Source organism: Lontra canadensis, unplaced genomic scaffold, assembly GCF_010015895.1.
Source record: "Lontra canadensis isolate GAN:19392208 unplaced genomic scaffold, GSC_riverotter_1.0 scaffold13, whole genome shotgun sequence".
Taxonomy (NCBI): Eukaryota; Metazoa; Chordata; class Mammalia; order Carnivora; family Mustelidae; genus Lontra; species Lontra canadensis.
Window position 1 is genome coordinate 11742925 of NW_022631007.1, and position 68458 is coordinate 11811382.

Genomic DNA, 68458 nt, shown 5'->3' on the forward strand with positions numbered 1-68458 from the left:
AAGACACTGTCGCCAAAGGTGGCCTGCCCAGCTGTTGGCTGAGTGTCCTTCCCATTGCCCTTCTGCCCACTCCCCTGGCAGGGCTCAGGAGGTCAGCGTGGTCTGGGATGGAGGGAGAGGTGAGCACTTCACGGCAGGAGGGTCCTGAAGGAGGAGGACGTGGAAGGTCCTCCCCCAGAGAACAAGGGTACAGACCTAGGGCAGCAAATGCCCAGGGCTCTCCTTCCCATTTCCAGAGGCCCAGGATCCACTCCCCACCCCCTGCCCCATCGTCCTCCTCAGAACACAGAAGAAGGCTCTGTGCCGGGGGGAGGCTGCAGGGCTGACATGAACCTGCTGGAGTTTTCCAGAGATAACAAAAAAGCCCCAGGTTCTTTCCCGTCCCTCTTCTTGAAGTGGGAGGCTGGGGCTGGGGTTTTGCCGGCCCCTGCAGGAGGGGTCCAGATGGGGCAGCTGTGAGCATGGGGGGCAGGGCAGAGGAACCAGGGGCTGCGGACACCACTAACTGCCCTCTGGATAGTCATCCTGCCCTTGCCACCCCCAAAAACAGGACAGCAAGGAGGAAAGGACACAGGAAGAGCAGAAGACAGAAGACCCCGGCTCCGCTGGGTCCCAGGATCACTAACCCTGAGAAGTGCTGGTACCAGCTCTGGAATTGGAAGAGGGTTGCTGAGCAAATGTGGTGTATCAGGCTCTGTTCTAGGCACTGGGGACACCACGGGGACGAGACACAAAGCCCTGCTCCCTGGCAGCAGCCAGACGACAAGTAACCAAGCTCACAATGGCCAACGGCTCTAACCAGATTGTTGGGGAATCACGATTCATCAGGAAATAGATTTGAAATTATTTCATTTCTCCAGGCACTGCCTGGACTGTGCTGGGTGGAGGCTGCTTCCCCGCGGCAAGGGGCAGCTCCCTGCCCCAAAATCTGGCCAGATTCACGGCCTTCTTCACCTGCCGGGTTTGCATCTCCTCTTCCTGGGCGGTGTCCAGTGAAACTCCCGCTTCTCAGTTTCTCCCCTGATGCAAAACTCTTCTCGCCTCCCTGCGTTCAGGCGGAGCTTCAGAAGCTCTGCGGGGGTGGCGGGTGGGCCGAGGGCTCCCCTCACCCTCAGTTCCCCACTGTTGGGTAGGGAGAGAGAAAGGGGAGCCTGCTCCCCATGCACCTGGGCCAGGGAGCCCCAAAACAACAACATCTTTTCGATGAACAGCACCAGGGGTCTGACTTCGCCCCCAATGGATCCATCACTTGGGGAACCCCTCTGGGCACCAGGGCCCATACTCAGCAAGGCCCCATACTTGGCTTGAGGTGCTGCTGCCAGGGTCTTGAAACTCATAATAGTTGTTGAACACAGTGCCCTGTGTTTTCATTTGGCTCTGGGACCCCTGCAAAGCCCGTAGCCAGTCCCGCCCGCCTGGCATGTGTTAGAGCTGTGTGACAGCTGCATCCCTGCTGCACCCCACTTGGCCCTGAATGCTGCAACAGCCCCCCAAATCCTGAAGCCCCAGACTCATCCACACTCGGGCCCACTATCCGGCCTGCAGGCACACGTGGCATTGCCCTCAGCAAATTCCGAGGGACCATGAGCCTCAGAGTGGGGGTCCCAGCCTCTCCTCGTTCAGCAGCCCCCACCCTGGCGTCCCTTTGGCTGTCCCCAGCAGGTCAGCAAGACCTCTGGCTAAGCCATGCCCCAGTGGGACACAGAAATGTCAGCCTCCTCCCCCTGCCGGGTCCCTTGATTCCCGGGCAAGAGATTCCTCCCTCCCTCCGGGGACCCTGACTCTCCTTCCAGCTTTGCCACAGAAGTGAGGCAAGATGCTTTCCCCAGTTACTCTGTGCTGCCCCCAAGCTGCCCACGCACCCCGCCCCAGTCCGGCCTTTTCTCTTCTCCACGGGAGGGAGGGCCTGTGGGGAGGACGTGGGCCCAGCAGTGAGCTCCGCGGTGGGAAGAAGGCTCGTGGGGACTGCCCCTCAACCAGCCTGTGGTGGCCTGAGTCCCTTGGAACCTGCAAGACCCCACCACACAGCCCGCACAGAGAAGCGACTGGTCTGAAGAAGATGCTAGAGAGGATGTGGCAGAGAGGAGGAGGAGCAGCTGGGAGGGTGGCCGTCCCAGTGGAAGGGGCCACCGTGGGGCCCGAGTAGCGGTCACCAACAATATACAGAAGGGTTGCACAAAACATGGATTTACACCCGGTTCTCAAGGGGTGACCTGAGGAAGTGGATGAAGCTGACCAGACTTGGGGTGGGGGCTCCGGCTGGCCCTGGGCACGGGAGGTGGCAGGGGGCGGGGTGGGCTTGAGTGGCTCACCATCCGCTGTAAGGCCCCTGATTTTCCTTGGCAGGGGTAGGGTTCTCACCCTGAGGTGAGCTGGGGCAGTAGACAGACCAGCAGCTCTGGGTCTTTTCCCTCCTCCCACCACATGCCTTGGAGGGACGCATGCAGGCAGAAGGCAGAGGGAAGGCAGCTCAGAGGCTCTGGCCTGGTCTGCCTGGCTCTGGCAGGATCCAAGCAGCTGAGGGACGGAGGTGTCCAGGGTCGGCGGCGGGGAGAGGGCCACAGGGGGCCTCCGTCTTGAGGGGCTCCCTCCAGGCCTTAATCCCTTCGGCGTAGATGCCAGCTCCAAGGACGGCCTGCAGCGTTGGCCTGGGAGGCTTTCCACCCACCTTCTCCGCTTTCTGGGTCCCCTACCTTGCTGGCTCTTTCTTGGAACCACAAATAATTTCCTTGGGACGCTTTGTCAAACCTCTGTTTATGCTTCAAGTACAGGCCGTGGGGCGTGAACACCCTCTCTGCCAAGAAGCTATACCCTATCTAGATATACATCCTATCTAGAGGGATAGATATTCTGACAAATACAAGTAATTTTCGGCTTCACAACAGTCACAATAACCCACACTCAGACACTATTCCATGGCATTCCATGGTATTCTGGAACCAGAGGTGTTATCTTCATGAGGGGCGGTGGTAACCAGGGAGGCGAAAGGGAGCATATATAGTGGTGTGCTGGGGGATGTTGGGTCTCGGTGGGCAGAAGGCAGGGGGGATCCAATTTATAGCACGTGTTGATTTCCAGGGCATAAATACTCCCATTGTGGCTGCTGTCAAACTACCAATGTGAGTTCACCCAGGACAGACTTGGGAAGAGATGCCAATCTTCAGCTCTCAGGAGCTAGGATGATCTGACACCAGCACACCACTGGGTGGGGGGGCGCCCTCCAGTGGAATTCCAGGAGTTCCAGAAATCTCTCGGTGGCCAGTGGCCAGAGAACCAGAATGATGAAGAGAGAATGAAGAGTGGGGGGAGAGCATTTCAGGGAGGAACAAGAGGTTGGCCACACTCTCTGTTGCTCAGTGGCACAGAAGGAGGAGGCTGGAGATGCTGCTGGATTTGGCTGCCCCCTACCTCCCGCTCCCTACCACTTACCCATCACCCCTAAGGCCCCTGGCTCAAGGCTGTCTCTGCAGGCCTGGGGCTCTGTCTTACGAAGGGGGTCAGGGTCACCTCCTCAGAGGCTCGTCCACCTGCGCAGAAGGAGAAGGACTGGAGAAGAAAGGACAATATGCTATGGGGCCGATGTCATGACAGAATGTGCTCTGGGAAGGCACCAGGCCTGCCAGAGCCACCCTGGGTCACCAGGATGAATTGGGGTGCCAAGATTCTCTTTTTTTGGCCCCAGGACATTCTGTGGGGCAGAAGAGCACCTCCTCTCTGCCCCAGGTGGGAGCTTGCTCCCAGGAGAGCGGCTCATTTGTGGCCCTTCCCGTGAGACTCCAGAAGATTCCCTCCTGCCAGATTAGGGTCATAGCAACTGAGAACAATGCTGGACAGGCCGAGCGAGTACTGCGTAGGGGCAGGGGGTCTGGGAGAGCGTCAGAAGCTGCTGGGGCCTGGCCGACCCAAACTGGGCCACTGGTGGGGCCTTTCATGTCCGCTTTCCTCTCAGGGCCTGCCTTTGCCTCTTCCAACCCCACTACCCTCAGTGCGGCAATTAGGGCGCTAATTAGGGCTCTTTGATCATCTTTAGAAATGGCTACATGGGGGAGAGACGCTGCCAAGCAATTAGGGGCAGAGGGGCTGGGAGCTCGGGCACCTCTTCAAGGGGTGGGGCTGCCAAGGACCCTCAGACACCACCTTCCCTCCTCCCTCCAGGAGGGTATGTCCCCAGCGTGGCCATAAACTCCTCAGGGAGTAGAGGCAGATGGGAACCCCCGCCCCCCGTTTGAGCCCTGGAGACGGAGCCAGCCCCTATCCACCGGCCCCCCTCCGGCTGGCCCCCAGCCCAACCGTCAGCTCTTCTGGCCTGTCCAGCCCCCTTTGATGGAGCCGCAGGAACAAGGGCTCCTTTGACAGAAGGGGGGCCTCAGAGCCGGGACTGTGAAACTTCAAAGGTGAGGGTCGAGCCCACTACCCCGATCCCTCCCCCGACCCTGGCCCCCCTCCCAAGTACCCCCCCAGTCTGTCCTCTATATAGCCCCCCAAACCCCAGTCCCCTGTGGGCTCCCGGGAGTTAAGGGCCAGGTGAGGGGCCGCCGGAGGGAAGTGGGTGATTTTGATGTCCAAGGAGAGTCAGGTGACTTGGGGGACAAGAATCCAACACCCAGGGGCCAAAAGGCAGTGGGAGGCAGACAAGGAAGGATAAACACCTGGAGGGTGGACCCCAAGAGGGAAAGAGGGTAGGGTCGCTTGGCCCGGCTCCCGGTCACCATGCTGCTGCTCGTGCTGCTGCTGCTGCTGCTGCCCCTCCCAGACCCATGGGCTGTCCGTGGGCACCCACTCTACATGCGCCTGCCCCCCAACATCCTGCAAGGTGAGCCTGGGTTAGACTGAGGGGGCGGCCGAGGTGAGAGGAACACAGAGGAATTGGGTCCGGGCCAGGGGAGCCTGACCTTGCCACCCCCACTCATCTGGACCTTTGGCCCCTTCCACCCACCCCTCGAGGAGAAGGGACCAGGAACTGAGGCACAGGTGGGCAAGGAAGGGGGAGAACAAGGGTGCAGAAGAAGGGGACCTGGCAGCAACCACCAGAGTGGGGAGCTTCGGGGAAGGTTCTGGGTTTAGCAGGAGGAAGAGTCCCGGGTGGCATCTCCTTGGCTTTCTGGGCCCGCAGTTGGGCTGCTTGACCCCGATACTTTGTTAAGAAGCCCGGATTTTGTGATGTCTCTACCTCTGGGGTGCTGTTTTTCCTTCAAGGTTTTTAAGGAAAGTCCCTTTTCAAAGATTCCAGCCCAGCTCAGTTGAATCACAGAGAACCCTTGGGTTGAGAATCTGGGGCCATCTGCTCTGAGCGCTGGGCCCTGGGACCCTGGGACTCTCTCTCCTCCCCATTCTGCCGAGGTGCTCCCGGAGCCCCACCCGCTGCCCTCCCGTCTCCCCAGGCAGGCTCAGGGCTGGAGCCTGAGGTTCTTCCCCAGCCGCAGGTGAATTGTGCTCCATGTCCCAGCAGCTCTGTCAGCCCACGGCACGAGAGCACTGCAGGCCGCCCAGAGGAACGCCCAGTGGACAGTTAATCAAGTGGCGATGGAGATTCGACACAGACTGCATGAGTGTGGCAGCTGTGCCAACCATACCATCCCGTGCCCGGGTGAGCTTGCCCTGACTACCCTGGGCCCGACCTCCTGTCCATCCCATCCCTTCCCTCCTGGGGACAGAGACTAGGTGGGGCTGCCACCGAGACATTGATGATGAAGGTCTTGCCAAGAAGAAAGGGAACGCCAGGCCTGGGACATAGTCCGTGCAAAGGCAGGAGGACAGGAAGAGTCTGGGCTCATTGGGTGGACAGTGAGAAGTTCATGGTGAAATAGACCCTGGTTGCTGGGGGTGGACTAACAGAGGGGAGCGGTAGGGCAGAGAGAGGGCCCAGGCTCGGCCTGGGGTGCAGGAGGGTTGGGAGGCCAGCCATGAGGCTCAGAGGTCTGTGTCTCAGCAGGCGCTGGGCGTCCCAGGCCTCTGTCCCCCCTCCTCCAGGATCCAGCAGAGCCAGGTAGGGCTGAAAGGGCTCTAGGGGGCAGGGCCAAGGGCGGGATGTACCCTGGAAGGGCCTCGAGGGTGAGGGGGTCAGGACTTGTCCCCTGTGACGCCCATGCCACCTTTCTAGGGCCCTGTGGCGAGAGGCGCCCAAGCGCTGTCAACGTGACACGGGCCCACGGCCGCATTGTTGGGGGCAGTGCTGCTCCGCCCGGAGCCTGGCCCTGGCTGGTGAGGCTGCAGCTCGGAGGGCAGCCTCTGTGTGGCGGCGTCCTGGTGGCGGCGTCCTGGGTGCTCACCGCGGCGCACTGCTTCGCGGGGTACGTTGGACCCCAGGCCCTTGACCAGCCCACACCCCCAGTGCGCGGTGGTCGTCTGGCGGGCGACACAGGCGAGGGCCGGTCTCTGCTGCCCCCTGGCGGCGGTCACCGCCTTGCCCTGCTCCCGGCCTCAAGGCGCCCTCTCCGCCCAGCCTGGGTGAGGATTATCTGGGAACGTCCGGCTGGGCTAGGCTCCTGGATTTACTGGGGGTCCTGCCTCTCCGCCGCCCACCTTCCCTGCCCGGCGAGAAGGAGCGGAGACACAGAGATCCCGGCGTGCGGGCCTGCTGAGTGGTGCCCGTGGGTGGAGGGCAGGGTCTCAGGGGACTCGCCCCTTGTCCCGCAGTGCCCAGAACGAGCTTCTGTGGACAGTGACGCTAGCCGAGGGGCCCCAGGGGGAGCAAGCAGAGGAGGTGCCGGTGAACCGCATCTTGCCGCACCCCAAGGTGAGAGGGCAGACCCCAGGCTCTCAGAGTGGGGAACAGCACCCCCACCCCACACTTCATCACTATTGCGCGGCCACTCCCTCCGCAGTTTGACCCGCGGACCTTCCACAACGACCTGGCCCTGGTGCAGCTGTGGACGCCCGTGAGCCCGGCCGGGGCGTGGCGCCCTGTGTGCCTGCCCCAGGGGCCCCGGGAACCCCCAGCCGGCACCCCTTGCGCTATCGCGGGCTGGGGGGCCCTCTTCGAAGGTATGGGGCTGCTTCCAGTGTGAGTGCGAAGAATGGGGGGTTAGGGTGATGGAGTTGGGGAAGGCCGGGTGTAGGGAATCTGACCCCCCCCCCATCACCTTTGCGAAATACTGTCTGATCTTGCAAAGGGGGAGGAATCAAGGAGGGTAGTGGGAGGAGGGACCTGCTAGCAAGGCCCCTGCCCTCCAGGCCTGAGCTCCCTCCACCCATTCCCTGTAGATGGGCCTGAGGCGGAGGCGGTGAGAGAGGCAAGAGTGCCCCTGCTCAGCACTGACACCTGCAAAAGGGCCCTGGGGCCCGAGCTGCACCCCAGCAGCATGCTATGTGCTGGCTACCTGGCCGGGGGCGTGGACTCCTGCCAGGTAGGAGCCCTGATTGATGTTAGGGTGCTGAGCAGGCTGCTCCCCAGGGACAGGACGGCTTCTTTCCTTCCGCAGTCGGTTGTCATTCAACTTGTCTGAGCTTTCATGTCCCCACCACTAAAAGGGGGTACAAGGGTAGAATCCCTAGAACTCAGAGCTGCCCCACCCTGCCAAGTGTCAGGCTGGCAGAGGAGAGGGGCAGGTCGATGAAGTACTCTCTCTTTTGGCTTGGGTCCCGCAGGGTGACTCTGGAGGCCCCCTGACCTGTTCTGAGCCTGGGTCCCACCCCAGGGAGGTCCTGTATGGAGTCACCTCCTGGGGAGATGGATGCGGAGAGCCAGGGAAGCCTGGGGTCTACACTCGTGTGGCCGTGTTCAAAGACTGGCTCCAGGAACAGATGAGTGGTGAGTGCCCCGTTCCTATTCACCTCTCCCCGAGGTGCCCTGCTCACAGCCCTTGGGACAAGCCCCTCTACATCCCACCGGCCCCCAGCCCCTTACTGCGTGGGGAAAGCCTGTCCTCCCTTCGGGGAAGAGCTGCAAGGGCTAAGGTCCAAAGCCGGGGCTGAATTGGCCGCCGCTACCCCCATCCCCACCCCCCACAGCAACCCCCTCCAGCCGGGAGCCCAGTTGCAGGGAGCTGCTGGCCTGGGAGCCGCCCGGTGAACCGCCGGCAGACGCCGCCCTGCCCTGCGCCTTCTACGCCCGCCTGTGCCCTGGGCCCGCGGCCGCCTGCGCGCGTCTGGCGCACCAGCAGTGCCTGCAGCGCCGAAGGCGATGCGGTGAGTCCAGTTCCCAGGGCTGGGCCGGCGGACAGGGGGCCTGACCCAGCTGTGACCGCCTCTCGGACCCTTGTCCGCCCGCAGAGCTGCGCTCGCTGGCACACACCCTGCTGGGCCTGCTGCGGGGCGCTCAGGAACTGCTTGGCCCGAGCCCAGGGATGCGGCGCCTGGCCCCCACCCTGGCTCGCCCGGCTCTGTCGCTCCTGGAGCCTCGAAGACACCCCGCCCGCGAGCAGCGGCTGCACCCAGGTACCCCGCGCCTTCACACTCCAGCCCCAGCACCCCCCGCCATCAACTGCGCGGAGGAGGCGATCCCCTAACGCTGCGTCTCCCCAGGATCGCGGGCTGCGGGCGCTCGGTTCCCGAAGCGGAGGCCAGAGCAGCGCGTGGAAGCGAACGGTAATGACGCCCCCTGCGGGCGTTTGCCGGGAGAGTAGCAGGCCAAGGGCTGGCGAGGGGATTCGTGGGCCGACTGGCTGTCCCCGCCTGAGCCCCCGCCCCCCTCCCCGCAGTAGGGAGGATGACTCTTTGGGGGTTCAGTTCAGCAGAGACCATCTGCTTTTGTTATCACTTAACCTCTCTGATACTCAGTTTCCCATCTGTAGCACGAGGAGAAATCTGCCCCCTGGGAGGCGGTCCACTGAGGTCCTTGTGGGAATCCCACCCTGGCTCCTTTCCAGTGCGTTTACTGCTGTACCCAGGACCTCTCCCCTTCATGCAGGTTGCCCTGGGCTGGAGAGTCTGCAACAGAAGTTGACCACCCTTCAAGGCACCCATGCCTGGATCCTGCAGGTCCCAGCAGAGCACTTGGCCATGGACTTCCACGAGGTAGGTCGTCAGTCTTCCCACATTCACTCAAAGTGGCCTCAGAAGGCTGACCTGGATCAGGCCTGATGAGTAGGGGGACAGAAGGGGCACCCTCCACAGCAGAAGGGAGGACCTGCTCCCCAGCAATTTGGGGTGGAGGCAGGGGGGTGTCTTGGGAGAAAGGGGCAGGGAGGGCATCTGCGTGTAAGCTGGGGTGCTGGGTGGATGTGAAGGTGTGGGAGTAGAAGGGCACGTGGGGGTGTCCAAGTGAGCAGAAAGTGTGCAGGATTGTGAGAGTATGGGGGAGAGTGGATCTGGGTGAGAGTTTCTGGGGGCCCGGAGGAGGCAGACCAAGAGCTGGGTTGTGGGACCCTGAGCTCCCTCCTCCTTCTTCAGGTCCTGGCCGATCTGGGCTCCAAGACACTGACCGGCCTCTTCCGAGCTTGGGTGCGGGCAGGCTTGGGGGGCCAACACGTGGTCTTCGGGGGCCTGGTAGGCCTGGAGCCGGCCACGATGGCTCGCAGCCTCCCCCGCTTGCTGGTGCAGGCCCTGCAGGCCTTCCGTTTGGCCGCACTGGGAGAGGCAGAGGGACCCCGGATGGGTGCAAGGCAGAGCCAGGGGCTGGGGAGGAAGGGGCACCCCCCACTCAGTCCTCAGAATTCCCCAGCCAGGGGGCCATGAACCAACCCCTGGTCAAGACCTACCCCTCCAGGGGGCTCCTGTGATAACAATATGTCCCAGCCACAGTTGATTGGGTGTGGGGGGCGAGGGGCCTGGGTCCATGTGTCTTCCCAGATATGTCATCAGAAAATCCCGGCTGCTTTAATAAACGTTATTTATGATCTACAGTGATAACTCTTGAGCTTTCTTGGGATGAGAACTGGGTGGGTGAACATTAGGGCCAAGGAGGACCCAGCCTTCAGTAGCAGTTGGCAGAGGTCACAAAGACACTGGAGAGAGGCAGCTAAGTCCCCATTTCCGCATGCATGTCTGCTCCTCAAGAAATGGCAACAGCTGACCTGTCACCACTCCCCTCCCTGTGGATGGCCAGAGCTGCCCCCAGAATCCAGTGCCTCTACCCAGCCCCCACCCCTACTGCTAGTAGTGGGAAGTTCCAGCCTCCTGTCCTTGGACTCCTGCCTGGCGGCCAGTCCCCATCCCCACCCCCTCGGCACCTGCCTTGGGTTTTATACCCGGAGCCATGCCCAGACGTGTCAGATTGCATTTCCGGGCTGCCACTTCCCTTTGCACATGACCCCCCCTCCCCACACCTGTCCCCTCTCCTACCCACCCACATTCCCCAGCCCTGTAGACAGAAGGGGCAGCCACGGGACCCAGTCAGAGGGACAGGATGGAGGGACCCGGGTTGACGCTGGGGCTGCTGGCTATACTGGTTGTTTGTGGTAAGAGCAGACATCACCCCGTCCTGAAGGGCCCTCAGGACTCACACCAGGGCCCCTACTGCATGGTCCCCTCCTACCCTACCTACCTGATTCTCCCTCCCTTAGCATCGGGCCCAACCTCCCACCCCCACTGCTATTTCTCCTGGAGGGGCAGGCGGGGTGGGATCCCCCTGCTGAGCCCAGCCCCATGGCCCAGCAGGATTTCAGGGCAGCTCCCTTCCTGTCCACCCCTGCCCTGCACCCCACCCATCCCCAGGTAGCTGGGGCCTGAACGAGGAGGAGCGGCTAATTCGGCACCTGTTCGAAGAGAAAGGCTACAACAAGGAGCTCCGGCCGGCACACCAGGGAGAGAGTGTAAAGGTCTCTTTGGCCCTCACACTCTCCAACCTCATCTCCCTGGTGAGACCCCCTCTGTGGCTGGGCTGGGGACGGGAGGGCAGGGACAGCTCTTGGGAGGCCTGCCTGTCTCCCGGACTGGGATGACCAGGAAGGAAGTTCAAGGCCCCAGCCTGGACTATGGTAGCTCCTGTCCCAGGGAAGCAGGCTCCAGTGTTCTGCACGCTCAATGCTGCCACAAGCTTTGGCCTGATCCCCCTTTCCCTCCTAGCTTCAGCTCTGGGGTGTGCCCCATATCAGACCGATGATACACTTCAGAGGCCACGCACTGTCCCTGCTCCTGGGTCTGCCCACCCCCTAGTGACTGAATGCTTGTGGCAGGAGTCTGATTAGGCCAATTGCCATGGTTTCCCCTGGGTGGCAGCTGGGAGTAGGTGCTTGGTGAATGTATATAGGTGGAAGAACCATGCGGACCCTGGGGGACAGCCGTCTCGTGTGTGATTACAGAAAGAAGTGGAAGAGACCCTCACCACTAACGTGTGGATTGAGCACGTAAGAATACCCCGCTCAGTGCTGGGGTGTGGGGGTGAGGGTGCAAGGCCCAGGCTTCCCTGTGCTCCCTTTTGCTTGGGGATCTCCAGAAGTGGATCCTCCTGTCCTCCAGGAGGAGCTGACTTCTATCCAGAAGCCCAGCTGCCCTTCCCACCACCTTGAACAGTCACTAGCTAGCTCAGATAGAGACTTCTGGTAGACCGGGATCCTTCATCTATGGGGAAATTGTCACAATATCCTGATTTTATTAGAAGACACTCTTCTGCCACCTGTCAGAATTTCATAATACAGATATACATCTTCTATGCCCACAATGGAAATATGCTCCCTTGATTGTGCAGTGTACGTTCTACACAGCTGTACATGACAGATCTCAGTCCTAACTCTGTATCACCTCCCCCAAACTCTTATCACAGCTCCCAGACCCTGCCCAGTCTTCCCTCAGGGAAGTGAGGAGAGTTGGGGGGGGGAAAGGGGAGCCTGGGCAACAGCAGAACCTACCACTGACACCTCTTTGGGGCTTCCAGGGCTGGACAGACAGCCGGCTGCAGTGGGATGCTGAAGAATTTGGGAATATCAGTGTCCTGCGCCTGCCCCCTGACATGCTGTGGCTCCCAGAGATTGTGCTGGAGAACAAGTTGAGCCGCAGCCCTCCCCGGCATCCCCTCCCCCGCTCTGCCCCCCCAAACCCTGCCAGTTCCAAGCTGGCTGGCATTGATGGTGACCCCTTGTCCTTGTCCCTCAGCAACGACGGCTCCTTCCAGATTTCCTACTCCTGCAACGTGCTCATCTACCCCTCGGGCTATGTGTACTGGCTGCCGCCCGCCATCTTCCGCTCTTCCTGCCCCATCTCCGTCACCTACTTCCCCTTTGACTGGCAGAACTGCTCCCTCAAGTTCAGGTGCACCCACTTCTCCAGCCACCCTTCACCCTGGCCAGGGACTGAGACAGGTCCATGAAGCACTCTCGGGCAGAGGCCCCCGCTCTGTACTGATGAGAGCTCCCTCACACCCCTGACGGCCCCTTTGACCATGAACCTCCTCTACTACTAGCCTTCCCCCACCCCCTGCCATCAGTGGCCGCGCCCAATGGCTGAGGACCCCCCTCTACTCACTGCCCTCCCCAGTTCCCTCAAGTACACAGCCAAGGAGATCACCCTGAGTCTGAAGCAAGAGGAAGAAGAGGGCCGCTTCTACCCTGTGGAGTGGATCATCATTGACCCCGAGGGCTTCACAGGTGCTAGGAGTAGCGGCTGTGGGTGGGCGGGGTGGGCGGGGTGGGCGGGCCCCTCAGACACACACCCACAGATACGGTCACCCTGACACTGCCTGCCCCCCCCCAGAGATGCACCTGCACACACACACACACACACACACACACACACACACACCTGGAACATGGACCTACAGGCACACAGACTGAGAGAGAGACACCGATGGACAGACACACACTGACCCACAGAGAAACATACACTTATGTATGTTACTGACTTACTGACACAAATCTAGCACACTGAAAGGAAAAGAAGTCCAACTGGAGGGACTGTGTCCCACAAGCAGAGACCGACAGGGCCACACTCCTTCTGCTGCCCAGGCCTGAAGACCCTCCTGGATCTGGACAGGGTCCCTGGGGATGGATGTGGCTGACAGATAAGAGGGGTTGTTAGTCTTCTGTTCCCAGTCAGCCCAGGGATATGGTTGCGGCTTTAGCGGGTACTCTATGGTTGTGTGTGCCGCCCCCTACCAAGATCCCCCACCCCCATCTATGAGCGGGCTCAGATCTTCTAGGGGTCCCCCACTCCATGCCGCTGTCCATCACAGGAGACCAATGTCACACTAGTCCCAAGGCTACTCCATCCCCGAGGAGTGGAAGGGGAGGGATTGGTCTTATTCTTGCTGCATCATTATCTCTAAGACTTATTCGAACCATATTATGGCCTTAGCTTCTATATCTTCCAAGAAGAGGGGGAAACACTCCCAGAGGAGAATTTCTCCCTTGCAGATTGAAACCTCCATCCCAACCCCCCAGGGAGGGAAACCTGCAAACAGAACCCCAGCCGTCCTCCGCATGCCCCCTCTCCCCAGCCCCCAGTCCTGCCCTGAGCCCACCCCGTGCCCCCTTGCCCAACTTGACACCAAGGTGTCCTTCTGCCGCCCTCAGAGAATGGGGAGTGGGAGATAGTGCACCGGCCAGCTAGGATCAACATGGACCTCAGTGTCCCACTGGACAGTCCCGGCCGCCAGGACGTCTCCTTCTACCTCATCATCCGCCGCAAGCCCCTCTTCTACGTCATCAACATCCTGGTGCCCTGCGTGCTCATCTCCTTCATGATCAACCTAGTCTTCTACCTGCCGGCAGACAGTGAGCCTCAGAGCCCATCCCAGCCCCCAGCCGCCTGGGGCGCCTTTCCCACTCCCTGAGCCTCGGCCTCCCAACCCTCCCCTCCCTTCCTCCTGGGAGACACAAGGAGGTCACCACTTCCGGGGCTTCCTGCCCAGGGTCCAAGCAGGAGGGGCATGTGGCTAGCCAAAGGGAGGGTTTTGTGACACTGTCCAACATCCCCAAATGGACAGGGCCCCTGGGGAGTCCGTCTCTCTTGGACCTTGCTTCTGCTTCTCACAGTGGGACTTCCCAAGGAAGTTCCCTAGAGAGAACCACAAGACTGTCCCTCTGTCAGAGCAGATATCAGGTCTGTCCTGGTCACCATGTATGACCACAGGCCTGGCACACAGAAGACCATCTGCTTGGAACCAGTGGGTGGCTGAAGGGATCTCTGGGAAGCCAGGCGTAGGGGCATGCAGCTGATGTTCTTTTGGTTCTAGAAGGGCATGTGTAATCTGTGCTCACTTGGTTTCGCAATAGTTTCAGAGTATTTACTAGAAGTAAGGCACAGTGAGTCCCAGGGACAAGTGTGATCCAGCCTCTGATCCAGCCTCAGGACAAGTGTTGACTGGGTGCCAGATCCAGCCTCTGTTGCGGGCCGAGACTGTACTCTGCAGGTCTGAGAGCATGGCCTCCAGGGTAGGATAATGGGGGAAGCTTTCCTGGAAGAGGTGGTGCTTGAGCTGGAGATGGGATGGGACGCAGCTTCCAGGTAGAGAAGGGGCCCTGGGGCAGGGCTGTGGGCCTGTGACTGCAGTGGCCACCTCAGAGTGCTCAGGGGCTCCAATGGGAGGAGCTGGGCAATGCTGGGTCGGGGGTCTCTGAGTGGAGGACTAGGAGTTGGGGAAATATGGGGGCTCTGAGGATGTCCTGGAACTTTCTGTACAGGGGGACACACCAGACCTGTGATTTTTGGAGGGCCGAGTGGCAGCAAGCTGGCTAACAGTGAGACCCGGTGATCACTGAGCCCCAGGCAGCATGATGAGCGTTTAACACTCACTCTCTCACTTGGTCCTCACAACATTCCGCAGTTGTGAAAACCGAGGCACAGAGAGGTTAGGCTACTTGTCTAAGGTCACCCAGCAAGTAAGTGCCAGAGCCGGGATTTGAACCCATGTGCTCTAGCTCAGTACCCCCACAATGTTAATCAGGGTATGGTGGCTTTGCGACCAGTGGTGCAGGGGCCATGGTGAGACCCACTGGGCCCAAGACCAGAGAGAACAGCTGCTAAGTCCCAGGCTCCCCCAGGTGGCGAGAAGACATCGATGGCCATCTCAGTGCTCCTGGCTCAGTCTGTCTTCCTGCTGCTCATCTCCAAGAGGCTGCCAGCCACATCCATCGCCATCCCCCTCATTGGCAAGTGAGTGATGTCTGTGCCAAGCCACACCCCCCCAGCCAGCCCCGCCCACCACGCCCTGCCACGCCCTGCCCCACCAGGGCTCCACAGTGAGTGTGTCCCTACAGATTCCTGCTCTTCGGCATGGTGCTGGTGACCATGGTCGTCGTGATCTGCGTCATCGTGCTCAACATCCACTTCCGCACCCCCAGCACGCACGTGCTGTCTGAGGGGGTCAAGAAGGTGAGGGCTCTCAGCCAAAAGCTGGAGACGGTCCAGCAGTCCCTTCACAGGAGAGCAGGGAAAGACCCCCGGCGTGACTGCACGGGTACGCCGGCCCTGCGTGACCCAAGCGCGACGCGCCGCTACCCACACCGCATGGTCGACTCTCCTGGCTGGCTGCTACTCAGAAGGATCCCGACCCAGAGGAGCACAAGCTGCACAGTCTCCTCTCTATGAAGTTCAAGGACAAGCAAAACCAGCCTTTAGCGATAGAAATTGGGAGGGGGTTTCCCAAGGGGGTGGGGGGAAGTGACAGGCGGAAGCACCAGGGATTGGGAACCCGTTGGAGATCTCCCCTCTGGGGGGTGTTTACATAGTTGACAGCATCTATAAAAATTCACCTAGCTCTACACTTCAGGGCTGCCCATTCTGCTGTATGTTCCCTCTACCCTTGATGGAAAAGAAGGCGAGGAATGCGGGGATGGCATGCCCAGGAAGGGGTGTCCTTGCCTCTCAGCCGCTGCTCCCTGTTCTGGGAAGGTTGAGGGCTTGTTTGGTCTTCAGTGTCTGGAGAAGAGCGCGGAGCATGGGAGGCCTTGTTCTTTTTTGTTTTGTGCATATAATTCATTTTGAACAAATGAGCTCTGCTTTGTGCTGTGGGCAATGAGGGGCGGTTGGAAGCAAGCTAAGGGTCCGTCACTAGAGGATAGGAGGACTCCGGGACAGCATGCGACTCAGCAGTACTTTGTGGCAGTCAGGAATGGACTCACAGACATTTCAATGTGCCAAGGTGGCGCATGTCAGTAAAATAGCCTTCCTGTGTCCCCCATCCCCCCACCCCCGACCTGCTGCAGCTCTTCCTGGAGACCCTGCCGGAACTCCTACACATGTCCCGCCCTGCAGACGATGGACCTGGCCCGGGGGCTCTGGTCCGGAGGAGCAGCTCCCTGGGCTACATTTCCAAGGCTGAGGAGTACTTCCTGCTCAAGTCCCGAAGTGACCTCATGTTTGAGAAGCAGTCCGAGCGCCACGGGCTGGCCCGGCGCCTCACCACCGCACGTGGGTCCCTGCCGGGGGTGGGGGGGGCTTGGGGGTGCGGCCCATCCACAGAAGGTGGGCTGGAGGCAGGCCTCATGCCCCCCTCTGGCCTGGTCTCCACAGGCCTGCTCCCTGCAGGCTCTGAGCAGGCCCAGCAGGAGCTCTTGAGTGAGCTGAAGCCGGCCGTGGATGGGGCCAACTTCATTGTCAGCCACATGAGGGACCAGAACAATTACAATGAGGTGAGTAGCCACAGAGGGCCGATGCCTAGAGTGTATCCTGTCTTCAGGGGGCCTCACTTCTCCTCAGAGACATGTACCCACTGAGAGGAAGGAGTTCACGGTGGGTGCAGACCCTGGGCCCCGCTGGGAGGCCGAGCCCCCATCTAGAACTCTCCGGCAGCTCACTGCACACAGCATGCACCCAGGCATAGCCACAGGCACGTAGCTCCCTTAGGGTTCCTTCTTTTTCTTCTTCTTCTTTTTTTTTTTTTTAGTATTTTATTTGTTTATTTGACAGAGATCACAAGTAGGCAGAGAGGCAGGCAGAGAGAGGGGGGGGGAGGCAGGCACCCTGCTGAGCAGAGAGCCTGATGCGGGGCTCGATCCCAGGACCCTGGGATCATGACCTGAGCCAAAGGCAGAGGCTTAACCCACTGAGCCACCCAGGCACCCCTAGGGTTCCTTCTTTGTTGCCAGACCCGTCATTTTCTGTCCCTGCTCAATTCCAAGTCTGATGTTCTAGACATAAGCGGCCGTTTAAAAGGCAGCCTTAGGTGGTCGTTCCATATTATTTGATTTTTAAACTTCTCTCTTGAGAAAGGGGCCCTGTTTTCCAGTTTGCATAGGGGCCAGCATGGCGTTGAGAAGCTGGGAGGGTGAAGAGGGAGGAGAGGGGACGATGCAACCTTCCTCAGCTCCTTGAGAGAGACTGCTGGCACCCCAGCTCTTCTTCAGCTCCTGGAGCTCTGCAGTGGGGTGAGGAGGAGGGCTGTGGCCCCATTCTTGGTCTCCTGGACAGAGGGAACATACCAGCTTGTCACATCCACTGCTAGCCAGAGCAAACCCCACAGATACGCTGAGGCCATGCCTCTGTCACTGGGCCTGGGCTTGGGGTATAGGCGCATGGTTTGAGAGCCTTCCTCACCACCCTGTCTCTGCCCCCCTGCCCCCAGGAGAAGGACTGCTGGAACCGAGTGGCCCGCACAGTGGACCGACTCTGCCTGTTTGTGGTGACGCCCATCATGGTGGTGGGCACGGCCTGGATCTTCCTGCAAGGAGCCTACAACCAGCCTCCACCTCAGCCTTTCCCCGGGGACCCCTTCTCCTACCATGAGCAGGACAAGCGCTTCATCTAGAACAGGCCTGCCCTGCCCAGCTGGCCCAGCTCCCAGGCAGCGTCCAGAGGTGGGGGGCACAAGTGGAGGGAGGGCACTAGTCGTATGGACAGGGATGTCTGACAGAGGACAAGCCCTTCCTGGGGAGGCCAACTTCTGACCCTGGGGCTTGAGTCCAGCTGGTGCTGCAAGGCTGGGGCAGGAAGAGCCAGGCTTTCCTGAGATTAGGGAAGGAAGTGGGAAGCCCCACTCTTCAACCATGGGTCCTCTGCAGCTAAACACCACAGAGCCGCTAAGGAGGACTGAGAGTGGATACCGTCTGGGGGTCAGAGCATGACAATTTGTGGGGGGAAGAGGGGCTGGCTCAGGCTGGGACCCTTCTGTGAGGAATGAGAAAGGCAGAGGCCTCTTCTTCCTCCCCTTCCCTAGGTGGGGGTAGAGCAGGTAGGATCCTGTGCTCTCACTTCCCTGTTCCTCCAGCCACCCTCCTCTCCACAACCCCTCAGCCTTGGGCTTCTGAGGCCCCAATGGGGGTTTTATGTGGGGACACCTCCCTCTCCAGACCTCTTAAGGAAAGAGGCTTTCAGCAGGGGTGGGAACCCCAGGATTGCAAAATGGCCTTCCCCAGACCTTTCTTTCTGCCTTGGTGACTTTGTCTGGGTCCCCCAGGGAAGCCAAGGACTAGGGTGGAAGGGCCAAGCTCAACACTCAAAAAGACCAAAGGTCAGCTTGTCAACCTCAGGTCACATGCACGATCCTAGGGCCCTAGAGCTCAGCCCTCCCCCAAGAAGTGTCTCCTCTTGGGCAACTTCTCTCCCCAAAGTAGGGTTTTCATACAATATTTGGGACATATTTTTACTAAAAAATTATTGTTTATCTGAAATTCAAACTTAACTGGGTATCTTGTTTTGTTTTGTTTTGAGGGGTGGCAGAGAAAGAAAAGAAAAAAAGAAAGCACAGAGCCCAACAGGGGCTCAGTCTCACCACCCGGAGATCATGACCTGAGCCGAAATCAAGAGTCAGAGGCTCAACAGACTGAGCCATCCAGGTGCCCAGAATCCTGTATTTTTATTTGCTAAATTTGACAACTCTATCCCAAAGGGAGCCCCCAGCAATCTTGTCCAAGGGCCAAAGGCCGAGGCTGCAGATGCTGGGAGACATGATAGCCTACCTCCAAGATGGCCCCAGCGATCCCCACCTCCTGGTATTCATACCCTGTGTAGCTCACTCCCACAATGCACCGGGATTGGTCTGTGTGACTGACAGAAGGAGGCGGAAGTGACGGTGTGTCGCTTCTGAGATTAGGCTCTATAAGACACTGCAGCACTCCCTGCCTCCCACGTCTTCACTCTTCACTTTCAGCTAGATCTCTCACTCTGGGGAAGCCAGCTGGCATGGGAGCAGTCCTGTGGAGAGGCCCACTTGGCAAGGACCTGAGCCCCTCTGCCTGCAGCCCCATGAGTGACCTTGGAAGTGGATCCTCCAGCCCCAATGGGGCCTTCAGAGGAGATCACCATCCAGGTTAACATCTTGGGTGCAGTCCCATGAGTTCTGGAGCCAGAGCCACCCAGCTAAGCTGCTCCTGGATTCCTGACCCCCAGAAACTGTGTGGAATAGCATATGATTTTTAAGAGACAAAGTTTGGGGGTGCTTTGTTACACCAGAGGATGATCTGGGGTGAGCCACGCTCATCTCTTAGGTTCGGTTTTCTCATCAACAAAATGTGTAAGTTCCATTTGTGAGGTGTTGTGAAAATTGAATTTGCTAGTAGTCATAAAGGTCCTTCTTTACACATGTCCTGCAAATTTTCTTAATTAATTTAAATTCAACTAATTAATATACAATGTATTATTTGTTTCAGGGGTACAGGTCTGTGATTCATCAGTCTTATCTAACACCCAGTGCTCATTACCACAAATACCCTCCCCAGTGTCTATCACCCGGTTACCCCATCCCTTCACCCCCTTCCCCTCCAACAACCCTCAGTTTGTCTCCTGTGATTAAGAGTCTCTTATGGTTCCCGTCCTGCAAATTTAAGGGGTGGTTATTTAACTCATTCCTCAGTTGTGGGCCTGAGTCACAGAAGATGGGCCTGTGGACTCCTATGTCCAAGGCTGGCCGGGGGTCTGAGGGTATATGGGAGCAAACACAGGGGACCCAATTATTCTCCTCCTTGACGTATACACTAAAGGTTGTCACAGCTCAACCCATTTCCCTCAGAGGGAATTGGAGACCTCATTACCTCAGGTATACAAAAGGTGAGAATTTTAGTCTTTCAGTGGAAATGAACAAAAGACAAACCTCTTTTTTTTTTTTTTTACATGACTATAAAAACTTCTATTCATTTATACTAGGATTTGGGCCCACTGCCACCAGGGAACGCAGTGCCCAGAAAAAGACAAACCTCTTAATGGCAAAACTGACCCTAGTTACTTCTGACTTCCAATATAAACTGTGCACAGATTCGAAGTACAAATCTTTATTGTTTTTCCCCACTGAATAGGGAAAGTAGCTTGGACTTACACCATCAGATGAGCAGGAAGTCTGGGACCTTCCTGGGGTCTTCCTCTACGAGAGAGTCCCCATCTCAAGCACCAGGAGAGATCCTGGATCAGATCCCTCAGGCACTGTCCTTGCTTCTCTCTGCCACATGATGGCACTGTCGGCAACCTCCCGGTGAATCCTCTGCATCTTCCTGGCTCAGATGGCCATGAACTTTCCCCCAAAAAGACAAGCCCAAAATGCCACACCTGACCAAGAGTGCCCCATGCACAGGTTCCCAGGGTCACAGCAGGACCCCCAACTGCACACATGCCTCCAGCACCGCAGCCCCAGCGCGCTGTCAGCACTGGTCCCCTCTCTGGGTGACGGGGAAACTCCCCAGGGAGTCACCTCCACAAGGAGCCAGCTTCCTGTGAAACCACAGGGTGTCCCTACACACTCTTTCCAGGCCATCAGCGCTACCCACTCTCCTTCAAACAGTGATGAATCTGAGGCATGCACTGGGCTGCTAGGAACAGAAACCCAAAGAACGTGGTTCAAACCAATAAGGCTCCGTCTTTATTCTGTGATGAGATCACAAGGCAGCGGCTGCCACCTTGGCTCAGCAGTCCCACAAAGCTATTAGAGACCCAGGCTCTGGGCTCTCTGACCAGCAGCCCGGCCCTCATGCTTGTTGCCCCAGGGTGCAAGCAGACTGCCACTGATCCTCACTTCACATCTGTGTTTAACACAGTAAAGGAGCCAGTCATTTCTGAACCCTTTCATCAGGAAGCAAAGGCTCTCCCCTGAAGCCCTTCAGCTGACTTCTGTAGACATCCCACAGGTCAAGATGTTATCACGCAGCCATCCTTATCTGCAAGGGGGCCTGGGAAATGAACGTTCCAGCCTCCAGAAGAGAAGGTGACAAAGAGGGAGTAACTGTTAGACACAAATGAAGCCTGCAGAAGATTTTCTCTTAATGCTTCCACACACACCCCTTTAGCCCCTCCTGGCAGCGCCAGCCCTCCTCGAGTGACCCGCCCTCCTGAGAACACCAAGGAGAATTGGCCTCTCTCCCACAGCAGGAAAGAAGGGGAAAAAACAGGAATTGAAGTCTCTTCATACATGGGGAAGTGGCATAATTCATACCAGAGAGAAGTCATGCTCCACAACCTTCCTTTTCCCTCCCAGACACTTGTAGAGAAGGGGAAAGGGGAGGTCAGAATTGTTGGGGTGGGCCAGACCACCATGGCTGGGGTCAGTGTGTGGTTGGGGGAGAATAGGTGGTCCATTATTTAGCAGGAGCCATTAATGGGCATGCCAACATGTGGTCTTGGAGGGACTAGAGAGGGAGAGAGGTACTGCTCTGGGGAGCACCAAAGGGCAAACTGGGGAGAAGGGGTACTGGCTTTGTAAACTTCAGGGAAAGGGGGCTACATACCTAGATTCCCGGCGGCCAGAGTGATGCTTGGGAGTGGGGCTTGGAGCAGGACTGAGCACAAGGACAGAAGTGAATGACCGGGGAAGGCAGGTGTCACCACTGCTGTCCCCTCCGACCCCAAAGTCCTGGTGAGGACAGACAGGAGGGACTTGGGCTGTGGAGGCCTGGGGTCTGAGCCAACCTCACACAGATCTCCAAGGCGGAGTTCCAGCTCACTGACACACGCTGAAATGCTGCAGACATCATTTATTTGGAGGGAGGGGGACACGTAGCCCTTAGATGCCTCTACCACACTGTCCCCCAGGATGCCCATGGGTGGCTAGCACTTATAGAAACCTGCTTTTTTTTTTTTTTTTTTTTTTGCCTTGCAAACTTACTGGGACATCCTGACCTGTCTGCTGAATAAATGGTCAAAAGACAGGTAGCCTGAGCCCATGGCCACAACTGGCAGAAGGACACTCAGCTCTTAGACCAGCCTCAGCCCCACCCTTCCCCTGACCTCAAACTACAAAGTGGATGGAGCGTGTTTTCTGGCCCTTTTGGGTTCCCCTCATCTGACTTTCTGGGGGCCACAACCTTGACCTTATTTACCTGTCCTACTGAGCAGTGACTTCCTGTGAGCCGCTCAGGCTTACCCCTGTTTTCCTCAAAATCCCCTGCTGCCCGCTTGGCCTGGGGTCTGTCACATGCTGGGGACTCCCTAAGTTTGTGGATAATTTTTTTTAATATTTTATTTATTTATTTTTGCAAAAGAGAGAGAGACAGAGAGAGCACGTGTGCATCGGGGAAAGGGGCAGAGGGAGAAGCAGGCTCCCCGCTGAGCAGAGAGCCCGATGTGGGGCTCGATTCCAGGACCCTGAGATCGTGGTATGAGCCGAAGGCTGACGCTTAACCCACTGAGCCACCCAGGCGCCCAAGTTTGTAGATAATTTAAGAACTACTGAGGCCACACTGAGGAGCCCCTATTCATCGGTTGTTCTAGTCCCAAGAGCCCCCAAATTTCAGGTCTTCTTCAGCCCTCCTTCTTTCAAGGCTTACCGGTCCTATGTGCCGTATCTCAGAGCCTGGGAGGATGCCCGAACTGGCACCCTAATTTGCATTAAGGTATCAAAGCCTGTGGAATGTGGTGGATCTCTCTCCTAGACTTTGCCTGCAGTGTCTGGGCCCAGTGGAGGAACCCATGAAGATATTAGGCTGGTGGGACAGTTTGTGGTCCTCAACCACATCACAGAGAAACTCAGGTACAGAACATGCCTCCATACCTCCCCAAATCCTGAACCGGCCTGGAGGAAGTAAATGAGAGAGCCCAATTCAGGGCCCTTCCTCACACTCTGCCTCCCTCCCACATCTATCTGTCCCTGGCTGTGTCTTCAGCTCCCCCAAGAGAAGGAACAGGGGCTGGGACAGCAGAATCAGAGAGTGGGGATAGAGGCTGGGTTGTCTCTACTGGAGCAGATAGGCCCCCTCTGTCCCCTCCCCAGCCCAGGTAACCTGAGCCTGGCATTTTGTCCGTCTTGGAACAGCTGACAGTGCTGTGGTCGGACAGCTGGTGGGGCTGGGCTGGCCTGGCTGGGGTGGGAGCTTGGGCTGTTATATGAGACCCAGTGTCTGCATCTCTCTACCCTGAGCTGGGAGCTGTTGTCCCACCCGTCATTGTAGAGAGCTGTGGCACCATGCTCAGGGGCCCAGGGCTGCTGTTCCTCCTGCTGCTGCTGGCTGTCTGCTTGGGTGTGGACACAAGGGATCAGGAGCCTGGGGAGGACTGGAGTAGAGACCCAATGCCCAGGGGACAGAGGGTCTAGAGGGTTACTGAAGCCTGCCCCCACGCCCAGCACCCTACTTCTCCACATCACAGCCTCTTGTGGCCTCTCCCTCTTTCTGCCCCATAGCCCCTGTACCCAGGCTCAGTGCTGTCTGTTGCAGGAGCTGAGGGCCGGAACCAGGAGGAACGTCTGCTCGGGGACCTGATGCACAGCTACAACCCCCACCTGAGGCCCGCTGAGCGCGATTCGGACGTGGTCAATGTCAGCCTGAAGCTCACACTCACCAACCTCATCTCCCTGGTGAGCCATAGGCCAGGAGGACAGTGGGGGAGATAAAGGCCCAGTGTACCTGGCCCCTGGGACCTGCTAGGGAGAGGCAGGGGGAGGACTCCACAGGAGGGAGGCTGGGGGGCTGGAAATCTCCCACGAGGGCTGCCCAAGAGGCTGGGGTCCTGTAGCGCCCAATGGGGGTCTAGAGGGACTAACATCTGGAGAGGGCAAGTGATAGGGGTTCAGCCTGATGTTCTGTACCCCTAGAATGAGCGAGAGGAGGCCCTCACCACCAATGTCTGGATAGAGATGGTAAGAGACCACCCCACAGTCTTTCTATCACGTCCCAGGGCCCTTAGAGCTACCTGCCTTCCCCCATCCCCTCCCTGCCTCCTCTGACCCACATGGGCTAGGCTCCTATTCCTGGGGGGAGCAGAGGGTGACTTGGTGGAGAGCAGGGCCTGGCAAGCCCACTCCCCCTGCAGCAGTGGTGTGATTATCGCCTGCGCTGGGACCCACAAGACTACGAAGGCCTATGGGTGCTGAGGGTGCCGTCCACCATGGTGTGGCGGCCGGATGTCGTGCTGGAGAACAAGTGAGGAGGAACGCAAGCAGGGGTTGGGGGGGACAAAAGGACACAAGGGTAGGGCCCAGTACAAGGGGGCTCCAGGGAAAGGGTCCGGTGAGCAGAAGGTACAGACCGGGAAATACTGGCAGGGGCAGGTGCCGCCAGGGGCAGGGCCGGGCCAGCAGACCCAAACCCCGGCCTGGCTCCATCTCTTCCGTCCCGGGTCCTCTGGTGGGCCGCTGCTCTCCCTTGGACACAGGGATGAGGGCAGCTGCCACAGAAGCCATCAGGAGTGAATAGACAAGGAGGTCTGCACTTGGGGTCACCTCCCACACTTGGCAAGAGCTGGGGCGATGTTAGTACCATTGTGACCAGGCCCTGGTGATGAGGGGATAGGCCAGAGGAAGCCCGGAGGTGGGTGCGGTGGGGGGGCCCTCTGGAAGGAGGTGGTGGACCTTGTGGCCGCGAAGGGCTGCTGTCCCCAGGCCCCATCCACGCAGGGCAAGGGCTGGCCTGGGGCTGCCGGGGACATGACCCCTCGCCCCAGCTCCGCGGCCCGGCCTGTGCACAGCGTGGACGGCGTGTTCGAGGTGGCCCTCTACTGCAACGTGCTGGTGTCTCCTGACGGATGTGTCTACTGGCTGCCACCGGCCATCTTCCGCTCATCCTGCCCGGTCTCTGTCACCTACTTCCCCTTCGACTGGCAGAACTGCTCCCTCATCTTCCAGTGAGGCCATTTACCGGGGGCAGGGGCGGCGGGGAGGGATTCAGAGAGTGGCCCTAAGAGGAGCCTGGCTGGCTGGGAGATGCTAGGCATTCTCACCAGGGGCCTGACCCAGCTCTCGGGGGGCCTGTGTGCTTGTCATCTTCAGACACCTGAAGATGCCCACGTCCCTCCCTGCTAAGCCACAGTCTCCTTGCTCGTCCTCCTTCCCTGCCTCAGTTTCCCTGCCTGTACCCCCAGAGGAGGAATTAATGACTGGGGTGGGTGGGCAAGAAGGTACGCACGAGTGTCACCCCTCACCCCGTGGAAAGGTGGAGGATGAATCAGTCTTCTTATCCAGAAACGGGGTGGGGGGGAGAAGGTCTGTTTGAGGGTTTTTCCCATAATTTAGAGAAGCGTTCTTTTCACAAGGAGACCCTCCTTTTTTTTTTTTTTTAAGATTTTATTTATTTGCCAGAGTGAGACACAGCAAGAGAGGGAACATAAGCAGGGGGAGTGGGAGATGGAGAAGCAGGTTTCCTGCCAAGCAGGGAGCCCAGTGAGGGGCTCTATCCCAGGACCTGAGCTGAAGGCAGATGCTTAATGACTGAGCCACGCAGGCGCCCCTCTGGGCTGCACTTTTGAAGGCAATACTGTCCACAGCTGCCCTTGGACGATCATCTGGGTGACCTCAGAAGTGGCTTTACCCACACTCGAATGTATCCCCCTTCCCTCCCCATCTCCCAGGTCCCAGACCTACGGCACCAATGAGATCAATCTGCAGCTCAGCCAGGAAGATGGCCAGACCATCGAGTGGATTTTTATCGACCCTGAGGCCTTCACAGGTAAACTCCCTCCCAGGATCCCTGCTGGACCTGGCCTCCAGGGAAGAACCAGACTAAGCTCAGACCCCCTTCCCTGTAACCCAAGGTGAAAACCACAGTAATCCATAAAAAATATATATTTAAAGGCTCAACACAGTTCTTCTCTCCCAGTTTGGGTGGGGGGGGATCATGTATCCGGGCTCCTTGGACGGTGCTCCTTTGGGCCTGCGCTGGCCACCCTGCAGCTGGGGGACGGGGGTTTCCCTCTCTGCACCCACCCTGGCCTGCTTCCCGCAGAGAATGGGGAGTGGGCCATCCGGCACCGGCCTGCCAAGATGCTGCTAGACGTGGAGGCACCGGAGGAGGAGGCAGGCCACCAGAAGGTCGTCTTCTACCTGCTGATCCAGCGCAAACCCCTCTTCTATGTCATCAACATCATTGCACCCTGTGTCCTCATCTCTTCAGTCGCCATCCTCATCTACTTCCTTCCGGCCAAGGGTACCAGGAGCTGGTGGGAGGGGAGCCCTGGCCCCAGCCGGTAGCACAGGGACGAGCTGGGAGGGCACAGGGTTGGGGTACCGCACACAGGACCACCTGTGCCTGGAGACCAGGGCCATCGGCCTCCTTATGGGGTGGGGGAGGTGCCCCACAGCAGAGAAATTGACATCAGCTCTGAAGACCTCTTGGTTATGGGCAGCGGGGGGCCAGAAGTGTACCGTCGCCATCAACGTGCTCCTGGCCCAGACTGTCTTCCTCTTCCTCGTGGCCAAGAAGGTGCCCGAGACCTCCCAGGCAGTGCCACTAATCAGCAAGTAAGGCTGCCCCTCACGTCTACAGCCCATCTCCCCCAGCCTTTCCCAGAAGTCAGGGCAGGAAGTCCCTCCTGCCACTCCCACACCCACCTCCCTCAATGCCAACCCCTCACCCTAAGGGATTGGGGGTATTGGCTGCCAAGAATGGGGGTGCATCTAGAGATGAAGGGCCAAAGGGCCCAGCCCCACCTCCTGCCCACTCAACCCTGGCAGGTACCTCACCTTCCTCCTGGTGGTGACCATCCTCATTGTCGTGAATGCCGTGGTCGTGCTCAACGTGTCTTTGCGGTCCCCCCACACACATTCCATGGCTCGTGGGGTCCGAAAGGCAAGGCCCCTCCCTGCCCACTCCAGCGTCCTCCCGTCCAGTCCACTCACACATGTCCTCCTCTCCACCCCTCCCCCTTCCCTACTCACCTGCCACATTCAGTGGCAAACACCCCTGTGTATATCTTGAAGCATGTGCCCCATGGATTAATATAATCCTGAGTGTTTATTATGTGGCCGGTGTATTATGCGTGCAGACGTTTGATCGTCACAGATCTCCCACAAGGTGGGTTTTAGTCCCATCTCCATTTTGCAAGTGAGGAAGTTGAGGCACAGAGAGATTCATTAACTTACCCAAGGTTGCCCGGCAAGGAAGCAGAGCCAAGATTCTGACCAGGCAGTCTGGCTCCGGAGTCCGTGTGATCTGCAGCCAACTGGGACCCTTGTTGCAAATGCAGGTTCTCAGGCCCACCCCAGGCATTCTGGACCAGAACAGCGGGGGTGGGGTCTGGAAACCTGGGTAGCAAGTGCCCTGGTGATGCTGCCATGCACACAAGTTGGAGGACTTAGGCTCCCTGTGTCTAGCACAGAACAGTGGAACTGAGCGGGGTCAAGCCCCTGGCCATCGTGTGCTGCCTCTGGGCCCCTAGTGGCTTGAGCCCTCCCTCCCAACCTTCCCCTTGGGCTCAGAAACCCAGCTCCATGCCAGGTCAGCTGACTTCTAGGCGAAGCCCACCACCAAATCCTCTCTCCAGGTGTTCCTACGGCTCTTGCCCCAGCTGTTGCGGATGCACATTTGCCCACCTGCCCCAGCAGCTGTGCCCGACCCCCGGCGCCAGCTGCAGAACGGCTCCTCAGGATGGTCGCCCACAGCCGGGGAAGAGGTAGCTCTCTGCCTGCCTCGAAGTGAACTTCTCTTCCGGCAGCGGCAGCACAATGGGCTGGTGAGGGAAGCGCTGGAGAAGCTAGGTGAGGCTGGGGTTGGGGGGTAGGGATGACAGTGGAGACCCTCCTCCCCAGGGACTCCGGATGGGGAGGGCTAGCTGTCAGCCAAAGGACCAGGCAGAGCAGATGAGTGTTGATAAGTGTCCTGGGTGGGAAGAGAGAAGCTAGGGCCCCTTGGGAGAGGCTGCCTTCTCAGACTAGTTCTTCTCTGCTATATTCCCTGACCTTACCCTCTCTCCCACCAGAGAAAGGCCCGGAGCCAGGGCACAGCCAGGAGTGGTGCAGCAGCCTAAAGCAGGCCGCCCCCGCCATCCAGGCATGTGTGGAAGCCTGCAACCTGATTGCCCTCGCCCGACACCAGCAGAGTCACTTTGACAGTGTAAGGGGGATTCAGTACCCGGGGAGGGACGTGGAACTGAGACGAGGGCAAGATGAGTAGGATGGCCGTGGTAGGGCGATGGGATAAGAAAATTGGAATTGGGACATTGAGGCCAGGGGACTATGGCAGAGGTAGGTTAAGGCCTGGAAGTAGGTGAGAAGGGCCCAAGGCCATGGAGAATAGAGGCCTGCTGGATGGTCAAGGATGGCACAGTGATCCAGGGCAGGCTTGGTGTCACTGCTGATCATCCCACACCCCACCTTTCACCTCCAGGGGAGTGAAGAGTGGTTCTTGGTGGGCCGCGTGCTGGACCGTGTCTGCTTCTTGGCCATGCTCTCACTTTTTGTCTGTGGCACTGCTGGCATCTTCCTCATGGCCCACTACAACCAGGTGCCCGCTCTGCCATTCCCTGGAGACCCCCGCTCCTACCTGCCCCCACCTGACTGAGCCAACCAGCTACCAGCTGCTGCTAGACACGTGGAGTCTTGTCAGCTGGGTTCTTCAGTGGCTGAGGTCATGATGGGCCCTTTGGGAAGTGCCCTGCAGGGCCATATGGGCCAACGGCCCTGAAAAAAGCATGGGAAATAAAGAGACCGAGCTGGAGTCCTGGAGTGGCTGAAAATGGCTGTGGGCAGTGTGTGCTCTTGGGATCACTATGTGGCACTGGCTAGCTAGTCCTAGCAACCCCCTCACTTCAGCAAAGCATTAGCAAGCCCCATCATTTTTTTTTTTTTAAAGATTTTATTTATTCATTTGAGAGAGACAGAGCATGAGCAGAGGGGAGACGGAGAAGCAGACTTCCCACTGAGCAGGGAGCCCAACTTGGGGCTCAATCCCAGGACCCGGCGGAGATCATGGCCTGAGTCAAAGGCAGTTGTTCAACCGAATGAGCCACCCAGGCGCCCCTTACTCCCAACATTTCTGAAGCCCTAAGGACTCTGTCTTGTATGATGTTCCCAACTAGGCAAGGTCCCATCCCTCCATGCCTAGGCCTCCCTTCCTTTTTACAAGTTCCCCAAAGGTCCCTAAAGGAGGCAGGTCGAGACAGGTGCGGAATGTTCTCTTGAAAGAATGGCAGCAGCCCAGTCCAGCTGCTACTCTCCCTCCCCTGCCTTCTGGGTGCTATAAGCAGCCAATACTCACCTGCACCAGTGACCTTTGCATTCTATGCTTTTTTTGTCATCGATCACAAAAGATTCCATGAATTAAGAGCTCCTCAGGTCATCATGGACAAGTAAGAGTCACTATTCCCCCACATTTCAGATGGGCAAGTTGAGGCCCAGGGTAAGAAGGGCTTCCCAGAACACTGGTGGCTAAATAGTCCTGAGTCCAGAATTCCCAACCCAATTCTAGACACTCCAAGAAAGATTCCATGGCCTGGAAAACAGACCCCTCTTCTCTTCTCAAGGGCTGGGGCATTTGCACTGGTCCCAAAGGATGCTTAAGACAACCAAGAGGTAGGCAGAAAGGCTGGGAGGTAACAGGGAATCACTGGGCTTTGCCTTCTGAGAGGAGACCCTGACCAGCTTCCCCTGGCCCCACTTAGGAAACAAGATGGCCAGCTGAGGTCTTACTGGGAGAGGAAAGGCCCTGCTTTGGGAGTACAGCTGGTGCCCGAGTCTTATAGGTGATAAGACAACTTGAGCAACTCATTCGTGCCCCCTGAGCCTCTGTTTCTTCATCTGTAATTGTGGGTACATTTACATTCAGTTCCTATCTACCCACATCAGAGGATCAAAGGTGCAGGTGAAAGTGACCCCCAAGTGTGAAAGTACCACGTAAGACTTGACAATGGGACATTGCGGCGGGGGGAGGGGGGAGGACCCCGGAAATAACCCCCTCCCCCAAATACAGGGTTGCTGGCTTTGGGGCTCAACCACCAGCAGGTTCACTTCATTAACTCCAGTTTATATGCGCGCTCCCCCTGTGTATTTGGAGCCGAGATTTAGATCCGGGAGGCACTTTGATGATGGTGGGCCCATCTGTGGTTCTTGTAAGCTTTTCACTAGCTTTGTCACGCGGGGTGAGTCTCTCAACTTCTCTGATTGCCTCAAAGGGCGGAGATGAGCTCTTTAGCTCCTGGCGCAAGTAAGCAAAAATTTACAACACTACACTTACTGCGGGCGACTAGGTCTAGCGCCTGCCACTGACGATCCTGTTCCATCCCCGCGGCAACCCGAAGAGGCAGGCTCTATAATACAGTGTGGCCAGTACCCCCAAGAGGAAAGAGCCTCGGGGAGGACCGCGCAGCCTGTCTGGGGGTGGAGTCGAGATCTGTACCAAGCAGTGAGTCCAGAGCCCGCACGGTCAGCGACGCGACTCTGCCTCTTTCTCCGAGCCGCCGCGGGAGGGGGTCGGGGCACCCCCTCGGACACGCGACAGGAACCCGGGCAGAGCGAAGAGCCCCCGCAACCCCGCCGGCCGCCAAACCCGCGCCTCAGCGCAGCCACCCAGGGCGGGCGTCCCGGGATACCCGCCCCACACAGAGGTAGGGCGCCGACGTTCCGCTGCGCCGCGCGCAGCCGGAAGTAGCCGGGCCCTAAGCTGGGGGAGACCTGGCGGAGCGGAAGTCACTCCGTGAGGCAGTGGCGACGGCGGCGGTGAGAGGATGAACAACAAGTTCGACGCGTGAGTGGCGCGTGGCCGCCCCACGGGGCCCCTTCCCCCAACCGTTCCCCGCGCCCGCCCCCCAGCGGGGCTGGCGGCGGCAAAACTCCCCGGCGCCGTCCTCCCTCCCGGGCTTGGGCTGCGGGCCTCCCCGGCCCAGGCGGCCGGCGGGGAAGAAGAGGGGGCTGGGGAGGCGTGATGAGGGGGTCCCAGAGACGCCGGGGTCGTAAGGACCGACGGCGAAGCGCGGGGGCCCGGGGAGGAGGTGGCCGTGACGCCCGGAAGCAGCTTTTTGGACGCCCCGCCCCGGTGGGTGCGGGTGGCGGCAGCGTGGAGGGGCGGAGACCGCGGCGGTTTGGGTGTTTCCGCAGCCTGGCTGCCCTGCCTCTGAAGCCGGCTTTCCACGCACGCTGTCTAGCTTGGGCAGGTCACCTCGCCTCTCTGAGTCAGTGTTCTCGTCTGCAGAGTGGGGACGCTAACAGCCCGGGTCCGAGAGTTGGGAAGGTGCAGTGAGACGATGTGGCTGTTGCGCCTAGAGGCTGCTCTCAGTTACGGAATGCCCCTCGTCTTCCTCAGCCTCCTTCCTACTTCCTTTCTTCTCCCTCTTTTCCCTTCCAACACACTCACGGGGAGCTGCTCGTTTTCTTGCCCAGCGAGCACACTTGACGTTGCCCCCGTCTCTACTTCCGTGTCTACCCTATTGGTTCCTAGTTCAGCATCAATTGGAAATGCAGAAAAGAAATGAGAGTATTTCCTTCTAGCGATTGTATCTTGAGGTAGTTTATGTTCTTATCTCTCTTGTAGTAATCTGGTAAATCTGATCTCCAAAGACCTGGATTTCCAGGCCCAGACCCACCAGTTTCCCAGTTATTTGACAGTAGAAGAGTTACCCAGCCATTGTTATCTAAGGCACATTAGTGGTTAGTGCCCTGCTGCTGCACGCCGTGTGATAAAGATCAAATCACATTCAACAGTGCCTAAAGGTACTTTGTGAACTGCTCATAGTGAGGAAGAAATGTAAAGTGCATCACTGTTTAGGCTGTGACCATCTGCTGATGGCAAGTTGGGATTTTTCCAGTACAAGGAGTGCTGGTTTGCAAATTCAGGAGTCCTGGGTTTCAGCACTCTAGGCAGCTCCTCAGGAATGTTTCCTGGTCGCTGAGAAGTCTCTGGGGGCTTGGAAAAAGTCTGCTGCCTAGCTGAGCCCATCTCAGTAGGAACAGCCATACTCCCCCTCCCCCTTTTGTACCCCTCATCTTAAATCTCTGCGGCACCAAGTTCCAGATCTAAGTCCTCCCTTGGTGAAGCTTTCTGCAAACCCTGTTCCTCCACTGAATCAAACAAATCAGAATTTCATCTTAGGAAAACACTTTATGGGTCATCTAGTCCAGTCCTGCCCAAATCATTTAGCAGTCTGCAGTAAGCTAATTTAAGAATGGTAGTAATGGCTTCCATAGGCATCTTGCTAGGTACTTTTCATATATTATTTCTACTCCTAACAACCCTGCTAAGGGGGTCGTGTTACCTCCTTCTACAGATAGGAAAATGAAGCCCCCTGAGGTTGGGTAACTTGTCCACAAAAACAGGAAGCCCATGTGGCAGAATTCAAACGCAGGTGTGTTGTTTAACCTAGGTTCAAATACCTCTTGACAAAAATTAACCTGGATCATTTTTAATTAGTTTAATTATTAGCTATTCCTTATACCGAGTCGGAATTTTTTAACATCTCCTAGCTATGCAGGAGAAAACCAAAGCATTTCATTTATTTGAAATTAGCAATTAGAGACCACACTCCTGCCCCAGGCTTTGAAGTTTATTTCTTTGAGTGATCTCTATACCCGTCATGGGACTTGAAATCACAGCCCCAAGCCCAGAGCTCCTCTGACTGAGCCAGCCCGGTTCCCCAAAAATCTGCAGTTTTTAGACCATTGTTAAATTTTGGCTTCTATACTCTAAACCACATGGTTCCTAAGGACTGGTGCCAGTTTGCCAGCATCATAAAAGTCCAGTGCCTGGAGCTGGGTACTGTAGTCTAGTCTGATGAGCTCAGGTTAAAGAAGAGCTCTAACTTACTCTACTCTGTGGGCATGACTTCGACCTAGGAATATAATTACACCCTACCTCCCACATCTGTCAAGTCAGTTAATGCCCCTGTCATTGATCCTGTTGACATGATGTAAAACCCAAGATGCTTTCACTGTTCTGCAGTCCCAGACTGATTAATTTTCATCTCTAGATGCCATACTCCATTTTGTCACTATTCTCTCTCTGCTAGCTTTTGGCCCTTTTTTAAAGTATTGTCCAAGCCACCTGTTTGGCACTCATCCTATTTATTCTGCCTTGTATTGCTTTTATTTTATTTTATTTTTTAAGTTTTAACTTGAGAGAGAGTGTGTGCACACAAGCAGGGGGGTTGGGCAGAGGGGAGAGGAGGAAGCAGACTCCTCCCTGAGCAGTGATCCTGGTGTGGGGCTCCATCCCAGGATCCTGAGATCATGACCTGAGCCGAAGGCAGACACTTAAGTAACTGAGCCACCCAGGTGCCCCTATTGCTTTGATTTTAGAAATGTATTCGTTAAACATGTTTGTTGTCTGTCTCTGACTGATGCTGGACATGTAAAGATGAATAGACCAAGCTCCTATTCACAAGTGTCTAGTTAGAGAGTATGAGGATAAACCTGGGCAGAAGTTTGATGAGCTGACTTAGAGCCACTCAGTCTGGATAGCCTTAGAGATGCTAATTGCCCTCCTGAGTCTGTGGAGCACTGATTTTTAGTCCTGATTGTATCTTGGCTCAAATCCAGCTTTAGGCTGGGAAGAGTAGCCTCTGGAACATAGGGTGCAAGTGATTTGCCTTAAGTATGGGCTTCGAGGGCAGGGTAGTTGGCTAGCTCCGCTCTCAAATAACACAAGATGAAGGTCCGTAGGATTTCCTTTTACCATCTCTGAAGGGAATCAGGAAGTGTGGTCCAGGGATCTCAGTGCCACTGTTTCTTCTCGGATATAATTATTTTTGCTATTCTTTTTCTCTTTCTTTGTTGTGATTAGCAGCAGAGAAAGGAACTTAGCCCCAAGAAACTTAGTAGCCCCAACTTTTCTTGGGGCTAGTAAACTGCCCCTCTTCAAAATTTAAAGGGAAGGGACCCCAGAGGATATAGTGAAGGCTAAGAGGTAAGAAGAGAGGGAAATGGCTTGAGTCCTGAGGTGTGCCCCAAAGATAAGAATTAGGAGCTGTCTTGGGCCTATTTGGTATAAAAAACCATGAGATATTTTTGATTGGGAGCCCAAAAAAGTAGCCATGACATTATAGCTGAGACAAGTACAAGCATTTATATGGTGAGATTCAGAAGAGGGGAGCCTGATCCAGCCTAGGGAGAGATTAGGAAATATTTCTAAGAGAAAGTGGCCCTCATCCCGAGTCCTAATGGACAAGTTAAGTAGGGGAAGAGACCACACGGTGAGTATAACAGAGGGGTGAGATCGGGAAACTGTAAGTAGGCTGATAACACAAGAGTGGAAGGAGTTTTTTGGGACCAAGAAGGAGGTGATATTTGGCACATAGAGAGCAGGACCTTTGTACCCAGCTGATTCCCAAGTATGTATACCTCATCTCCTCAATCAGATCGTTGGGGACAGGCAGTCTAGCCTCTGATACAATAAGTGGCTTGGTAAATGTGGGACTTGGTGCTATACAGGTTCCTTTAGGAAAGTAAACCAAACCATCTCGAGTTTAGTAAAGGGGAAGAAGTATAATAAGCACAGATAATGTTCTCCCAGAAGTCTGGGGAGGTCAAACTAAATCAACAAGATGGCAGCATCAAAAACAAAGCCACTTTTCTCACCACTTTCTCTCTCCATTTCCTTTCTCCCTACTGGTTTTCTTTGCTCTTGTTCATTGTCTACCCTCATTGCTTTTCTCATGTGGGAGCCATGTAGTTGTCCCAGTTTCTGAATCTGTGTGGTCTTTCATCTCCTGGATGAAAAGCCAAGGAAGGAATCTACTCATAATTATGAGCAAGACCATGGGGCATCAGCTACTGGCCAGGCTGGAATGCCCTTTATTCAAGTGCCTTCATACTCATTCCTTGAACATAGTGGGGTAGGGTCATTTATGGCATCATGCACCTGAGTATACCCTACAAGTAGGGCTGTGAAATGAGCAGAAAAGGCACCTCATCACATGGCTAGTTTGTGCATTCTAATATTTATTGAGTGCTTTTTATGGGCTATGCACTGGAAATTTATGGGCAAAAGAAAATGCAAAATACTTTGCAACATGTTTCTGTAGGTATATAAGGTTATCATTTGAGCATTTCTAGATCCTTTCTTGAGAATTACCTAATTCCATTTGACTAGATAGTCATTAGGGCCAAAGGTGATTTTGGAGAAGAGCCATGATAAGCTAATGGTCCAGCTCTAAATTAAATGACGTTCTTACTCTCTTTGTGAATCCACCTTCCGTTTATCTTTTTGTCTGAATCCAGTGAGCTTTAGATGTACCTGAAAGCCTTAGGGTAGTTCACTGCTTCTAGAAGGATAGCATCTACTGTACATTTGACAAGTCTTACCAGGCAAGAAGACATTCATTCCCTCTTTCAGTCATTTCTTTTTCTTTTCGTTTAACATTGATTCATGTTTAATGTTTAACATTGTGTAACATGTTAGGGCAACATCTTCTTGTCCTTGGTGCTGGAGATACAAAGATTAAAAAGACTTCTAAGAGATCCCTCTATTTAATAGGAAGAATAGACATAGGAGGAGTGGCACCTGAGGCTGAGGGGTAGTGTTTGCAGAGGAATAGCTGTGGGACTATAGATTGCTTTGGGAGATGGGAAGGGAAAGAAATATCAGTAGGCAAGAATCAAATTCTAGAGGATCTTAAATTTCATTGTACTTTATCCTACAAGGTGTGCATCAAAAGGCAAGGGATGGTTTTAGGCATGGAAGTTAAATGTTTGATGGTTTTAAGCATGGAAGTTAAATGATCAGATTTTTGTTTGTTTGTTTGTTTGTTTTAAGATTTATTTATTTATCTTAGAGAGTGAATGCACATGTGCACATACACAAGCACCAAGGGGAGGGTCAGAGGGAGAGAGAGTCTTAAACAGACTTTGCGCTAAGCATGGAGCCAGACGTGGGGCTCAACACAGGGTTCAACTTCACAACCCTGAGATCAAGACCCTAAGATCATGACCTGAGCTAAAACCAAGAGTCAGATGCTTAACTGACTGTGCCACAGAGGTGCCCCTCAGATTTGCATTTAGAAAGATGCTGGTGGCTATGTGGAGGATGGATAGAGGGTGGAAATGATTTGTGTTAGGGAAACCATTTAGGGATTTATTTTGATAACTGAGATGACAGAGAAGTGGGCCTGAGCTAAAGCAGTTGCAGTGGGGAAGGATAGGAGAGATGGTTAGAAGAAGTGTCAAGAAAGATAGGTAAGTTTTCAAACTTTATTTGAAAGGCCAAAGCAGTTAATACAACTGGATACTCTTTATTATCAATTCATTATTTTTGGCCAAAAAAAAAAAAAGAAAAATCCATTAAACTGTTTGTCTCTTGCTTCTTTGCCTGTCAGAAAACTGGAAGATGGGGGCGCCTAGGTGGCTCGGATGGTTGGGCATCTGCCTTTGGCTCAGGTCATGATCTCCAGGTCCTGGGATCTCTCTCTTTCCATCTCTGTCTCTGTATCTCTCTCAAATGAATATAAGATCTTTAAAAAAAAAGAAAGAAAACTGGAAGACAGTGTTGTTTTGGAATTCATCCTAACTGCCTTTCTGTACTCCCTTGCTCTTCCCTCATCTCTTGTACATCTCATTGTATCTATTTTGCCTGACTTAGGGTTTGTTATTACGATAGTTCATTTGACCCGGTGGCTTTGCTAGGTAAGCAAGAATCAGCTCAGTCATGGCCTGACGTTGTCTTGCCTTCCCATTCAGATTGAAAGACGATGACAGTGGGGACCATGATCAGAATGAAGAAAACAGCACACAGAAAGATGGTGAGAAGGAAAAAACGGAACGAGACAAGAATCAGGGCAGCAGTAAGAGGAAGGTGAGTTTTGTGCTGTGTAGATAGAATTGCCTTTGGACTTGCGACTTGGTTGTCTTGTGGAACCTGTTAGGTTAAGGATACCAGATTAACTTGATGGCACCCTATTTTGGAATATCTGCTGCTTTTTTTTTTTTTCTTTTTTTAGGGTTTATTTATTTGATAGAGAGAGAGAATGTGAGAATGTGTGTGCACATGTGCTCAAGCAAGGGGAGGAACAGACGGAGAGGGGCAAATAGTATCCATGCTGAGCATGAAGCCAGATTTGGGAGTCGATTCCAGGACCCTGGGATCATGACCTGAGCCGAAATCCAGAGTCAGACGCTTAACTAACTGAAGCACACTGGAATATCTGCTTTTGTTCTCAGAAAAAGATTGTTGAATCACTGGCATTCATGGTGGGAGTTAGAACTTTTCCCTTGCCACAAGATCTTGAGATGTTGCCTTGCTTTCCAGCATTCTCCCAGCATGACGAGATATTAACCCTGGAGTTTAGCAGAGCTATTTGTTGCTTCATAAGCTGCTGCTGAGTATTTAATCCTACATATCCCTTGAAATTTTAGACTCTTTAGTCTATAATAATCTAAACTGAAAGTGACTGGGAAAAGAGAAAGTCTAGAGAATGAGGGACTAATAGATTTCTTTTTCTTTCTTTCTTTCTTTCTTCCTTTTAGGGTTTTATTTATTTATTTGTTAGGGACAGAGAGTGTGCACAATCAGGGGGAAGGGCAGGTAGAGGGAGGATCAGGCTCACCACTGAGCAAAGACTCTGAGGTGTTCCAGATCAACTTCTTTCTTGACATATCAAAACAGTTGTTTCTCTCACAAGGCCGAGGACTATCCAGATAACAAGCATTGTAGGTGCTAAGAGAACACAAAGATGAATGAGATTATGGGTCAGGGGCTTCCATTTAATAGTAACAGTAATAATGATAGCTGAAACTGAGCACTCACTGTGTGACGGGCACTGTACTAAGCACTTTAGATCTATTAATTTATTTGATCCGCTCGGCAACCCTATGATATGGTTATGATTATTTTCTTCATTTTGTAGATAAGCAGCAGGGGCACAAACAGGTTAAGCAGCTTGTCCAGGTTACTAGCCAGTAAGTGATAAAGTGTCATAGAGGAGGCAATATTTGGCCTGGGAGTACTTGGCTGAGATAAGATATAAACATAAATACCTAAGATAGAAAACACAGAGTTACAAATGCCATAAGAATACAGAGAAAACGTTACAGGAGCTTAGAGTCAGTTAACCACTAAGGAAATTTACTGGTAAGTGGAATCTTGGGCATAATGCAGGTAATTGAGGATGTGTCCTTTTTGTGGAGGTGATAAGGGGTGACACCGTAAAATGTTTTCTCTGTCTCATCATGTGAAAAATGCCCCAGATTAACACACTTTCTTTACTTGATAGGCTGTTGTGCCTGGACCAGCAGAGCATCCCCTGCAGTACAACTATACTTTCTGGTACTCCAGAAGGACCCCTGGCCGTCCCACCAGCTCACAGAGCTATGAACAGAATATCAAACAGATTGGCACCTTTGCCTCCGTGAGTACTTACCGCTTTAATGTAATGAGTCTTGGTAGAACATTTGTCCTTATATTTACATCATAGTGTTTTTTTACTTTCCTGGTAATTTAGGATTCTGGTTTCCTTATTTGACTGAGTCCCCAAGGTCAGGTTTGTTCATTCTTAGATTTCTCATCAGACATCCATAGGTAACATGCATAGGAATCAGGAAGTATATGAGTTGTCAAGTTGACTGTAAGGGGACAATACAAAAAAACAGGTTTGTTTAAGTAGATATGTACTGAGTCCCTATTGCATGCAAAGTTTCATGGAGGATAAAACATTTTATAATACGCTATATCTATTTTTATGAAGCTTGACAGTAAAGTCAAGAGTAAAATTCAAAAGTTTTTCTTATATTAAGAACCTCCTATTAATGGGGCACCTGGCTGGTAGAGCGTGGAACTCTTAATCTTGGGGCAGAGAGCTTACTTAAAAAAAAGAACAATGAACCTCCCATTAGGGTTTTGGGTACGTTAGGAACTGTGCATAAAGTAGCATCTTTTTCCTGTGTTCAGAAAGAAAATTAAATCCTAATCATTGTTTTTGTAAGTACTGTCAGAGTCAGAAATAGCCCCAGCTCTGTCTCTCTACCTCACGGGTGGCTAAGTTTCCCTATCTGCAACTAACACCAGTCTTGTTCAACAAAAATTTTTATGCACTTCCTACATGCTGTACATTTGATTTCTGGGCAGAATCAAATGTAGGATTTGTTGTTTTCTTGAAATTGTGGAGGTTTTTTCCTATTTAAAATGCAGACACTAGAAACGGAAACTCTAACAGACAGTAAACATTACAATAAATTGGTAGAGAAGAATGACACAGTAATAGGCACTTGATGTAGTTTCCTTTGATCATATAATAACTCTATGAGATCAGTGATATTATCCATATTTTACAAACAAGAAAAGTGAGACTTGTATTAAGTATCTGATCAAAGTGTCAAGTCAGTCATAATCTACTTGAAGTGGAGGAGCCAGGATTGAAACTTAGGTTGGATAGGTTGTAAAAGCTACATTCCAAAACCCGTACATTCTTTCATTATGCCAAAATGCAAGTCAGGTGTCTCTGATTTTTTTAATGCTGCTTTCTTAGACAAACTATTTCTCCATTTATTATTAATCAGATATATGCGTGTATATATGTCATATGCATCTGGTAATCAGATTAGCTGATTACTCTGCTGAGTTGATATTATTTCAGCCCAAAGCAAGGATTTGTTTTAATGAGCCTGTGCTTCCTTATTTATTTTATTTATTTTTAAAAGTAGGCTCCATGCCCAGAATGGGACTCAAACTCGTGACCCTGAGATTAAGGGTTGCATGCTCCTCCGACTGAGCCAGCCAGGTGCCCGCCTGTACTCCCTTATTACTGGTAGATCAGGCTTTTTTGTAATACTAAAAATAGCTTGTGCACTGGGTGCATATTTGGTTCAAGAAATGTTTGTTGAATGAATTCACCAACAGTTCTAAAATGAATTAAGCTCTTACGCTTAGAGAAGTAAGTCATTCTTACAGTGATAAGTGCTATATGGAAGGCTGAAGTGCTCTTGAAGTTCAGAGGAAAAAAGAAATTAATTCCAGCTTGGGGAAAGCCTATTTGGAGGAGATGGGCTTAAAATTAAAGAGTCCTGGAGGGCTCATTCATTAGAACATGTGACTCTTGGGGCACCTGAGTGGCTCAGTGGGTTAAAGCCTCTTCCTTCGGCTCGGGTTGTGATCCCAGGGTCCTGGAATCGAGCCCCAAGTCGGGCTCTCTGCTCAGCGGGGAGCCTACATTTCTCCTCTCTCTCTTTAAAAATTTTTTTTAAAGATTTTATTTTTTTGACAGAGAGCACAAGTAGGCACAGCGGCAGGCAGAGGGAAAGGAAGAAGCAGGCTCTCTGCTGAGCCAGGGAGCCTGATCTGGGGCTCGATCTTGGGACCCTGGGACACTGGGACCCTGGAATCATGACCTGAGCTGAAGGCAGAAGCTTAACCTACTGAGCCACCCAGGTGCCCTTTCTTTTCTTTTTTTAAGATTTTATTTATTTTATTAGGGAGTGTGTATACAAGTTGGAGGGGAGAGAGGCAGACTCCCTACTTAGCAGGGAGCCCAACATGGGGCTTCATATACAGGGCTCGATTCCAGGAACCTGGAATCACCACCGGAGCCAAAGGCAGATGCTTAACTGACTGAACAACCCAGGTGCCTCTTCTTTTCTTCTCTTTGGCATAAATGTTGAATTGACTAGAGCAACATCGTTAGCATCATCTGGGGTATCATTCTTCTAGAATCCATGGATGTGTGACCACTATTGGCTGTCTTGTAATTCAAGGCATCAGGAAATGTCTCACAATATTAGATTCCTCACAGAGAAATAATCACGTTGTGGAACATTTTATCAAATCCAAAGCAGTATTTCTCAGTGCTCCTTAATCCTAATATTTAACCATATTTAAAAGTTCTCAAAGTCAGGATGACTACAAAGGCAGTGTCTTAAAATGGAAAGAGCATTGGTCTTGGGGATCACATGGCTCATCTGCTGTGGTGCTGGACTCAGGGAGGGCAAATTCTAAAACCCATTTTTTCAACCATGAAATGAGGAATGTAGTTGAGATTATTTCTTTTTTCAAAGATTTTATTTTAGAAAGTGTGTGTGTGTGTGTGAGTGGCAGGAGGGACAGACGGAGAGGGAGAGGAGAGCAGACTTCCTGCTGAGCGCAGAGCCTGATGTAGGGCTGGATCCTAGCACCCCAAGACCATGACCTGAGGCAAAAGCAAGAGTCAGACACTCAAGCAACTGAGCAACCCAGGTGCCCCAAGATTGATTGATTGATTCATTCTTTCTTTCTTTCTTTTTATTTTATTTTATTTATTTATTTGAGAGAGAGACACAGTGAGAGGGAACACAAGCAGGGGAGGGAGAAGCAGGGTTCCCGCCAATCAGGAAGCCTGATGCGGGGCTCGATCCCAGGACACTGATATCAGGACCCGAGCCAAAGGCAGACGCTTAGCAACTGAGCCACCCAGGCACCCCACGAGATTATTTCTGAAGTCTTTTTTTTTTTGTGCAGCCTACATTCTGAGTCTGAACATTTATTTTGCGGTTTCAGTGAGGAGTTTCAAATACCAAAATTGCCTAAAGAGAAGGAAGAGGAAATCTTTTGAAGCCTAATAATATTTCTCAAGTTTTTTACTTCATCTCTCTTGCGATTCGGATGTACGATGGTGACTGAGATTCTGTAGTCTGACTATAGAATTGAAGAGACCAGACGGCTAATAAAGCAGTGCTTAATCGGGGAATTGGGGGTGCTGGTATACTTTCTCCCTAACCACCCCACCCCCCAATTCCTAATTCACAGTGAGCTACAAGTTCTAGTGGGTGTATTTTGATTCTTCCTACTGTGTCAGAGTGGGAAAAGATGTTTGCTCATTTAATACGTATGGCCACTTACTCTCCCTAGTTGCTATATACAATTAAACCTAGCGGTTGTCGAGATGAGACGCTGCTTCAAAATCCTATGAATAACATTTGTTCCTGACTTCTTTGTAACATGAGACAGTTCCATGTTCCTATTCTCTAGAGGAACAGCCGCTTCCTAAAGTGTGAGGTCTTCTTCTCCTTAGTTACTGTCCACATTTAGAAGTATGAATCTCATCTCCTCAGTGCCCTGTTTTCAGCTATGCATTGTGATGTCTTGCTGGGTGTTTGTTCAGAGCCTCCTCATTGCTGTGTTGGCAAAGACCAACTGTCTTCACACTGTTCCACATTTTTTCTTTCTTCCTAAAGTGTGCCTCTTCACTGTCCAGTACTTCGTGGGGCCAGTACCTGTTAGGGAAGTAAGGTCTCCTTATCATGGCACTACCGAGAGAAACAGGAATAGCTTGATGAATAGAAATAAGCATGCATCTCATAGAGAAATACGTGTGATAAGGCATGCATCTAATAAGAAATATGTCCAGTTTTCTAACAGGATTATGAAGGAGGGGCAAGGAGAAACATAAATTTTCTAGTTCAGAAGAGGAACTTAAACCCCAAATATGAGAAGCCGAGTTCTGTTTGATTTTGGTCGTCCTGGCCTTACCAAGGGCACCATGGGTTAGAGTAGTGCATGTGGTTGATTCCATCACTTATGCTCAATAACCAGACAGAACTAAATGTATTTATTGTAGTTTGTGCTGTATCTGCCAGTAAACAGTCTGCGATTGAAAAGCGATCAGACTTCATGGGGATATGACTACAGCATGATGACTGTAGTTAATAATACTGTATTTTTTACAAAGTGATTTGGTTCTAAAAAATTACATGTATGTGGCACTTAATATACCTCAAGACTAAAAGGATTCCGCTGTGTTGGGACGCCTGGCTGGCTCAGTCGGTAGAGTGGCACTCTTTATTTTTTTATTTATTTATTTTTTTTTTTAAGGTTTTATTTACTCACTTGCCAGAGTATGAGCAGGGGGAGCAGCAGAGGGAGAGAGAGAAGCAGGCCCCGTGCTGAGCAAGGAGCCAGATACAGGGCTGGATCCCAGGACCTTGAGATCATGACCTGAGCTGAAGGCAGACACTTAACTGACTGAGCCACCCAGGCGCTCCGACTATGAGACTCTCAATCTCAGGGTCATGAGTTCAAGCCCTGTGTTGGGCATAGAGCCTACTTAAGAAAAAAATAAACCAGAAAGGATTTTACTGTGTAATACAGGGTCCTCTTACAGCATGCAATGATTATCCTGGGGCTTTCATAAATAGGGGTCCTGGCTGAGGCTGCCATTTTCCACCTAAAGAGTTTATTCTTGTATCAACAGTATTATATTTTTGTACTTCCCATACAGCATGCCTTCCTTCCCACATGCTTCCCCAAATGAAAATGTGTCCTCCAAAACGTTGAGTCTGTATCAGAGTGTCTTCCATGTTTATGTTCTTCTCTTAAATCTCATACTCATTCAAAGAAAAAGGAAGGATACATCTTTTGTGCTCTGGGGCCTTCTCTCTACAGGTGGAGCAGTTCTGGAGGTTTTATAGCCACATGGTACGTCCCGGGGACCTGACAGGCCACAGTGACTTCCATCTCTTCAAAGAAGGAATTAAACCCATGTGGGAGGTAAGCCCGGAGGACCTCAGACTGCTGTTTTGAGTGTTTGCCGGGTTTTTTTTTAGCCCTGCTAAGGTTAAAAGTATTTAAAGTTTTCTCTCAAAGCTACAACACTATTTGGTACATCCTTGGAGCCAGGACCTCTGGGAAAGGGCACTGATGTCATCGCTTGTCTATATGTTTACAAAGATTTTTTTTATCACTAAAGTGGTATAACAACATTAAAGGACTTTTTTTTTAATTACCCTTATTCCCATTAAACTGGTTGTGTGTGTGTGTGTGTGTGTGTGTGAGAGAGAGAGAGAGAGAGAGAGAGATACTACTGCAGTGTATATGTGATTGAAGTGGGTAAAAAGTGAGCTGGAGTAGCTGGCAGTAGCTGGAGGCCCAGAGCTGAGCTCTGTGATCTCTTTGCTGTAACCCGTCTTCTGTTCTGATGCCAGGGCATTTTTTTAGAAGACAAATGTGAACACATACATACACACCCAACTAGAGGCCCTACGCAACTCTGCATTGCTCACATTATCTTGCGCTCACTAACCCTCCAGGCCTCATCTCCCAGCATGCCCAGGCCTTCCCTTCGGAGCAGCTAGCCTTCTTCTTTGCATATCTCCCTGACACACAGCCCCAGTTTGTACGCAGACGTGTTTTTCTCGATGCCTGCAGACCCTTCGCCTTTTTTACCTAACTGTATGTCCCTCAGGACCCAGGTTAAATGTTTCCACTTCTTGAGTGTTTCTGTCTTGTTCTTCTTTAACTTAGCGTATCTCTGTTACAGCAACACTTGTCAGACTGTACTGCCAAGATTAATTTTCTTGGCTTTCTCCTCCACTAGACTAGATCTGGTAGAGACTGTGGCTTCAGGTCTGTATGCTTGAGACTTAGTGACACTTGGTAAACTTCCAGTGAATGAAGCAAGGAATGATGTATGTTTGAAATCTGACATCACTTTATTTTGATTCCAAAGTAGTTTGACAAAAAGAGGATTATTTTTAAAGGGTCGGTTTAGCCATTCATTGTCGTGACTGGTACCAAGGAGTCCCACCTTGTTTTTCTTTTTTTACCATTTTTTATCTCCCTGGTCCTCCCACCGTTTTTCCTATAAAGTTGAATAACTGAAAAGTGACAAGACGTCTTAAGTGTTCAAGGGATCCTTGGCTTTTTTCCTGCCACATACAAAAGTAAAAGACCGGCAAAACCACATTTTAACTTTAATGCTTTCTCTCTTATACAGGATGATGCAAATAAAAATGGTGGCAAGTGGATTATTCGGCTGCGGAAGGGCTTGGCGTCCCGTTGCTGGGAGAATCTTATCCTGGCCATGTTGGGGGAACAGTTCATGGTTGGGGAGGAGATCTGTGGGGCTGTGGTCTCTGTCCGGTTTCAGGTAAGCTACCCCACGGGCAGGTTTGGTTTCTTGTGTTGCCTTTGCTCTCCTCACTGCCTCTGGTTTGCTTTGACGCCCCCTTCTGTTCCTCCTGTAGGAGGACATTATTTCAATATGGAATAAGACTGCCAGTGACCAAGCAACCACAGCCCGAATCCGGGATACGCTTCGGCGAGTGCTTAATCTACCTCCCAACACCATTATGGAGTACAAAACCCACACCGACAGCATCAAGTACGTTTTGGGGGTGCTTGGGGGGTATGTCCCTAAGCTTAGGAGAAGTAGGTCCTTAGTTGGGCCCGGAGGAATACGGTCAAACAGGAGCCAGACTTACGGAGAAGGGACAGACCAGTCTTCCCCTCTAGTGCTTTTGGCCACTCGTAGCAGTTCTTTGCTGGTGAGGCTCCCTGCCCACCTACACTGTGTGGCGCTTTGTATCAGAGAGAGCCCTTCTGCACAGTCCCTGTTGCGCTGCCTGGGCTTGCTTTATTTACACAGGCTGTCGTGTCTTTCATTCACTAACCGCTATCTTAACATGAAAGACAAAGTGCTCTTCGTTTTCTTGCTGTTTTTTAAGATAATTTTACTGAACGGTCAAGTCCTCCTCCCTGTCCACCCCTCACCCCACTTTTGCATGTCTTTTTAACCTGTTAGCGTCAGTCTGTTTTCTTTGTCCTGGGAAGTTGACTTCTTAATGGGAATAAGACTCCCACTTTCCTGTGTCTATAGAGCTGAACTTGTAGAGGAGGGAGAATAGTGTGGTTGGGAGAGCAGAATCTAAGGGGGAAGCATGAATGCCAAAGTGGGGAAGGAAGCTTTGTGATCTACCTAGGACTTGGGGTAGCTAGAGTTGAATGTCCACAAATGAGAATCACTGGTTGGGGTTGCTCCTTCAGTGATCGAAGCCATAAATAAATTCAGGTTACTATGAAGAAGTTGTGGGGAGTGGCTGTCAGGTTTTCTCAAAACTGGAGGGAGAGCTAGCCAACTAGGAGTCGGGACTTTTAGGTTTAACTCTCTCCTTTGACTCCAGTATCAATATGTGCCTTTGGCAAGTCTGTGCCACTCTGTTTCAGTCTCCCCATCTGTAAAATGGGGGATAATAATACTTTACCTAACAGGGTTGTTGCGAGGCTGATTTAATCTTTGTAATTGAAGGTCCTCAGGTGGAGAATGCTCTTATAGGACGAAGTATTATTACTGCTATCATCGTCATCATTAGTAATAATATCATCATCATGTTATTCTTATTAGAGACTAGTAATGAGCCCAGCGATGCTGTTCAGCAGGGAAACTTTGGGAATCTTTTTCCCATGCATTCACGGAGAATGTTGTGGGTGGAGTTGGCTTAAACCAGCTAAGTGCCAGTTTGTTACTGGGAACACTGCCGCAGGAGTTGGTCCGTAATCATGTGGCTGGCTGTGACTCACCTGGAGCCACCAGCAGTTTATTAGCCAGCCATGGCCCCGGTTGCTTGCCGTAGCAGTTCTGAGTTAGCCTTGTTTTTCTCTAGGCAGATTTTCCCATTCTTCGTTCTGGGAGAAAATAGTTTCTGCCCTCCAGCCAGACACAGTCCAAGCTGGAGGGGTCCATACCACTTTTTCTAGGACTCTTATGTTCAAGGTTCCCAAATGCCCTCCATCCCCCATTCCCCTCAAAAGCAAGCTTTCACCTGGATAGGAAAGGGAAAGAAGGTATTGTTCAACTCTGCCCTCTCCACTATTCTCACTCTATAATACCCTGAGGCGGTTCTTCCTGACTTTTGTAGAAATGGGTGAACAAGTCCTTACAGAGTCTAGGAGAGCCCGTGGGCTTTGCCTTAGTCTGCTTCTCGCTGCTTTATCAAGAGATCTGCCTAGCACTCCAGCCCTGCAGCTACAGGGACCAGAAACCCTCCTTGAGTCCCAGATGCTACTTTCCCTCGCGTCTCCCTCTCTTTCCTCTCCCAATGTGCCCACCTTTTGCACTTCCACTAGAATGCCAGGCAGGCTGGGCCCCCAAAGGCTCCTTTTTCAAAACCTCTGGAAGCCGCGGTTGAATGTGCCATGACCCTCTCCCTCTCTGGATGGCACCATCATTGAAGCTGGCATCACCGGAGTCTCTTGTTCTGTTGGCGTGCTACCTGGAAGATCCTTCTGTCCTGCACAAGAGGAATTGGAAGAGCGTTTTATGTTTTAAGAACAGGCTGACACGCAGCAGCTACAACAACAGCTGAGATCACTTAATAAATGGTGCTAAACTAGCTTGTCTCATGCTCTCGCTCTTTATGGTGCATCAAAGAAGTGGCCTTTCGGACTGACTGTCACCATATTAAGGAATGGCACAGACTTCTCCGTGGAGGGCCATCTGGGGAATGCAGCCTCATTTCCATAAGCCCATTGTAGTGTCACATGGTATTTTGTTCCAGTTCTGCTGAGGTCTGACATAATGAGGTGACATCTCGCTCTCAAAATGAGACCCCATTTTCTGGTACTTGAATTTTAGTTCCCATCTGGTCACGGTGATGACTAGACCAGAGTGATTTCTGATTAGAATTCAGCTTGAAAGTCTGTTAAGGTTGGAAAGGGGGATCCTTGGCCTTTGCTTTGCTGACTTTGTTTGCCTTTACTTCAAAGAACTCTCTTGCTAGGAGGTGAAGCCCTGCTTTTTTGTCTGTGTGTGGCTGTGTGTATGTAGTTTCCTTGCTTTGTGTTAGCAGGGTTTTCTCACTGTGCCAGAGCTGCCCAAGCCACGAACTCTCTGCCAGCCTTCTCCCTTCTGTTTTCCGTTTAGAGCCAAATCCTCTTCCTCTTTGAGCTAGTCCTGCTTGCGAGGTTTCAGGGTTCTAGCCCTTCCCTCTCTCCCGGTCCCCAGGGTTGTTGTGCATCAGGATCTGGGGTGGGAAAATGTCTTCGTCCTGTAAGGTTTGCTCCTTAGGGTATCGGACTGTACTGCACACCAGCCCCTCAGATGCTTTGTGGCTTGGCTTGTACGCACTGCAGCACAGCCTTCAGGCCCCTGACCTGCATGTAGGATTTCAGCAGGTCTCATTACTCTAAGTTTTCTTAGGAGCTCCTACCCAAACCAGAAGTAGACAATTTTTGCAGAACTCTAGGTCAGGTCGCCTGATGATGTCTTGAAGGTGGCTGTGGGTGTGATGTGGAGTTTTCCAAAGTGGCTCTTCCATTTTGGCAGCAACACCCTGCACTTCTCCCGTCCTGATTGACCACCAGGCTGCACATGGCCCGGGATCTGACAGAACACACAACGGGTCTAGCACTGAACATTCTGGAGGTGTTTGTGTGATTGTTTCTCTGTTTATCGCCTATCCAAAATTTGTTGAAATACCTGGAAAACAGGAGATTTGTTGGCATATGGAAATGCCTGTTCTCTATGTTTTCAGCATTTGTCAAAGAATTACCTTGTATGGCCTTTTCCCTCTTGCCTTCCAATATTATGTTACATATATTGACCTTGATTGCCGCTATATAACTAGTCCAGGAGATGAGCTTGATGTCACCATCCAGAGTAAGAGTTGATCGGAAAGCACCAAACCCACACGGAGGCCCCTGTGATCATTGCCAAATGTCAACAGAAATCAGAGCTGTTCTGCTTTGTCCTAGTCCTTGTGGCTCTCCCACTGGAGATTGATTAAGCCCAGGAGCAGCACCAAGAACTTGAGAACTCGGGGAAGTGAAGGAAGAAGGAACAGTTCTCCCCCCAAGTTCTTTGGAGAATAGGGCTGCTGGAAATAGTGAGGGGCATTTTTCTAGGAATGGCTTCAATTTCTCAGTCACATTTCTCTACCTCGCTGTATCAGTCCAGTTTTCAATGTCCTTTTTCAACTGTTCGGTTTTTCCAGCCTTTCCCTAATCATGCTGCTTGTGGCCTTTTCCTGCTATACTCCTGGGTGGGCTGAGGCCAGCACTGCTGCCTGGTGAGCTGCTTCACTGTAGAGGGGATGCCTGCCTACTGCGTCCTACTGTTCATTGCCAATAGTTCCGCCCCCTGAAGGGTGAGCAGGTCCCATTGAGAAATGGGAAACCTGTTCAATTGAGTGTTAGCTCAGGTGCATGGCTCCTCTTAATGAGACCAGTCGTAGTTGAGATTTCATAGGTTTGGGTCCTTGCAAACATCGAGTAACTAACTGTATCCTCTTTTGAGGAGAAATTTCATAACGCAGCCAGACCTGCAAACACCAGGGCATCACCAGGATAAAACCTGGCACAGAGCTACATAAAGCACCAGTATCTTTTGTGAGGAAATTCCTCTTTGGAACAGTCCCATTGAGTTCCTTTGTGCATCTGGCCTGGAATGGAAAAGGGGAAGGCAGGGCCAGCTTCACTCAGTAGGCCACAGCACTGGGGAGTCTGACCAGACCTCTCTGCACAGGAAGTTGAGGGTAGGTGACTTCTCCTTATTACTTTATTCTAGAAGAGAGATGGATCAAACATGGAGACTTTGCTGTACCACATCTAGATTTCATTGTATTTGAACATTGAACTTTGTAGGCAAGAATCAGCCATCCCTTCTATCTTGTCTAAATCAGAGTCATAGCTTGCTGGCACTGAGTCACACTGGCAGAATTGCTGGCCTGGCTTTGCGTTTATGAAATGTCCCCCCATACTGATGTTTAAAGCAAAGAAAGCCCAAACTAGCAGGAGGCTGAGCTCGTCCATGAGGATCAGGTGCCAGCCAAGTGCAAGGCTGTGACCCAGACTTTCGGCAGGGTGGGAGAGCAAATATGATTATACAGGAAGTGAGATATCTGCTGTCAGAGTTTATTTACTGGTAAGTGAGCTGGGACAAGAGTGGTCTCTAAAGGACTCTTTGTCACTCTGTCATTAGAATCTGTTCAGAATTCCCTATAGGCTCTGTTAATCTCGGGGCAAAATTTATTTATTTATTTATTTATTTATTTATAAGAAACTCCATTCATATGACACTTCTAACATTTAACTTGTTCTTTCTTTACCTTTAAAAAAAGCAAGTTTTAATATTATCTAAAATGCCTGAGATGCCAGATGGAGAATAGCTAGAAAATTCACACCTAGCTCTAGGTGGTTGACTTGCCTCTTAGCCAAGCATTGGCCTACAAGAGTAGGAGTGATTGTTCCAATGACTGTGACCAACTGTTTGATTTCCACTGAATCCATGTGAGGAAATCTCTGTACCCAGATTCTTCATGTTGAGGTTTAGCATCTGAAGATCCTTCTGAAGAAAATGGGAGGGCAGTTTCATACTGGAATGGATTAGAGGGGAACTCTGAAATCTGTATTTCGGCAGGTTCTTGACACACAGAACTGCTCTGTTTGGACTAGTGTAGGCCTTTCTGGAAACAAAAGGATAAATGAGACGAAACTTCAGCACAACCATGTAGTTTCTTGTTGACACCTAAATTGCTCAAAATAGAATTGAAATCTCACAGTTAGAAAGAGAGGGGTTTCCTAGGCCGCTGCCCAAGCGTCGGACTTGCTTTGCCCTTACCTTCTTTTGGAATGGAGAATGAAAGAAACAGCCTTCTGATGTCATTCATGGACTCAGGAAGTTCACCGCATCACCGCCTCTCCAGAAAGGGCTGTGGAACAGATGTCTTGCTGTGGACGTTGAGTTTGTGAATTGACAAAGACTGGCACGCTTGCTTGGCGGTCTTAGATTTTTCTTCAATTCAGTTAGCGTGTATGAGTAGCTTTGATAATACTCTCTGGAGAAACCATCAACCACAGGGTAGATCATTAACTTAGAATTGCTGCTGCTGTTCAAAAGAGAGAAAAACTAATGAAACTGGTATAAATATTACCCGGAAGAAGGACTTTGTCATACCAGGTCTCTGTATTTAATCCCTCCCTATTTAAAAAAAAAAAAAAAAAGAAAAGCTACCCATAGAAGGCCTAGTAATGAAGTACATTCATTCTTTGACCGTAACACTAAACTTGGAGTGAGTGACATAATATGTTGTCACCCTAGGTATTTTCATCCCTTTAAACTGAGGGATTTTCTATTTAGAAATACGAAATTACCCATTTTATATATATATATTTGCATATATACAAATTTATTTATTTATTTATTTATTTATTTATTTATTTATTTCCCAGGGAAGATACCAGGCACTTTCTCCCTAATGGGGCTTGAAAGTAGCTAGGGCAAAAAGGTAGGACATCAGCTCTTCCGAGGAAACTCAAGGTGGTTTAGGGCTTCAGGATGCTTGGGAGATATTGTTTTCTCCTGGTTTTTTTTTTGGCCAGGGTCACCAAGGGCTTGTTCTTTGTGGAGCAGCACCCAGAAAGACTATGTATCCCTCGGTCACATTTCTTATCCCTTCTTAACCCCAATTACTAAATTGATTTAATCAGCATGAAAGTTACGAGGAGCATTGATCCCTAGAATGTTGAACTGTGACCTACACAGTTTAAAGTTTAAGTAATAGTTACGTGGGTATTTCCAGAAACAGATGGAACCTGATACAAATTTGGGATGTGAGTTGAGAGGGGTCAGAAGGTTGGAAATGTGAAAGCAGAAAAAGTGCTGTAGTTGCCTCATTATATCACCAGACGTCATGATGCTGTTGGGTACCTGCCCTGACCCCCAGGGTGAGACCTTGTGAAGAAAAATAGTTTCTGCCACCTGTCCTCATGCCCTCAAGGCAGAAAGCGCTGCTGCCCTTTGCCCCGGTGATGAGCGGTGTCTCCAGGGATGGTTGAGCTTAGCTCTGACCTCAGTGGCCCCCTGGTAGACTTGCAGCAACAGGTAGAAGGACTGTGGCAAATGCTTTAGGGATAGTGAGGGCCAGACTTCACCAGTGGAGCAAGCTGGGAGTAGTGCCAACTGCCCCTGAGAGGAGCTAGCCACCACTGCTGATGTGAGTGGAAAGTCTAGGTGGGGAGGCTTACCACTGGGTGTCCGGTACTGGTGGGTTCCACACAACCTGGAGGTATCTACAGTGGGATGTGGGGTTATCGTATCTGTGCTCTTTGTTAAAAAGCCCTTGACCTGAATGTGCTATTGTGTTTTTTGTCTCTGGTTTGCCAGGGCCTGGGAGGAGTTTCATGGCCTGGTGAACAGCAGCGGCCGCTGATCGGACGCTCCCCTCTGTCTCTCACACTCAGGGTAGGGCCTTGTCTATCTTCTCTGTAACCTTGTGACATACCTCTCGGCCATAGGCCCCCTCTTTCCCAGGGCTTGCCCTCTCCCCATTTACTGCCAGTCTGGCTTCTGCCAACATGGAGCCTGCTCCGACCTCTCATCTTTGACTGACTGTCACAGTCTCACAGAAAAGTACTGAGTCCAAGACCCTGGAATCGTCCTCACTGGGTCACCTGTCTCCTGGTGAACCTCTGCCAAGATTGTTTAACTTACTATACCCTTTTTCTCATTTGGAAAAGTGAGGTTCCACTGTCTGAAATGCCTCCGATCTCTTCCAGTACCATTTCATGATTATAAATGTGCCACAGACCCTTTGTCTTTTGCCCAGACATAGCCAGTTTTAAGCCATCTGGCAGTGTCCTGTGACTAGCAGGGCAGTTCCATAGGCTCCAGTGTGGGTTAGGGGAGAGGAACACCCATAAAGACTATGTACTCCTATGTTTATGTTTAGACTGTGTTTACTGGTGGTGTTTGTCAGTTGTGAGCAGTGATAGATCCCAAGGTTTTCACAAGGAGAGTTAGCTGAGGTAGATGCCGGGTGTGCTATCGCTGGCCCGTCACATGCTTACTGGCAGGGAGAGGCCCTGGGACATTGAAGGCGGGGTCAACTGACACATTCACTTTAAGAACATTTGTATTTCAATTAAGAAAGTGCCAAGTCCATGTCTGTCTCTTTAGCAGAGGGAACTGGGTCAATTTATTCTGAATGAGAGGACAGTATTTGCATGTGCCCGCCCTGAGAACGTATTCCTGGACATTAACTGCCCCACCATCCCTGTGAGAGAGAGGATTGCTAAAATTGGACCAGAACATGCCAGCTGTAGTAGCTGCTTCAGAACTCCCCCTTCCCAGGAAGGACATGAGGCAGTTTCAAGAGAAGGAGACCTGCATGCCTCCGATGAGCAGGAAGAGAGGACAACACTGAGGGACAGAAGCAGGTGGCCTTGGGTCTGAGGACTTTGTGGAGCTGGGATCATCTGCAGTTTAGCCGTCCTGGCATGCCTGCATGCGTGGGTGATACCCCTCAGGTCTTTTTTAGTAGTTTAATTCCCTTATTATAAATTCAATTTTTAGATATTAGATTTTTTAAAAGTTACATTTTATTTTAAAAACTTCTCTGTAAAATATAGTCAACAGAATTTTGAAGTGGCTACTAGTTTATACACACCGGGAGGGGTGAAAAACATGCCTGGGCTGTAATGTTGGCTACACACTGATTTGCAGGATAAAAAGTCAGATTTCCAGAGGCCTGGCACTATAGTGGAATTGTTTAATAATGTTACCATGTTTGATTATTTCTAGGATTTCTTTTTTTTCTTGGTTTTTAATATCCCTAAAATCAGGTTGCTTACTGTGTATATGATAAAAAAATTTTTGACATAGTTTAATTGGCAGTGTTTACCTAGAGTACGTAAAACGATGGGTTTTTAAAAAATCAATAGCACCTTATATTCTATGAGGGGGGGGAAGGCTTTAAAATGAAACTAGAATAGTCAGTATGGGAGAAAATTTAAAACTATTCCCTCCCCTTTGCTAACACTGAATCCATTGGGAAAGATACCTCTGAATTGCCTCAGAATCACATGTTTCATATCATTGCTGTTTTGCAGTCTCTTTGTTCTTTCTGTTGCCCCTGTATCTTTTTTATCTGGCAGATGAAGAAAGCACTTCATGAACACCTCATAATTTAGGTGTTTTTTTTTTGTTTTTGTTTTTGTTTTTTAAGTGGGTTCCACGCCCAAGGTGGGGCTTGAATTCACCACCCTGAGATCAAGTTGGATGCTTTACCGCTGAGCCAGTTAGGTGCCCCCTGGGTGTTCTCCTTGAAGCATGGCCTTGGGTCTGAGAGGACTATTAGTGTCTAAATGAAAAAAATCACCTCACTTCATTGTCCTAAAGACCCGAAAAGGACTCCATATTTCATTCCTATCGCCTCACTCCTGGAAGAGGTGCTTTGAGGCTGTGTACCTCCAGCTCATAGCTCCTCATCCTCTCCACCTTTTCTTCTCCCCCTTCCAAGTAGACCATGATCTGGGGAGAAATAAAAACTGCTATGTAAGTAATTCTTTTTTAAAGTAATTCTTCTTGAACCACAAATACTTCTCTTCAGTTTATCTGATATTTTATGCTATTACATATAACTGCTAATGTTCTAGAACTGTTTTACTTGATCTGCATTACAAATCAGTATTGCACTTTTAACCATGGCTTCAATAGAAGTCCCGGTTAACTGCTGGGGAAGCATTTAGGGTTACTTATATGTCTGGCCTGGCATGCGCAGAGCAGTGATCTGTGTTGTTGGGGAATGGATCTGGCACTCAGTGGGAGATTAGAGATTGAAACTTGCCCAACTGAACCCAGGAAGGGTTTGCAGTCTTATTTAATATTTGCTGAGGAAGAGAGGAGGAAGCCAGAGCTGGCCTGGGGTGGACAGCTGACAGAGAATGTTCCTCTGAAGACCATGTGCAGGCTGAATTGTAATGTGCCCCCAGATGGCTGGATCCCAGGTTGCCCTTGAGGCCCAGAACCACTGTGCTGCCCCTGCTGGGCACGAGCACAGCCACAGCTTCCTACAAGAACAGAGAGGCATTCCTCTGAGGAGCCAACCACCTTGCTTCTCTGTTGTGTACCCTCAGGAGCCAACCTCTGCCTCAGCTTATTCTTCCCGGAGCTGGAACTTGTCTTTTTCTCTAGAAGGATGAAAACGGTGATTATGTGGAGGCAGAGCAAATTGGAAACTTGTTTCAGAGTATTTGGGGAGTAGATTTGCCCAGGATGCCTGGGAATGTGAAGTTGGAAGCCAGTTTGGTTAGGGCACTGATATTTCTGAGACCCCACTATCAGGACAAAGAATCATCAAGTAGAGAATGTCTTTCTGACTTCTCTAGCCTCGTGGGTCTTTTGGCTCATGGGCCCTGATGTGTAAAAATCCTTGGGAATAAATTAAGATAGAGTGGGAAAACTGATGTCTGAAAAGCCCCTTTAAATCAGTATACTTGGCACAGTCCCTGTTGCTTATTTTACGTAAATTCACAGGTGAGGATGTAAAAATGTTCTTATTTCCTTCTAAAAGATCTGTTGTATCATTTAAAACAACAATGACAACAACAGAAAACCCTTCCTGGTTGTCCATGCAGCATCACAACATTGCTAGGTGGCTAGAGGGGCTAACTTTTAGGAGCTCACTTTGGATTTTCTAAATTATAGTTTGCTATTAAAAGAACAGAAGCCCATCTTTTATAAAAAAAAAAAAAAAAAAGTTAAAAGTTGCCTGTGACCTCTGCCACTTCCTGTCTTCCTCCTTCCTTTCTCTGTCTCCTAATCTCTCTGGCACTACAGCCCTTGGGTGAGGGACGGAACCGCGGATTAGTTCCCAGCTGGTCTGAGGTGAACACATTCTTCAGACTAAATTTGGCAGCAAGCTGTTCTCAGCCCACTTTTTTTTTTTTAGAGGAGCTGGACCAGAGCCACCAGCTGCCACCAGCCTGTCATTGTCAGGAGGAGCCTGTCACCTGTTCTTGTTGCTCTTTGTTTTCTTTTATATCAAACTCTGGAGAAACTCAGCTAGATTTTCCTGGCTCCTTACTCTTCTCCCCTTCTCTGCATTACAAATAAACTTTAGAGTGATTGTGCTTTCTTAGATTTTCTGACCCTGAAGAGATCTGTGACAATAGAAGTACTTAGAATAAATAGTAACTATCTGGATAGGAAAATATTACAGAGCTCTTCAGTTTACCTGCCACAGAGAGAATTTGTCTGTGGCCCAAGCCCAGCTTAGTACAGGGACTCTTCCAAAAGATAACGGTGACCTGCTTACAGCGATGACTTGTCCGGAAAGTTCTTTCCTCTTCATCACTAAACAGATGAAAGGGCTGGGTCGATACACTTGCCTGCCCTCTCTCTTACTCCAAGATAAATCATTCTCCCGCAGTCAGAAAATCCTGTGATGCTACCATCCCACACCCCGCCTTTCTATTTACTCCTTTTATTTCTCCCTGCTGATTGACTTTTGTGATCCAGTTGCTCTACGGGGATAGATGTGGCATCAGAAGAGAAGAAAGGGAACAGAGCAAACCCTTCCTTCCTAATCACTTCTTTTGTTAGTGGAGCGCTTTTCTGACCCCAGGTCTCAGTGGTACATCATTCCCGAGGGGACTCAGATGTCACATGCACACATCAGTTATGCCTGCTTTTCTGTTTTATAATCAGAACTTCCTTATTCATCCTTTGCTAGCTACTTGTGGCTCCTCAGTGGGATCTGTCCTTTTGAAAGGGCTTTTAAAAAGATGATCGACCCATTAAGTTTTTCTTTGTGTGCGGTCTTTCCCTCCTTAGATGGAAATCATCAAAATGCTCAGTAGCTGTGGTTAAATCAGCTACATGGTCATATATGGCCGTTATAAAAACACTAGTGGGCTGTTGAGAAGCACCTGCACCAGCTCTGTTTTCCCCTCTCAGTGCACTCGTGCGCAGTCATTCTCCTTGTGTAGTGAGAGCTGTTCTTTACTGGCAGCATCTGTTATGCTAAGTGCAGGCTGCTCTTTGTCTGGGCTGAGCATGTTCTTTCATATGTATACACTGTACCAGTAGCCATATGCCCAATAAATCGTAGCAATTTTAAGATGGGTCCTTTAAAACTAAAGCTTCTAGAACATTCCACTAAAAATAAAGGGAAATAATGACTCAAAAATCAGATTAATGAGAAATTCTGTTCTGTTCTAGAATTTCAGATACTTTAAAGTCTGAAGCTCTGGGCTAGAGCACCAGATGAGGTGACCTTTAAAGCCCTTTCCAGCCCTAAGATGGTGGGATTCTGGTGGCATGTGAACTGCTGAGATGTTGGACTTCTATTGGGGAACAGGAAAGGTTTCTGGGGGTGGCCAAGCCTGTCCATATCCAATGGAAAGCAGCTAAGAGAACATGACTTACCATGGGTTATGTATACACATGTGTCTCTTTTAAGAGTTATAGCTAAGTGTCTAAAGTCAAGGCTATGAGTATTTCACCTTGTGGAATAGCCTTTTATAAGGAACTGTAAGTTTTGCACAGAGTTTTTTGGTTGCTAGGTAGGTTGATTTTTTTGAATACATAATACAGTCACATCGTTTGATTATTTTTTTAAGTATGTGTGCATATGTGTTTGAGAGAAAAAAAGGGGTTTCCTCCCCACTCTGACTGCATCTGCTCAGTTTCTGCTGTAATCCCCCTCCCTCCACTGCCCCACATAACCATTGTTGTTGGTTTCTTGTGTGGCCTTATAGACTTTATGTCCATACCAACAATATGAACTGTGACCTTATTTCCCCAACCCCACTTACACAAAAGGTGGTGTACTATGTGCATACGCTATTCCATACCTGCTCAGTTTCTCTAGAGAGTTTCCCATATCAGTAATGAGCTTCCTTGGCTTGTTTTTTTAAGCGGCACAAGTGTCTCAGTGAAGGAATGTGCCATAATATTCATATTTAACCAGTGCCCTTTTGCTAAGTATTTGGGTTGTTTCTAATCTTTGGCTGTTGAAAATAGTCAAGTTGAAGTGTGTGAAGGGACTTGGGAGGTGGTTTGCTATGTTGGCATTAGGTTAGTAAGGAAGGGAAGTTCTCGGGGTGTGTCATGAGGGCCCTAGAGCAGCCGAGTTCAGGTCTCCACCCCTTCCCCTGCCCCATGTGTGTGTTGTTGCCTATTGAAGATCTGTGTATTGAATGATTTGTTTTCTCCCATTTTTTTCTTTCAGGGACAATTCAAGCTTTCGAAATACAAAAATCACATTGTGAAAGTACACAAGCTGGCAATAATCCTTTTCTGTATGTGTGTGTTTGTCCAAAATGGATGGGAGGTCTCCAGCTGGTCCTTCCATCTGCTCACTGAAGGGACGTCCCTGAGCCATGCGCTCCCCTTTTGCACTCATTCCTGGAGGACGGATTCCGCTAGACACCCTCCAGCATCGCTGACTTTATAAAGCGGAAAAACAGAAAACGTGACTTTGTAATAGACAAACTTTTTTTTAAATGGGGTTCTGTGGGGGGGGAGTTCAGCCTTTCGTTTTGCTGTGTACTGTCCAGATGCCTGTCGGGCATTCTTTTGTGCCCTCCTTTGCTGTACGAAGGGCATCGTGACCACGTGTACAAGCCAGAGCTGTCGACTGAGAGTTATCAGTATTATGAATGTCTGTGCATCCAGGAAAAGCTTTTTGTTGGAGAGTCCCGGAATAGCTATAAATGCTCTCTTCTAGCTCTGCCATTAAATTATTGGGACATTTTGTTTATTTCTCTCCCCTCTTCCCCCAAGCCCACCATTTTCTGAAAATGTGTTACTGATTTTGTATAGTCTCCTGCCTTATGCCCTCCAGTCCTCCCTCCTATGGGACTCTTTCGTCTTAGGCACTGCTGCACTTAGAATTTTAATCCAGTGAGCCACACTGGTTTCACTGAGGCGGCTCAGAAGGTATGCCTTGGTAAGTTAAACTGGAGCAGAATCCAGTGTGCTTAGGAGCTAGGTTATAATAGAGGTTCCAAGTGCAGGATTTGGAGCTGAGGGCAGTGTCTGAAACCAGAGTAGCAGGGGATGTGTGTCCCGCCTGTTTCTGGTGGGTTATTGCGTGACCCTCATTGAGGAAGGGAAGCAAAAGCTTGGTTGTCACCCAGTGTTAACACTTAATGTGGTAAATTCTATGATCCTGAAACTGGGGCATCTGACGAAAAGGTGACCGTGATGGGTGGCTTTCTTTGCATGGCTGTGCCTGTCTGAGGAAACCTGCTTTCAGTCCTTACCACCTGGTAGATGCGCTAATGTGTGCTGTTCCACAATACCTGGAGAGAAACCTCTTGTGGGCCATGGCAAACATGCTTTAGAAATGAGTGGTCATGCATCAGAGAAGCCGGGTCACCTGACTCCAAAAGGACTGAAGTCAGAGAGGTCAAAAGAGCACCTAGGATTGAAATAAGTACGGAGTACGAGTCCTACAGCAACCTCCAAGGAGCACTGTCTTACTTGGCTCTTGTGAGCAGAGATCGCAGTACCTTAAATTAAGGCCTCTCCTAAAACCTTTCCTTGAAGGCCAGGCCTTTAGCCACCTGGTCTCAGAGAAATCCTATGAGAGTAACAGGCATTTCTTTATTGTATTTATATTACTCTCTTCCTACTTTCCAACTCCTGAACACCTTCTAATTACCACTTTCTTGGGATGCTTTTTCCCCGAAAGAACGGGAGTCCAGGAGCCAAAAGGAGGTGCTTCCATTACAGGTGAAGTTAGATCAGAGAAGATCTAGCAGTGATTTAAACTCCAGGAGTATGAAGAATGAATTGTAGTGCCCAGGCAATTGTGAAGGGCTCAGGCAAATAGAGGAGCAACACTGGCTCAAATGGGGAGCAAAGGCTGCCTCCTGAGTATTTGTCTCGACCCTAGGAAGGGCTTCACTTTTGCCCACACTCAGATTTGCCATGAGAATTCCAAAGAAAGCAGACGTTTGGATTTGCCCTTCTTGGGGCATCTGCCTGACGATCGTGTGTGTGCGAGCGGGTGCGGATGTGTATAATGTGTTCGTGAGGGAGGGGTCCGTCAGGCTGAGTGCTTAGGTGTACGGTCCACATTCATATTTTTGCGCTTTCTTTGGTCTCATTCAGATTTTTTAATCTCTTGCGTTTTCTAGAGCTGCTCATGTTTCCCTTCCTCCTTGTCATTGCACTATTTGAAAGTAATTTTTTTTACCACCAATAGATGCTGACCCTGTGCTGGTTAGAACAAGAGTTATTTCTCTGAAGCAGTGTCTTACCCCGCAAGCTCTCCCAGATCCTCCGCCCAGCAGCTCTAAGTGGGAGGTTGAAGAGTCCATTTAGCCAAACCACCCATTTTCCAGACTAGCCTGAGAGGTCCTTCTATTTCTATTTGACTCCGTGGACCTCGGCTACACTGAGGTGTGGCATAGCACTGGTATTGGTGTCACCTCTTCTGGGGACAGAGGGATGACAGGCGCCCCTGGGCCAGCCTCACCAATGTGTAGGTTGCTGCCAGGAGGCTGGGAGTCACCTTTCACTTTGCGCAAGTGGGCTGTTTCCCCATGACCCCTCTGCTGGGTTTTCCATTTGAAATTGGCTGCTCCTCCTCTCCAGTGCTCTTCTCGTTTTGTTCTTCTAGTCATGTGTGTGAGTTTTTTTTCCTGTGACATTGGCAGTGGCAATAATTTCCCACCTCGAGAGAAGCTTGTGGTCCACGATGCTCCAAGAATGAACTTACAAGAATTTGCCAGCAGAGGAGCAGAGGCTGTGACAAAGTGATTTAGTGTTGCACTTTCAGAGCAATTGTCTACTGCAGTAATAAATGGAAAATATCCGCAAGAACCTAGGCTGTGGACTCTTTACTACAGGGACGTGGGGCTCCTGGCAGTTGCGCCTGCTCTGTCTGCCTTCCGCGCACAGGGCTTTTAAATCCTTTCCAGAACAAAACCTGTGGGATAGTCCAGACAATGTGGGGTCATTGACGTAAATGTGTTATAAAAATATTCTCAAATTGCTATTAATCATTGCCAAACTTCCATTTAAATGTTTTTGATATAAAATTTTAATATCAAAATACTGTTCATTTCCATTCTCGACATGGGGTGAGGACTATTGGAATGGCAGGAAATCTGAAGGATCAGAATTTGAAGAAATCCCCAAGTGCCCGTGTGAAATACCAAGGGAGAGAGGAGACAACGCAAAGCCTGAGTTGGTGATCCAAAACAGTGCAGACCTGACCCTCCGTTTCAATAGACAGAAACTGTCTGTGTCTGTCAGTTGTGGTCCAAATAGAAGACACGACACATGAGAGTCATTTGAACGATAGTGTAGAATTTTTGACACAGTAAGGAGAAAGGCAAAAAGAAAGGAAGACTCAAGGAGACAGCATCTCCAGGATGAGCTGCCACAGGATGGAGGCTGCTCCCCCTGGTGTGGGGTCTCTGCAAGCATGACGGGCCTGATGGAGTCGCTTCTAAGCGTGTTGGACACTGAGAGGCCTGGGATCGAGCTGCAGCTGCAGGAACGCGCTTGCCGCCACTGTACAGGGAGTCCTGCTGCGGCAACAGGAAGGAGCGGGTCCCTTTTCCTCCTCCAGCACTGAGGCTTCCCTCTGGTGCATGCTGCTGAGAAATACCACAGGATACCAGCGAGCAGAGCAGAAATGACTGCAGAGGGCTGTGGCCAGCTTCACAAGAACAATGGAAAATGCTGGGTGTGAAGCTGAGAGACAAAGGCTTGTAGTGGGTACCGCCCTGCCCCTTAGCCACCCAGCATCCATACACAGCCTTTTACGTGTATTTGGACTTTAATGCTATCACAAAAGCTGCTCTGTTTCTCCCCAAGATGCAACTAATCGTAAGATGGACTTAACCCTTTCTGAAACTGAGACTACGTAAAGCCTAGCAATCGCGTGGATCTCCAGGCCATGCTGATTCCTCCCATCCTGTCACAGTCTGATCTGAATAGAATATAGAGTCACAGAATGCTGCCTGAAGACTAAATGGTAAAGTTAGCTTCCAACAGAAATTGCATGAGCTACTGAGAAGGAAGTGTGTGTGTGTGTGTGTGTGTGTGTACATGCGTGCGCGTGTGTCTGGAATTGGTATTTGTAATTGCTTTTTCCACTACCTGGTTGCCATTTCCTTTTCCCTCAGCCGGGATCTCAGCTGGGTTCTTTTTTGGCATGGTTGATCCAAACCTTCATTCCTAAAGGGTCTGAATTCATTGTCCTGCCTTTATTTTTTTTAGTTTTCTGTTCATCATTGGAATTTCTAAGAGGGACGTAGAGGGTTTTCTGGGCTCCAGTCACAGTCCTTTCCACCCCTGTCATGTAGCAGCACACACGTTTCGGGATATTTCGGGAATATCCCCCAGCCAGTAGATATAACCCCCCGACTAGCTTGTTGGTTCAGTGTCCTGGTGAGCCCCAAATAGCCAGGTGAGCCTCCATGTGCAACCCAGTGGAGCTATTGCTGGGTTTCCTGGTGAGAACATTCCTCCTTGGAAAACCAAGACCTCTAAGCCCGCAGAGTCACTTTGAGTGCACTGGGGAACCACTCCCACTTCTCTCCCTTGATTCCTGGACCCACAAATCCGAATCCGGGTACAGGAGAGCAGATTCATGTCTAGCATATATTGCAGCCTTTAAGGTTGAACTTGGCCCTTTCTGGAGACTCTCTCCCCGCAGCATCACCACCGAGTCTTCCACAGACCATTTTCGCTCTATCTGCCTGCTTCTGCATGGTGAGGGTTTGGTAAAACCTGTGAGTGACATGAGCACAAGTCCATGGCCAGACTTCATTGGCTGTGAAATGAGGTTTTTTAATTACAAGTACTATGTAGAATGCCATGCTGGTAGATAGGGCATTCTACCAGTCCATGGATGGCTGTGCTGGGAAGAGCATTATGGACCGGAACTGCAAATCCAAGTCCAGAAGGCGCTTCTACTCACAGGGTTTGCCGGAGAGCAATGGAACTAATCCAGCCCTTTTTCTCTGCTTGAGCTCTGTTCCCTGGCAGAGACCCTGGTAGTCTGGGTTTTGGTATTTCTCATCTTCCCTTGTCCCTGCCCCTGGGCCTTGGGTCTGCTCTCCCTTGGCTACAGTCCTTTTTGGTGCCAGTTGAAAGTGTCAGCCCTTACATTTACCCCAGCCTAGTTCCACATGACCCTGACACTGAACTCCCCTCTAAGATCATTCTGACTCCAGCTTCAATGTCCTGGACAAATCATCCATCTCCAGCCCAACAGCTCCTAAAAGTACAGCTCTCTGATGTGTCAGCTGCAAAAGAACAGAGTCCAACACTGTCTTCTGCTGTGCTTAGAATGTCTGTCCCACACTGGCCCCCCGCCTGCGACCCTGGGCAGTGTGGTGCATGTGCAGAGGTGAGTGGGAATCCTGAGGCGGCCCCCTCCCTGAGCTCACAGTCTGAAGCAGACAAGCTCCAGGACACAGCAAGGGAGATGCAAAGAGAGGTGTGCAGAGGGTAGCGGGAGTGCTTGGGTGGGCTGTAGCACCCCAGGAAGGCCAGGGAGGAAGCAAGACCTCCTGGAGGATTGGGGGTTCAAATGTTACCAGTGGGGGCCCAGGCCAGTGGACAGGTAACCTTCACTCTTCCGGACTCTGCAAGTGCAGAGCTGGGTTCCGTGCCAGAGGGGCTCCTGTGGGTGAGGCTGGCAGTAAACAGTACCAGTTCACAAACAGTCCGTTGTACTAGGCACTGTGATCACTTCCTGCACACGCTTCACTTAGTGTACCCTGTGTGTAGGGTATTATAGTCCCCTTTTAACAGATGAAGAAACAGGTTAGCACCTTGCAGAAAGTCACGTGTCTTGTAAGGCTAGAGACGGGTGTCAGTTGAGCTCCGAGTTCCAAACCTCTTCATGCAGGGAGGCTGTGGCTCACCTAGTCTGTAGGCCGTTCCTCGGATTGATGGCAATGCAGTCCAGCAGACTGGACCTGGGCCGTGTGGCTATGTAATGACACCTGCTGGACAGTCCCAGGGTGAGCGGCCCACCTGGCTGGCCCCAGAGAATCTAGAGCAAATGAGTAGGGTAGCTTCTGCTAAGGTTCCAGGGAGGGGCAAGAGAGCCTTGTGGTGTGTGGGCAGGGTGGTGTTTGATACCCTTTCCCTAATCCCGTGTCATCCTTCCCACACCGGGGAAGCCCCACCCCGGACCACACCATGCAGGTGGCATGACTATGACTATTTCTGTGAAGTTCCTCTGCCCAAATCGTTCTCTCTGCACTTAGTCCACCGTCTCGTCAGACCCTTGATCTCCGCCTTGACCTCCACCTGTGTGGTCAGGGGCTCAGAGCCTCCCTCCACCTACCACGCTCAGCCCCATCTGTGAATCAAGGAGGTGGTCCACGAGCCCAGAAAGGCAGGGGGATTGACCAGTAGTCCCGCAGGCAGTAGATGTTCCTCATCACGGACTAGAAGATGGCTAACTTTGATGCCCCAAGAGCTAGAAGCCCATCTCAGCCTTGGCCTCATTCTGCCCTCCCCGGACCCCACTCACTCACCTCTCAGGATGGTTCCTAGGTGGTGGGAGTCCCTCAAAGGCTGAGCACAGCTGTGACTCTGCTGGCCTGGCACTGCGGGCATGGGGCTCCTTACAGGCCTCCCTGGGGGCTGGCCCCCCACCCCCATGCTCTGTTTTCTCAGTTCTGTTCTCCCTACTGGAAGTGTCCACTGTGCCCAGCTTCTACCAGGCTGCCTGGGGTCCTGGGCCACTCACTAATGTCGCTAATTTGGCCACATATATGCCTTACTCACTCCCCACATGAGCCCATGCACACATTCTGTCTCTTGATGGTTCCCACTTGGCCCCTTCAACCCCTCCCTGTGACAGAGTAGCCAGAGGCCCCTGGTAGAGGTCCCTGCCTGCCCCTTAGCACAGGACTTCTTGGGAGGTTTTCCCTGGCAGCCAAGATCTGGACCACGGCCTCTGAGGGGCCTTCCTTCCCTCCTTCCCGCCTGGCCCTGAGAGTAGGCCTCAGCTTCCAACAACCTGACATCTCCCTGACACCCCCAGAAACTTCCCCTCCAGTAATCACAGTGTAATCAGAGTGCTCCCACCTCCCCCCACCGCAGTGTCCACAGCCCTACCCAACACAGTAGCTGCCCCTGACATGGAGAACAAAAGGTAAAAGAAATGTAGAAAAAATAATTCAGTTTCCTTCACAGACCATTGACAAGTGGATGAGAAAAGCAGAGTGACCTTCCTCCAGCAGCTTGTGCTGGAGGCACAAGACAACTTTTGCTGGAGGCAAAAGACAACCTCGCTTGACATTAGCCTGACCTCCAGGATCCTGTAAGTCTTCCTTAACATGTAAAAATTCCTTTGGAAACTTCCTTTTATCTCCACCAGCCGCGCCTCCCCTCCAACTCAAGATACATGTCAGCAATCGTTCTCCAAGCCTGTGGGCCCCCGGATGTCCATCTGAAGGGTCTCATGACTAAGGTTTACTAGATGGGACTAAACGAACTTCTCCTAACAGCAACCGGTCCCTCAAGGTCCTGGAAACCTTGCTTCCAAATTCCTTAGAGACTAACAGCGTCCCTAACTCCCTCCCACCTTGAAAGTGTATCATCAGTCGCTCCTCCCAACCCGGTGCAGCTCTTTCAGCCCACGGGTCCTCTCCCTGTACTTTAATAAACCCACCTTTCTTGCGCTGAAAACATCTCAAAAATTCTTTCAACTGTTCACTCCCAAACCCCAACATTTCCCATCAACTGACTGAGGCTGGCCCTTCAAAATGAAGGACTGCCCATACTTCTTCGATGAATGCCCTCCCACGTTATACTTTGGCCGGACTAAGTTCCTGGGGTGCCCCAGATCCACCCTTTTTCTTCCTGCTTCCACACAGCTCATCTCCCTCTGTGGCAAATGCCTTCTCCTCCCTTTGCCTACCTCTATCACCCTTCAGATAATTGCTTCCTCCAGGAAGCCCTCCCAGTCCCCTCCTGCCTGAATTACCCAGCAGGCCTGGTGTTCCTATAGTGCCGGGTGCATGTGGTTGCCCTTGTCTCTTCCTCCTGATGGGGCTGTGTCCCACGATGGCGGGGCCACTCCCCTGTCTCCATACAGGACTGGATCAGAGCAGGCACCCACCTGCTGCCCAGAACACCTCTGCCAAAAACAGATTTACAAAATGCCTAAGTCATCACCATGGTACTCTGCACAGCACGGCTGCTGCCCCAAGACCTCATTTTACAGCAAATGAAGCACCGCTCAGGGCTCGGGCTCACGGGTTCCCTGGTCTGATCCATGGCCCATCATCCCCAAGCAACGATGAGAGACTGTTGATTTCTGTGTTTGGATTTTGTTCACTGGGAATTTGCAGATTCTTGCTGTTTGTAGTGGTTGTTCCGATAATCTGCTTGCATTTTCCAGGTACCTGGATAATCTTATCTTCTAACAGTGAAGGTGTTACTTTCCCCTTTCACATTTGTGTCCGCCTGGCTTCTCTTCCCAGATCGCACTGGTTAACACCCCCAGCACTCTGAAGTCATGCTGCTGATCGTGAGCCTCCGCTCTTGCTTCTTTGGTGGGAAGGCCTCTCATGAAATGCTCTGATGAATTTGGAGCCAAGCTACTTTAATCATGTTAAAGAAGACAAGGAAAGGTATCCAAGTTGTGGGGCAGGATGTACGGCTGTACGATTGTTTTAGCCAGTCCCCTTAATATAATGCACATTTGGATTACTTCCAGTCTTTTGCTAATTGGAAGACACCAGCAATAACTAACTTGTGTCTGTCCCCATCACTTTGCGCACGTATAAGCACTTCTGTAGGATGAATTCCTGGAAGTGGAATCGCTAGATCACAGAGCAGATGGATTTGATAATTAGGGCCAAATTTCTCCCCAGCTTACACGCTCACCAGCGACGCCTGGATCCTCACAGCCCCACCGTGATACTGGGACTTACAAGAAAAATAGAGGGCACCTGGGTGGCTCAGTGGTTAAACATCCGACTCTTGGTTTCAGCTCAGGTCACGATCCCTGCTGGGCGTGGAATGTGCTTGAGGTTCTCTCTCTCCCTCTCCCCCTGCCCCTGGCTTGTACTCTCTCTTAAAAAAAAAAAAAAAAAAAGGAGAAAGAAAGAAAGGCAAGGCAAGACAAGACAGAGAAAAAGAAAAAGAAATGTATTATTTGGTCATTCAGAAAACCAAAATATATTTCACACATATATTTGATAGTTTTTGTTCTTGCCTCAGAGCCCTCAAAACCCTTGGAATGTGCTGAGGGACAAGGGCAGTGGGAGCATCTTTTGTTATGATATTTGGTCTCTAGTCCTCAGTTCCTGAAATCTATTCAGAACCACAAAGGTGGATGGGTGTCTTGCTGTTCACAACAACCCCTTTTCTGCCCCCACTGGGTTATGTTAATGAGTGGCTTTTGGAAAGCACCTGAGGCTGAGGCTGGTTGCCATGGAAACCAGCCCTAATAGATGATTTCTGGGAAGGGAAAGAGGCCAGAGGTTGATCACCATGACCAATTATTCGATCAATACCTGTGTAGTGAAGCCTCGTCAACACTCAAAAGTTGGGGGGGGGGACTTTGGAAAGGTTCCAAGTTGGGGAACCAGCATGCTTCCAAGGCCACTGTGTGGGGCCCCGACTCCCCAAGGACAGAAGCTCCTTTGGTAGGGACTTTGCCCCAGTATCTCTTCATCGGGCTGTTGGTTCATATCCTTTAATTCCTTTGTTATAAAATGATAATCTAGTGAGTTAACAGGTTTTCTGAGTTCTGTAAGTCATTCTAGCAAATCCATTGAACTCAAAGAAGGTGTAGCTAGGGACCTCTGATTAACAGCCAGCCGCTCAGAAGCACAGGTGACACGCTGGGCTGACAACTGGTGTCTGAATTGGAGGACAGTGTTACAGGACTGAACCCTTAACTGTGGGACCTGATGCCATTCCCAGGTAGACAGTGTCAGAACTGAGTTGAATTGTAAGATGCCCAGCTGGTGTCTGAGCCTTGCTTGCTGGTATGGGGAGCTCCCCCAACACACACATGCACGCACGCACACACGCTTGTGCGCACGCACGCACACACACACACACACACACAGGAATTAGAAGCAGAACGCAAATACCTACCAAAAGTGTATCTTAAAAAACTTTTTGATTTATGCTTATTTTGTTAGGTAAGAAAAATATCTTAGTCATTCTTATGAGTGAAGCTGAGTTTCTTTCATATATTTAAGAACAATTTGCATTTGCTCTTCTGATCATATATTGACCATTTTTTCCATTGACTTGGTAGTCCTTTTCTAAATGACTTCTAGGAGTTCTTTGTATATGAAGGAGACTATCCCTTTGTGACACCAGCTTGACCACTGCAAGAAGCAGCACAAGCTAGCAAGGAGGCCAGGGCGGCTTCCCCAATGTGGTGGGGTGAAGTCACTGTTCTGTTGGTGGCCTAAGATGGGCAAGAGAGTCCAGGAGGAGCTGTCGCTTCTTAACCAGCAAATCTGTTGTATGCCGGTGAATTTGGTTATAAAGTGACTGTCCGTATAGCTCATTACGGAATCTCCTGGCTTGAAGAGGACAAGATGCCATGAGGGCCACGTGAACACTTTCCCCTTCTCCCCCAACGGGAGGAGCTCCCATGTGTCCTGCTTGCAGCGGCTGATGGTAGGTCCAGCTCCACTCTCTCCTGTCCCTCTGGACGGCGTGAGCCAGGATTCTGGCTATGATTTGTTGACATGTTCCGTTCCTTTCTCCATCCAGAAATCACTGTGTCCTCTGGACGATGCTCTGCGCTGATCTGCTGGGCTGCGGAGTGCTTCCATCTGCTCCCGTGAGGTCACCAACCGGCAGAGACACAAGTGTTCTTTTCTAGCCTGTTGGTACCCGATGTTTCCACACCCAGAGTCTTGCTGTCTCTTCGGACGGGCCAATCTTTCTTCGTATGACTTCCGGAGTTGAACCATACTTGAAAAGCCTTCTCTGCATCTACTCACAGAGAAGGCAAAGGTTTGGAAGCATCGCAGAACCGTGGTGGGGAGATGGAAACCGCCACAGCAGCGCGGAAGCATGTTCAAGGTGGGGCGCTTGCTGCCCCACCCCAGAAAGGAGCAGGTCCCGTCAGGGTCTCCAGGCTCAGGAACTTAACGAGCTGGTGAGGCTGAAAATGAAG

General features: G+C 51.5%; 4 protein-coding genes across 7 annotated transcripts; all 4 read left to right on the forward strand.

Annotated features, from left to right (window-relative positions):
• Positions 1-4710: 4710 nt before the first annotated feature.
• On the forward strand, positions 4711-9759 carry PRSS56 (serine protease 56). The gene is made up of 13 exons (XM_032857951.1): positions 4711-4813; positions 5450-5587; positions 5933-5986; positions 6101-6290; positions 6637-6736; positions 6825-6984; positions 7204-7346; positions 7588-7750; positions 7951-8127; positions 8212-8376; positions 8464-8526; positions 8849-8955; positions 9331-9759. Exons 1-13 carry the CDS (start codon positions 4711-4713, stop codon positions 9613-9615), a joined length of 1848 nt encoding a protein of 615 aa, XP_032713842.1. The 3' UTR covers positions 9616-9759.
• A 525-nt stretch (positions 9760-10284) lies between these two features.
• Positions 10285-17631, forward strand: CHRND (cholinergic receptor nicotinic delta subunit). The gene is made up of 12 exons (XM_032857973.1): positions 10285-10337; positions 10594-10736; positions 11181-11225; positions 11753-11862; positions 11971-12126; positions 12352-12461; positions 13386-13586; positions 14856-14967; positions 15072-15186; positions 16020-16224; positions 16327-16445; positions 17378-17631. The coding sequence occupies exons 1-12, from the start codon at positions 10286-10288 to the stop codon at positions 17558-17560; spliced, it is 1551 nt and encodes a 516-aa protein (XP_032713864.1). The 5' UTR covers position 10285; the 3' UTR covers positions 17561-17631.
• A 5503-nt stretch (positions 17632-23134) lies between these two features.
• CHRNG (cholinergic receptor nicotinic gamma subunit) lies at positions 23135-28588 on the forward strand. Its single transcript, XM_032857952.1, has 12 exons — positions 23135-23228; positions 23385-23524; positions 23762-23806; positions 23980-24089; positions 24634-24789; positions 25513-25610; positions 25887-26087; positions 26287-26401; positions 26615-26729; positions 27424-27637; positions 27859-27992; positions 28266-28588. The coding sequence occupies exons 1-12, from the start codon at positions 23135-23137 to the stop codon at positions 28437-28439; spliced, it is 1596 nt and encodes a 531-aa protein (XP_032713843.1). The 3' UTR covers positions 28440-28588.
• A 1916-nt stretch (positions 28589-30504) lies between these two features.
• EIF4E2 (eukaryotic translation initiation factor 4E family member 2) lies at positions 30505-60150 on the forward strand. 4 transcript variants are annotated; one of them, XM_032857497.1, is made up of 8 exons: positions 30505-30620; positions 36539-36653; positions 38071-38205; positions 43206-43310; positions 44536-44688; positions 44786-44922; positions 51700-51777; positions 57548-60150. In XM_032857497.1, exons 1-7 carry the CDS (start codon positions 30601-30603, stop codon positions 51743-51745), a joined length of 711 nt encoding a protein of 236 aa, XP_032713388.1. In that variant the 5' UTR covers positions 30505-30600; the 3' UTR covers positions 51746-51777; positions 57548-60150. The 4 variants fall into 4 exon arrangements, with proteins under 4 accessions (XP_032713388.1, XP_032713390.1, XP_032713387.1 ...); XM_032857499.1 differs by lacking the exon at positions 51700-51777; XM_032857496.1 differs by lacking the exons at positions 51700-51777; positions 57548-60150 and adding an exon at positions 46665-46930.
• Positions 60151-68458: the final 8308 nt, after the last annotated feature.

Coding starts and splice junctions, on each gene's coding strand:
- CHRND (XM_032857973.1), top strand. CDS start 10,286: ATGGAGGGACCCGGGTTGACGCTGGGGCTGCTGGCTATACTGGTTGTT. Junction 11,863..11,970: donor GAGATTGTGCTGGAGAACAA/GTTGAGCCGCAG, acceptor CTTGTCCCTCAG/CAACGACGGCTCCTTCCAGA. Junction 13,587..14,855: donor CTTCTACCTGCCGGCAGACA/GTGAGCCTCAGA, acceptor AGGCTCCCCCAG/GTGGCGAGAAGACATCGATG.
- EIF4E2 (XM_032857495.1), top strand. CDS start 30,601: ATGAACAACAAGTTCGACGC. Junction 30,621..36,538: donor ATGAACAACAAGTTCGACGC/GTGAGTGGCGCG, acceptor CTTCCCATTCAG/ATTGAAAGACGATGACAGTG. Junction 36,654..38,070: donor AGGGCAGCAGTAAGAGGAAG/GTGAGTTTTGTG, acceptor TTTACTTGATAG/GCTGTTGTGCCTGGACCAGC.
- CHRNG (XM_032857952.1), top strand. CDS start 23,135: ATGCTCAGGGGCCCAGGGCTGCTGTTCCTCCTGCTGCTGCTGGCTGTC. Junction 23,807..23,979: donor CCAATGTCTGGATAGAGATG/GTAAGAGACCAC, acceptor CTCCCCCTGCAG/CAGTGGTGTGATTATCGCCT. Junction 27,993..28,265: donor AGCAGAGTCACTTTGACAGT/GTAAGGGGGATT, acceptor TTTCACCTCCAG/GGGAGTGAAGAGTGGTTCTT.
- PRSS56 (XM_032857951.1), top strand. CDS start 4,711: ATGCTGCTGCTCGTGCTGCTGCTGCTGCTGCTGCCCCTCCCAGACCCA. Junction 5,588..5,932: donor CCATACCATCCCGTGCCCGG/GTGAGCTTGCCC, acceptor GTGTCTCAGCAG/GCGCTGGGCGTCCCAGGCCT. Junction 8,377..8,463: donor CGAGCAGCGGCTGCACCCAG/GTACCCCGCGCC, acceptor GCGTCTCCCCAG/GATCGCGGGCTGCGGGCGCT.